Consider the following 72089-nt stretch of genomic DNA (forward strand, 5'->3'; position numbering starts at 1 on the left):
TCTATTTTCTGTCAAGGATTCAACAGTACAAACTTATTCTGATTTGAAGAAAAAATGCTTTTAATATTCATAATTGAGTAGGTGCACTCGTACAACCTAGGTCAATTTTACATTATCACACAACATCTCGAGCTTGTGTAAATGAAAGTACACTTTTGAAGGTTGGGAAAACAATGCAAACCAGCCATGCTATGTCTTAAGCTCTACATGCCTAGGGATCCAAGTGTTAATGCCGAGCAAAAGGAATGGTGCCACATGAGTATTTCTCTCCAGTCTAGAGAGAGAAATACACCTTAAGGGTAAATATCTCTTAAGCTATGCATGCCAAGGGATCCAAGCAATGATGTGGAGCAAAAGGGATGGTGCCACGAGAGTACATTTACTCCATCCGCGCGCACGAGAGAGAGAGAGAGAGAGAGAGAGAGAGAGAGAGAGAGAGAAAGAGAATACTCCGTAAAACCTAAAATGGAGTAGTAAGGCGATGAGAATGTCCATCCTAGACAATATGGAACCTAGAGAGTTTTGGAATATCCAAAAGCCATTACAAGCATGTCTCAATTACTAACACATGCTTCAAGCATGAACTTCTCTCATTAGCATATTAGCATACACACACATATATATATCTATCTATCTATCTATCTATATATATATATATATAGAGAGAGAATATTGTCATAAAATGGGCCACAAAATCAGTGAGAATGACAATGTGCGAGCCACAAGTGTCTAAAGGGCTTTGAAACATTCACAAGCCTCGCTTGGGATAGAGAGTGAGCATCAATGGAAATGCAGGATGCTAGCAAGGTTGCTGAAAGTATTTTGGAACATATCTAAGAAGAAATCTCATAGGCATTCCATTTAGATTCTAGGGGATTAGAACAACCTAGGAGCAGACCTCGGACATGTATTTCAAAGTGCCGAACAAGGTCTAGAAGGATAAGGTTATGTGTGAAGTGAGGCTAGAGTAAAATGTGCAATTTTGACAAGATACATCTTCTAACTGTGTGGTTTGTGAAGTACTAAGCCTTTAGTAATTAACAAAGAGCTCTAAGAATTTCAATTTAATGATACATGTGATCATGAGAAAAGTTATAATGCAAGATATCTTCAAAAATTTGACCCTCTATGATGTGATGATTGCTCAATTTTGTGCTTTTTTTTAACGACACACCGGAGGGCCCACAGGGGGAGATGATTATCCCTTCCAAATATTTGACCCTCTATGATGTGTTGAGTGCTCAATTTTGTGCTTTATGCAAGCTATGTTTATTTAATTCACATAATTAACTGATTACAATGTGAAAGGAAACTGTGCATAAGTGTTAATTATGCTACATCCAATTCCATGTGTTTATGTAACCATAAGCATTTATCAAAACTAACATCTAGAGGAACTATTACCAACCTTTTCCTATTGTTGGAAGGTTGTTGGCAAGGGCTTGCAATGCTTCTTGCTATATCTTGTCCTCCCCCTTTCCATGAACGCATTTTTAAAATTCCTTGAATAACTTCTTACTACATGCTCTGTTTTCATGGCCCAAGGTTTTTTTCCAAGCTTGCCAATTTAACATGATTATTGGAAACAACTAGTACGGTTGGCTGCCTTCGATGGCCTCTCACTCTTTCTCTGTCCCTCTTTATCGTGTGTCCAAGAGCCACTCTTACTTGAATTTAGCCTTCATCTCGCAGCTTGCGCCATGTGTAAAGGGACTCCCTTTCGCCATATTATGTTAGTTTAGATTTCACAATCTAAACTATTGTATGCTGCCCCTTTTTTGTACCCAGTAACCTTTTGATGGCTGGCTTCCACATCCGCACACCCAAGCTTGGGCAAGCGGTGTGTAACCTGTCTTGATGTGTCAACTCTTGTGGTTACGAGATGATCCTCACGGCTGAAGGTTCCTATTGGGCACTATACATAAAACTAATTGGTGAAAGCTAAACTAGTTTTCCAGCGAGGCTGCCATGACTCTCCTGCCGCCTTGAGAGAGAGAGAGAGAGAGAGAGAGAGAGTGCGTGCGTTTCCATGCAACGACAAAAAACTTACTCGAGGGTTTCATAATATGATTGAAATGTTTGGTAGGAGACAGCTTTGGTTTTAGGTTTTCTCAGCATTGAAGAAAAGGGTGTTGGGCTTGCCAAGTAACAAGCCTCCAGGCAACAGCAGCTGCGTGCGAGCTGGTTCTAGTATCAAAATGGTTGCCAAGTTGAAAGCAAAGCCAAAGGCCACCAATAAGGCAGCATCATTGGCGTCCTATAAATCGAAGAAAAAGAAGGTACTTTATATTGATATGTGTGTGTGTGAGAGAGAGAGAGAGAGAGAGAGAGAGAGAGAGAGAGAGAGAGAGAGGAAGAAGAAGATTGTTTTAACGTCGTAGGAAACTATCCTAGGAGACCTTAAAGATCTATCCGACGAGGAGAGTTGAACTCAAGGCCTGTTATTCTAGAGGGAAATGGCATACCCAATCTACCACACTTGGGTGATAGAAAAAAGTGAGATGGATGAAATGTTTATTTATGTCTACAATAGGCGTATATTACCTATGAGACCAAAAAATTACATCATCGTCATATGTTCCCATTACCCTTATGAAAACACAAAAGAGGTGCACATTCTTTAGAATGTTTATCAAAATAGGTCAATATTGCACTTTGTCAAGCTTGTCACGATCGTTGGAAATTCCATCTATGACCTAATGACCCAGGTCAAAAAGCTTCCATCGGTGCAAATTCCATTGCAACTACTTACTAAGAATATGACCCAAGTAAAAAAGCTTCTTCTCAAAGAATTCCCACCCAGAGGCTTTAGCATAAAGCTACTCAAATCTCAATACTTTGAGAAAAGCATGTATATGTGCAATGTGGTGAGACAGACTATGGTCATAAATCAAGACATTCTAGAGAAATACAACAATGAACGGTTTCAAGAGATTGTTCATCACTTGTTGAAAGGTAGCAAGAGCGTTAGAGTCAAACCAGAAGGTTAGAACAAATACTCATAGTGACTGTAATGACTATAACGCGTATCGAAACCTGTTATAGGAACATCTTCTAGTTTGATTCAAATATGGTGATAACTTGATCATAGGCGTATCTTTAACAAGTATAGTGCTTCATGGAGTTGATCCATAAGATCATCCATACAAGGGATTAGGTATGTATTCTTGTTAAGATCTTTACAATCAATGTAGAAGCGAAAAATGTTGTCTTGCTTTCAAGAAAGTAACACAGGTGGTCACGATGGAGACTTACTAGGTTCAGCAGTCAAGATAATCTATCAACACACACTAAATCTTGTTCTCCTTGATTTTATTAAACTGATAAGGTTGGTTCAAAAATGGTTGACTACCACATAAGTGTTGAAAATGACTGACTGCTAGCTGCCATGTCATTGTTGCATGATCTACTCGGTGAGCTTGGACGTAAATCATGAGGAAATATAACCTTGAAATCAATCATGATTTCTGTTAGAGTATACACCATGTTGTTGCTTCAATTTCGTCTAGGGCATACTTGTACGGTTAATGTGTCCTAGGCTTGCCACCCTTTGCATTTGCATATTGGTTGCATTTGGTCTTGGCGGGCCATTTTGGCCCGACATTTGGTGGTTCATAAAGGCTATTTATTTTTCCAACGCCCCTGCCCAGTGCCCCCTAGATTTTTGTCTTGTGGAATGATTAGTGGCTGCCCTACTTGGCCTTTTGCTAATAGTGGCTGGGGGCACCCCCTCTATGTCGTTGTATTTGTGCCTTTCAAGGTTTTGACGGCTCATGCGTTCAAGGGGATTGCTTAATCCCCCCCCCCCCCCCCCCCCCTCTCTCTCTCTCTCTCTCTCTCTCTCTCTCTCTCTCTGGAGTCTATCTCCACTTTGTCAGGCTTCCACACACGCTTACACATGGTATCAAAGCACCCAATACTCTTTCTAGTGTGTCAAGTGAAGCTGAATTGAAACAGTGACAAGATCTAGACTCTACTCTTCCACAAATATGTACTTATTTCCTTGCTTGAATGCATGCTACTTAGCACGAATGATGGTTCCTTTTAGATAATATGAGAGAGAGAGAGAGAGAGAGAGAGAGAGAGAGAGAGAGAGAGAGAGAGAGAGAGAGTGTAACAAACTTGGACATACTTGTCCATGAATGTGTGCAATTTTGTGTAGTTCAAGAATCTCTTCATCTATGTGCCTGGACGACAGCCTGCAAGGTTCAGCAAAGTGATTTGGTTGTCGCTAATGTAGACTCGCTCCTCTAGGCTTGGTTGTTTTGTTGTTGCAATGTTCTTTTTGAAAAGGTCGAAAAGTCTGCATAAAAAATGGAAAACCATCATTATATGTGCTAGCATACATTGAACGCAAACTAAGTAGTAGTGCGTATTATACCTTTCTGTTGTTCATGTTGCTGACAAGGGATGTCGGCCTGCAATAGAGAGGAAAGAAAGATTAGAATGTCAAAGAATCAATATTCAGGGAGGTTAAGAAGAGCAGAACGTGATGGTATTCTTTTAAGATAGAAAATGAGAAGAGGACAACATGATATTTCATTAATGAAATGCCATGAACAATGTGGTCAAGAAGAGCAAAGCGTAATGTTATTCGTTCAAGAAAGAAAATGACAAGATGACAATGTGGTATTCCAGTAATGAGCTACTAGAAAAAATATGTACAAGTACTCAAGTATGATGCACTCCATGAACAATTTCTATTCGAATGGGTTGAAATGTCACAGGGGTTGACATCTAAGAATTTTCAAGTTAGGTCGGTTTGTTATTCGTGATAGCATGACATAAGCAAGACCTGGTGCGAAAGCGTCTCTGAAGACTAGCAGTACTCTAGTGGATATTGTCGCACCCTGTGCCTTGTGTCTAGTCATCGCATTTGCCAATGTCAATGGGAATGTGGATTTCTGGTATCACATTCCATTAATAGAAGTCCTTCTATGCTTTGTTCGACGAAGGGTGATTGTTTTTCCAGTGCAGTGAATGACAACAATGATACTATTAACTTGTCCTTCACTTGTATGTGTAACATGTTTGATTGTGCATGATGCCCCATTTGCTACACCTATTGTCAGGTCGGTGTTCTCTGTGATAATGCAACGGGCGCCTATGGAAATGGAGGAAATCTCGTGGAACCTGGGTTCATGGAGCCACTGTTGGAGAACTTTGATATCTCTTGCATTTGTCTTTAGCTCGACCTGCGTGATTTGATTTCACTGCACACTGCAGCTGAGGATTTGAGCCATATTATCTCGAGTCTCGACATTTAGAGTTAGATGACGATGGACTCATCTAGGCACCCATTGTTTGAGTGATCATACATATCCCACACAGTCCAGCTAGTAGCACTCCTAGCTTCATTTTTTAGCATCTCTTTCTTGTACCCAGACATGGTATCAGTCACCAGTTTGTATCCGTTTGAACTTTGGTCTCATAGGTCATTTTGGCCTTTTTCATTTCATTTCATTTCTCTCTCCACTTCTGCATGCACTCATAAAGCTTTCTTTGTTTCTTTCTTATAACACATTTATCTCTCTGTTTCCTTGGAGTTCCTGGTACTTACATTCATGTTTGATGCAGAATAATTGCATTGGAAGAGCTTCAGGAGACAACTTTGAGGAAGAAGAGCTTAGTTCTGGTGAGTATGATAAGTTTGTGGCTTTTTATTTCTAGTGAGTTTTGTTCCCGTCGAGCCCTTTGTGTAACAATTCACTTGTAGGTGATCAGTATGAAAATGAGAGTTTTAGAGAGGAAAGACTTTCTAAGAGAAGCCGCAGTGGGGAGGATGGAGGTTCAGACAACGAAGCTGATGCAAATTATCTATTACCTGTTTCAAACTCTGATGGTCAAGAAAGAGACATTGATTTTGATGAGGTTATGAACGAAGAGAATTATGTACAAACACTCTGCATTTTCAACGAAACTAAACTTGCTTCTTCGTTTGTGTGTTCCCAGGATGTCCAAGATTTGCCATATGCTGTTAGAGATGAAGAGTTGGAGGCCCTTGATAAAGAGTACAAGGAGCTACAGGCTCAAGAACTGTAACGCTTTTAGTATGACGCTAGCATCTATTTTTGTTTACTCTTTTAGTGAGAAGATCTAACTGTTCTGCTCCAAATGATTTTAAAGGTTTTGATCATTATTTAGAATTATATACAGTCCTTTTTTGTTGGGTATTTTATGTTGCATAAGGTTTAAGTGACTAATTTCAGCTTGTTGATTTGTCATACCAGATTGATCATGGGTTTACGTTGCAACATCATTTTTTGACTGTGATGTCTTGCCTCAGAGTTGTCCCTTCTTTTCTTTATTCTTTTAGTGTTATGGAAGCAAGAGCAAGTCTCTTGAGAGTCGTTAGGAAGGGTAATTTGAAGTAGACTTTTGGAAACGGCGCCTAGTTCTTGCTACAACGAGCATGCTGATCATACCGAGTGGTTTTTTGTTTTGCCCTGCAATTAAAACCCCCCTATAGGTTAAGAGTGCCCATAAGGCGACAATGACCCTTGCTGATAGAGTAGGGTGAGCCGCTTGTCGTGTCAGTGCAGGGTGTGAACCACTTTGAGCCCTAGGTTGTGCATGATCTCAGCACAGGTCACCACAGTGGGTGAGGTTGGTGATAGAGGGTTTTGAGGGTTGTCTCTTAAAATCACAAACACGTATTGAAGCAAAGATGCTGCTCAAACTAAATAGGTGACTCTTTTCAAGCAAACAATTGGTATCCCTATGGGCACCAATTGTGCTGTTTTTCTTGCTAATTTCTATCTATTTACGTATGAGTTTGATTTTATGGAGCGTCTTGTCCTTGCTGACACTTGCCCAATATTTTTGCACAAGTTATGCAATGTAAGACGCCTGACGTTTCTTCTTTTCAAGATTTTATGTACTTGAATTCGAGTTCTGTAGGTGGAGGAATTTATCCTAAGGAGTTTTGTGAACCTAATTGTACCACAAATAGTGAAACCTTTTGAACATCTTTTGTCCGTTTTCAGGAACATGTAAGAGAAGCGAGAAAAGTTCAAAGTAAGAGCACCGTACGTGAAAGTGTGAAACCCTTGTATGCGGCAATAGCAAAACATGGCTTTGAGTCTTTCCATTGTTTTTCCATTTAGCACATAGAGGGTAATTTTAGAAACTCTAAAGAGTTCTATAAATCAGCGTGGCCTCGAGAGTTGTTTTGGATGAGAACTTTGCATACTTTTTTCCCTAAAGGTTTCAACTTGGAAGGAAAGTCTTCTTTACGTAAAAATAAGAGAATTTACCATAAGAAACCTATGCTTTGGCGAAAGCATCCCAAACCTGAGTTAGTTCTCTCTTCAAGTCAGTTTAAAAGAACTTGGATTCTTAAAGGTTCTTGTTCAGATCCACCTTCTATCCCTGAAATCAATCCAATTGTCTGGCACAACACTATTTCTAGTAGAGTACAAGGTCTCCCTAAGGCTTCAATCTCTAGAATTGAGAGTGATTACCCTACTAACTATAGAATTTTTGCTTATAGAGATTTCAAATGGAGATTGATTTACCTATCTAGAGCCATGGAATTGGGTTCTTTTTCTTATAAATTATTTGAAAGGTACACTATAAAGATCCTATTTAAGCTCTTGTATATCCTTGAGAACTACTCTTATGAAGATTTGGAGCTAAGAGAGTCTCATAGTACTCAACTTCGAATACTGTTAGGCAAATTTTTGAAGTCCAAGTGTCCTAGTCTGAAAAATCCCTTGGTTGGAAAGAAAGATTTGTTGATAACTATCTTCACCTCCCTTGACTTAGACAAGATTGGATTAAGATCTATTTTGAGATCTCAAGAAGCTTTGGAAATTGGATGCTCTCTCTCCTTGTGTCAGAAAGGTATGGAACCATCTCGTCGTAGCTTTCAAATATATGAAAACTTTAGGACAAAAAGCTTTCAACTATAGTGACATAGGACGTAATCTTTAAAAGCAAGAAAGTTTAGCAATCTCAAGTATTGATTTCCCTTGTAGTAAAACTGCCTTTTCTTCTTACGTAAATGGAGCTTTGGGTCATGTAGTTACTGCCGATTGTTCTATTCTTCCTTCGGATTCTTTGAAAGACCTTTTCTCAAGAGGTACTAAATATAGGCTCCCTTCCTCAAACGATTCTTGCCTTCTCAAAGCCATAGAGAAAGGAATTTCTAGTTTTGTAGTAAAGTTTGAGGAGTCTTTAGGAGTTCAAGGTATTTTTACCCATTGGAAGTCTGTAGTCCTCAAGAAAGCTTCTTTGAAATTAGCATCTTGCTCTAGAAACGTTTCTTCAGGAAGGAATAGCTCAAACGATTCTTGCCTTCTCAAAGCCATGGAGAAAGGAATTTCTAGTTTTGTAGTAAAGTTTGAGGAGTCTTTAGGAGTTCAATGTATTTTTACCCATTGGAAGTCTGTAGTCCTCAAGAAAGCTTCTTTGAAATTAGCATCTTGCTCTAGGAACGTTTCTTCAGGAAGGAATAGCTTATCTTCTTCTGATCGTGATGCTCTTAGGAAATTTCATTGTGATTTTGTAATCTCTTACGTAGACAAGTGCTCTAATAACTTTGTTATGTGCAAAAAGTTCTATTTAGAATGCTTGTTAGGTGAAGTAAACTCTTAGACTGACAATGATTGTGATCTTTCAATGCAAGAGGTTATCTTGAAACATCAAGACTTTTGGTTTCAAGTGCCAGCCTAAATTATCTTTTTTATATACCGTTTGGAAGTTCTGCAAGAACCCTATAAAGCGTAGATTTATAGCTGCTTCTTGTAACACCTCTTTGACTGAGGTTTCCAAATGGCTTAGTTATTGTTTCAAAGCCATTTTACATAGCGTAAATGAATTGTGGAAAAATATGCTAAAGGAAGCAGACGTACCTACTGGTTCAAGTTGGATTTTAAATGATTCAGTAGGTGTCATTCCTGTTTTAAAGTTTCTAAACTCTTCAAGAAGTCTTAAGGAGAGAAATCTTCTCCTTTATGTCTCCAAAATTTTGACTTTACAACGCTATACACGAAGCTAAATTTGGAGGACCTTAAATTTAGAGTCAAGTCTCTTATTTCAAAAGTTTTTGCGTACAAGCTTGAGAAGGATAGGTACAAGGCATTGCTAGTAGAAAAGTAAGCCTTGAACTTTGACTTCTTATGGATGAAAAGTAAGAATGTAGATGTAGACAAAGGCAGAAAGAGATTCACCAGGATTGTAGATGACATTGACATCATATCTTGGTTAGATTTTCTTTTGGACAATTTATATATAACCATCAGCGACTCTCTTTTCAAGCAAACAATTGGTATCCCTATGGGTACCAATTGTGTTGTTTTTCTTGCTAATTTCTATCTTTTTACTTATGAGTTTGATTTTATGGAGTGTTTTATCCTTGCTAACACTTACCCAATATTTTTGCACAAGTTATGCAATGTAAGACGCTTTGTAGATGATCTTTTTGTCCTTGACGTTCCTTCTTTTCAAGATTTTATGTACTTGAGTTTAAGTTCTATAGGCGGAGGAATTTATCCCGAGGAGTTTTGTGAACTTAACTGTACCACAAATAGTGATTGTTGTGCCTTTTTAGACCTTAAGAATTTTTAGACTCCTTGGGATTAGAAGTAGATATCTATGATAAGCGCCTTGAACTAGAATATGCCAATCTAAATATCATCCGTATGCCTCACATTTCTCTTTTAGCTAAGTACGGTGTCATTTGCTCTCAACTATTTAGATTTTCTCGTCTTTGCTTAGTAAATCTGCTTTTGTTGTTCAATCTTGCCATCTTATTTTTTATCTAGTTGAAAAAGGATACTCATTCAAAAGAATCATGAAAACGTTCGCTCATTTTTGCATTGTAGTAAGTTTATTTTTAATGTTTCTTCCTTTGGAATGTTCAAGATCATCAGTAGTAAATTCAATAGAAGTGGAGAGCTAAAAAGCCCACTTATTGTTTGACTTAATAACACCTTATGTTGTTTTTCTGATCTTTAGCGCTTCTAATATTTTTACTATAGCTTGACAAATGCTAGCCTTTATCATGACTGAGTATGCCCATCGACCTCTGGAGGGTGATAGAAACTCAGCTCGTTGGTTTTATAGAGTATGTTCAAAGCATGAATGACCTCTATACAAACCGGCACCTACTCTTGGGCATTGACAACGTGAGTAGGGATGTCATAGCTGTTGTCCAAGCTATGCATGATAAAGGTGATAATCTTATTCTTCCTGTTTGGACAAGCAGCCAAGTTGAGATCACATATTGTCAAGTTTGGTTCTTTGCTCCTCGTAGGTTTATAGTAGTATTCATTTTTCGATTTTGTATTTAGCTTACCTGAGGACTTAAGAATGTGTTCCTTTCTTCTAGCTAAGGACGGTGTCATTTGCTCTCAGTTATTTAGATTTTCTTGTCTTTGTTCTAGTAAATCTGCTTTGTTGTTCAATCGTGCCATCTTATTTCTTTACTCGTTGAGAAAGGATACTCATTCAAAAGAATCATGAAAAACGTTTGTTCATTTTTCCATCGTAGTAAGTTTATATTTAGTGTTTCTTCCTTTGGAATGTTCAGGATAATCAATAATAAATTCAATAAAAGTGGGGAGCTTAAAAGCCCACTTATTGTTTGACTTAGTAACACACTATTTTGTTGTTTTGATCTCTAGCACTTCTAGTATTTTTACTCTAGCTTGACAAATGCAAGCCTTCATCATGGCTGAGTATGCACATCACCTCTGGAGGGTGATAGAAACTCAGCTTGTTGGTTTTATAGAGTACGTTCAAAGCATGAATGACCTCTATACAAACCTGCACTTACTCTTGGGCACTGACGACGTGAGTAGTGATGTCATAGTTGTTGTCCAAGCTATGCACGATAAAGTTCTTCTTTGGTTATGTGCAGCCTCTTCTTCGTAGATTGGTAGTAGTATTCATTTTTCGATTTCGTAATTAGCATACGTTAGGACTTAAGAATTTGTTGAGCTCGCTGCTGCCTGTGCTCACCCCCCGCCATCGCATCCTCTCCCCCAGCAGCTCGCGTGGCCCTGCTCCATCCCGCGTGCTGTCCACTGCCCCTATTCCTGCTCTTGCACACCCGCGTTGCCCCAATCTGCCCCCTCCTCATTTGCCTGCCCTCGCGCCTCGTTCGCCCTCGTTGCACTTGCCCGCCCCCTGCCCTTAGCCCTCCTCCTCACTCCCCGGCTCCCGTTCTCTTTTCGCCTTCCTCTTGCCTATAGGCTGTTTTTTTTTTAGCTTGTTGGTATTCGCCTCGACACCAACGCACTTCTCCTTTCAGCTGCAGACACAGAACGGCGATCACCTCAAAGGGACTCCACAGAAGCCCCCTCGTCCGACACCGCGGAGCCGATCCTTCGACTTGCTCTCTCGCTAGAAGAGCAAGAGAGGTTGATGGCCAAAGTGGAACGCTTGCAAGCCACTTCGGTTATCTGCAAGATCATTGGCACTCGGCCTAGTCGGGGCGAGGTTCAGGATCTTCCTCAGGCTCGACCGCCTTCTCTCCGATGTGGGCAAGATCACTGATGTCCAGATCCTCGGGAGAGGGTACCACCAGATAAAGTTCGAGTCTCCAAAGATGACGGACAAGGTGATTTCGATGAGCCCGCTCGGCATCTGAGCAGCTCGAGCTTACTCTAGACGATGGCATCATGGTTTTGACCCTACTTTAGATGTGCTCGAGGAGGAGGCAGACTTGCCGATTTTGGTCTGCTTCCGAGGCCTGAGGCGAGAATACCTCCCTCTTCTCCCAAGGATTGATTCCATGTTTGGGACAATTCTGGAGTCTCCGCGCACTGCAGCTTCAATTGTGGCCAAGGCCGCAGGTTTACCTATAGTGTGGGTTCTTGTTCGAGACACACTCCCTGTCGAAGGTGGTACTGCTGCCTCGGGTGAGTGGGGGTTGGGTCAGACAGAGTGTGGAGTATTCGAGTCTAGTGTTTCATTTGCAGTCAGATGGGCCATTTGACAAAGGCCTGTCCTCGTAGGAGACCTCGACCCACATCGCATGCATAGCTGCCCAAGGCTGAGCATGCCCATCAACCAGATACACATGACACACAGGTTGGTACTTCGACAGAGACCAGCGATCAGACAGCCTACAGTTAGTAGCAGGTGCTTGGCTGCCGCCGATAGGGGCGGGCTTGCCCCATTGCTCCCCCTAGTGGCTGACCTCCTGCAGCTCAGCAGCATTGGGTTCCGACAGGGAACCGTTTTGATCCCCTTCAGCAGGACTCGCCTGAGGAGGAGGTGGAGGAGGGGTTTACCTACAGTGTGGGTTCTTGTTCGAGACACACTCCCTCTCGAAGGTGGTACTGGTGCCTCGGGTGAGTGGGGTTGGATTAGACAGAGTGTGGAGTATTCGAGTCTCCCGAATCAGTGTTTCATTTGCAGTCAGATGGGCCATTTGACAAAGGCCTGTCCTCATAGGAGACCTCGACCCACATCGCATGCATAGCTGCCCAAGGCTGAGCATGCCCAGCAACGAGATACACAGGACAGACAGGTTGGTACTTCGACAGAGACCAGCGATCAGACAGCTTACGGTTAGTAGCAGGTGCTTGGCTGCCGCCGATAGGGGCGGGCTTGCCCCATTGCTCCCCCTAGTGGGTTGACCTCCTGCAGCTCAGCAGCATTGGGTTCCGACAGGGAACCGTTTTGACCCCCTTTAGCAGGACCCGCCTGAGGAGGCCCCGTTCACTTCAGTTGCTCCGCCTCCACCTCCTCCTCCCTCAGACGGTGCCGCTCCGCCTCCCTTGCCTCCTCCCCCTCCTCCACCTCCACCCCCGCCTCCCGTCCCTCCTCTCTCCTCGGTGGGGCCCACTGTCTCATCTCTCGACCCCTCCTTCACTCCTTCTCAGATGCAAGAGACTAGACACACATCTGCCTCGAGGCGATCTCTTGGTAGTGCTTTTGCTACGAGCCGTGTGGCTCGGGAGGGACAGCCCCATCCGAGGCTGCCTTTTCTAGTGCAGACTTCTCCTTTTGTAGCAGTCCCTAGAGGTTTGACTAGCTTTGACATTCGCAGACGCTAGGACTTCTTCGACTACAGCTTCACACGGTTCTTGGGTGACTTCTCCCGATCTGGAGGAGTCTTGCTTTCGAGTCCACGTCCTCTTTCTTGCAGCTCGAGGCATTGAGGCTTTGGACACAGCGGTGGGTTTCTCCTTCTCGATGTGTGGTAGGGATCCTACAGAGTAGACCCTGTACACAGTGTCTTGACTGGCTCCAGATTCAGGCTACTGAGTTCTCACACCACACAGGGGACTTAGGGGTGACAGATCTGGTACAGACACTTTGGCCTCTTGCCAAGTTCAGTGTGACGCCATCGGATGCAACAACGGGTTGCAGGCACATTGTGGTGCATCTGTTTGTTGTTCCTTCATGTCATCCAACTCATGATGACTGAAATTTGTGGCTTCCATGATAACGCATCAACCACAACATTCTTCTTGCCTTCCACATGCATAATCTGGAAGTGGAACATAGAAAGAATGTTCGCCCATCGCATATGCTTTTCGGATAACTTTGACTGTGTCAAGAAGTATCGCAAGGTCCGATGGTCTGTTTGGACAAGAAAATCAGCACCTAAGAGGTAGTGCTTCCAGCTAGAAAGCGCATGAATCACCGCCAAGAGCTCTTTCTTATAGGCTTGCATAGTCCTTTCTGGCCCTTGCAAAATTCGGCTTTCATAAGCTACTACCCGCCCAACTTGCATTAGCTCTGCTCCGATGTTACTGCCACACGCTTCACACCGGACCACAAATGACTTCTTAGATCTGGCAAAACAATTACTGGATTTGAAGTCAACTTTTCCTTAAAGAGACTAAAAGCTGAAATCTCTTTTTGGGTCCATCAGTGACCTCTTTCTTTTGCAAAGTGCGAAGAGGTGATGCTACCTCTGCAAAATTCCTGATAAACCTTCTATAGTAGGAACACAATCCCAACAAGCTTCTCACATCGTGCATAGTCTTCAAGTTTGGCCATGTCTTCATTGCTTCGACCTTTGCGTGATCCATTCTGACACCATTCTTTGAGACTATTGTGGCCAAGAAAGTGGATCTCTTTTGGGAAGAATTCACTTTTCTTAGGATTGACAAGTAGCCTGTGATTGCGCAGCTCTTCGGACACAATGGTCAAGTGACGCCTATGCTCCTCTTCATTCTTCGAATAGACTATCATGTCATCGAAGAAGGTCCCAACAAACTGTTGATGCAAGCGGAAAATCTTGTCCATCATTCTGTTGAACGTGGTAGGAGCATTTGTTAGACCAAACGGCATCACTAGAAACTCATAGAGACCAAATGGTGTTCTAAACGCACTCTTGTGCACATCTTTTGGCCTTATACGAATCTCATGGTACTCACTCTTAAGGTCTATCCTGCTGAAAATTGCAGCACCCTCTAAACGATCTAGAATATCAGCAATTCTAGGAATAGGAAACCTATTCTTGATGTATTCTTATTCAGCGCACGGTAGTCAATACACATGCGCCATGAGCCATCTTTTTTCTGCACTAGGAGCACTAGGGAGCAAAAGGGTGAAGAACTAGGCTGAAGCAACTCCTTCTCTAATAACTCCTCAACCTGGCCCATAATCTCTTTCTGTTGCGCCGCCTTAACCCTGTAGGGAGGTCTATTTGGTGGGCTACACCCTGGCACCAAATCTATCCGATGATCCTCAGGTCTCTCTGGCGGCAATTGCGAGGGTAATGAATCAGAAAAACAATCACCAAACTCTTGCAAAAATGTTGACCTTTCTTTATCTAACACAGATAAATTTGATTGATAATTATCTGAGACGTCACGTGCAAAAGTGAAGTGCAGAGAAAAATGATTCTTTATTACAGAAGTGATAGCCGAAGCAGATACAATAGGGGCAGACTCCCCTCTGAGCTTTACATCCAAAACATGAGTTTTGCCCCTATGCTGAAGGGCGATCGTCTTGCCGAAGACATCCAGCACGCCATGTACTCTGAACATCCACGGAATTCCAAGTAGCGCATTGCACCCTTCCAATGGCATGATATTAAATTCTTTCGTATCTACATATGACTGTATATGCAGACACAACTTTTTAATAATGGGAGTAACACACTTTGAGTGGCCAGGACATGCCAACCCTCCCTCTGCGCGTGTACCTCATCTCTTCAGCTCTGGTGCCTAGCTTCATAGCTAACTCTTGTGAGATAAAGTTTGCTTTGGCACGTGGATCAAGGAAGATGAGTGCCGTCTGATCTCTAACTTTACCCCATGCTCTGCATAACTCACTGGCATCTGTACTCGGCCTGCCACCCACCTTATCTGGCACCAAACGTGCCGTGGGTTTAGGCTTCTTGCCTTTCTGGTCCTCTTTATCATTTGAGTTAGCTGGTCTTTTCCTTTGTGGACAATTTGTAGCAAAGTGAACAGGCTGCTCGCATATAAAGCATTTGTTTTCAGCCATTAGGACCTTCTTTTCCTCGATCGACTTACGCATGAAAGGCTTCCTTTTCTGTTTCTTTGCCTGCACTCCAGAAGTCCTGGCTGAATCCTTGTCTTTGGTGGCCTTTTCTGACCCCTTTGACGCTTTAGGAGCCGTTTTCACAAAGGGCTTCTTCGCTGAATTTTTCTTTTGTTGCCCTCCTTTCTCGTTGCTCGGAAACCCACTGTCCTTTCCTTTCAACAAGGCAAGACCAATGTTAGCAACTTCCATGAGCTGGGTGAGGGTACAGAAGTCCCGTACAGAAGTCCCGAAGCCCTTTAGGCAGCCCACAACAATACTTCTCTATTTGCTTTGTTAATGGCACAAATCTGTAGGAGGTCATTGAGAGTAACGCTTTACAAAACCTCCGATTGTACTCCAACAAGCTCTTGCATGAAGTAAGCTTATGCCAATCTGTCATGACGTCGGCTTCAAATTTATTTGACAGCCAAGCAGATGCAAACATTTGGTTGAAGTAGACCCAAGTGGAGGGTGCCCGTCCTTGCATTAACAATGTCGTCCACCATGTAAGCGCATTGTTCTTCAAGAAAGTGGCAGGTTTCCTAACCTTGGAGCCTCTGTAAAATTCCCTCCTACATAAGCTGTATCAAACTGCTGGAGGAAAGTGAGAGCCTTTGCTTTATCCTTGAAGACACTGAAAGTGTTGAACTTTATTGTTGCACCACCTTCTTTGGAAGCTTTTGGCTTTTCCAGTGCCCCAAATTGTCATAAGGAATTGTCTGCAACATGGGCACTGTAGTAGGCATCATCGGCACATCTTGGCCATTAACATCTTGCGTTAGAGGTGCTATATCTGGTTGTTGTCCAAAAAAACCAGCCATGCCAAAATGAGTCTGTGGCACCCCAAACTGGCTCTGGTTGCTCTGAAAACCTTGCTGCATGCCGATGCTACCATACATGGGGTTTGGCATCATGCCTTGCATACCCTCAAACACTGTTCTTGGCATGTACGGTTGACTTCCAGGTGCATAACCAGCCATACTCTGGAACACACATCCACCCCCGAAATACCGAGGATGTATCGTGGGTGGTGGAAAAATTGGGTGCATTGCCTGGTAACCAGTTCCCTGTCCATTCAAGACAGCATGCGGGCTCTGAAAGGCGGCGGGCTGAACTGGCATAGCCTGTGAAATAGGTGTTCTAGCCACCTCTTCAAGGACGGGAGGAACCTGTTTTGGAACCCCTGACTCCGCAACATGCGAGTGTTCCCTATCCTGCTGAGACGCATGAAGTACTTGGGCTTGAGCCTCAACAAGCTCTGTTCGCAGTAGGTTGCCTATTTTGTTGTGGCTTTGTCACAAATTGGTGACGTGGCTGCCCTGTACAGTGTACACACATAACAGGCCGGTGTGTGCCCTGCTGGAAGTAAAGACTCGGCCATATAATGTCCGACCATTTGCAACTTCAAAAAGAGGGTCTCAAAAATAAAACAAAAATCATTGGAAAGAAACCAACAACTAAGGTTAGCAATTGCCACGTCCTCGTGACATAGTTAACAGTTGCCACGTCCTCGTGACAACAACTCTGCCCGCCAAAGAGAGCCGTGCTGAGCTCCAGTGTAGCAACTTCCTCTTGATGGACAAGGAGTGGAGCAGTCTGCTGCTCTGCTCAGGAGACAAGTCCAGGCCAACGTGACAGTCCAAGTAGCGAACTGCAGTCCCTTGGAGAATCCATCTGAAACCCTCACTTGGCGACCACTCAGGGATCGGAGCACTGCCAACTCAGAAAGGAACTGTCTTCCTCCAGTTGAGGAGTGGACCTGACGCCCAACAAAACACCGCGAGAGCCTTCTAACACCTGTGCAAATTGGCCTATTGGCCCTCCAAGTACAAGGGTGAGTCATCAGCAAACTCAGCATCAAGAAGCTCATTTTCCCTAATAGGGAGCTCAAGGCCATGTAGGCCAACCTGCTAAGAAGTCAAGAAATCGCCTCAACATAGAACAGGAAGAGAAAGGGTGCAAGAGGGCAACCCTGCCTGACCGAACGCGTGAGCAAGAAACGCTCCCCTCGGCCCCCTAGAGCACCCGACTGTGCGCACGCCTGTAGAGAGTTGACACACCTCTAATCCAAGCATCTGTGAAACCCATCTTGCGTAGAGTGCCCTCGAGGAAGTCCCAATCAACTCTTTTGTAGGCCTTCTCAAAGTGGAGGAGTATCACCAAATCCTCTTCTCGGAGACGCGCAAGGGCAAACGCCTCCCAAAAAGTGAAGATGTTGTCAAGGATGCTGCGCTCCTTGACAACACCTGTTTGAGTCCCATTTATCATGCTCTCTAGTAGTGGCTGAATCCTCAAACTCAGAGCCTTTGCTAGAATTTTGTTATGAGTTGAGGATGGTAATGGGTCGCCGCTGCCGAATCTCATCCAAGGAGGCTCTCTTCTTGGGAATCCGGTAGATCAAACCCTCACTCATGCTGTCAGGCATCTCGCCAGTGAGTAGAACGTACTGAAATGCGCGACACAAATCTGAACCAAGTAAGTCCCAATACTCCAAGAAAAAGCTGGAGGTCAAACCATCCTCCTCTGGACAGCTACCGCGGGGAAGTGCTCTGAGGGCCACATGGAGCTCCTCTAACTGGAGAGGAAGCTCAAGTCTGTGTCGCATATCCTTGGTAACAAGGCAAGGTATTTGTGCCCAAACCTGCTTTTTGCATGCATCTTGGCGCTCTGAGCGAGGCTCAGCTGACAGCAGATCACTGTAGATGTCAGTAGCAACTGCACGCATATCCTTAGGCTCTGAGGCCACAGATCCGCCAGGTCTCCTCAATTGACTAACATTGGTGTGTGCATGACGTGGCCCCACTGTCTCAAAAAACTCCCCAATAACTCGGTCTCCCACCTGGGTCCACTGAGATGCCTGTCGATGGAAGGCAAACTCATGGCGCTGCTCCTCAATGCTACTCAGCTCCTGTCTAGCCTGCTGCATGTGCTCCTCCAACCAAGGGCTGTCTGGATGCTGCTCTTGTATCCTCTATAAGGAAGCAACTCCTCGTCGAAGACGCTTCTCATCCTCCCTGGTTGCAGACTCCTGAAGGAAGAAGCGACTAAGCTCTGCCAGTCCAGAGGCCACTCTACCAGCAGGGGTGTCGTGTGTGTCCATACTCTCTGACCAAAGTGCCTCCACTTACTCTCTAAGCTCTGGATCCAACAAGATCTGCTCGAGGCTGCGTAATGTCACACCCCCCCTCCTCTGTCTGTCTGTCACTGTGAGAATCTGTCACGAGGACGTGGCAATTGCTAACCTTAGTTGTCGGTTTCTTTCCAATGATTTTTGTTTTATTGTTTTTGAGACCCTCTTTTTGAAGTTGCAAATGGTCTGACATTGTATGGCCAATGTGAATGGTAGTTTCACCCGCAGGCGAGAAGCTGGTCGGCATTGGAATTCATATAGTAAGAGGATGTCTAGGCTCAGTTCAAGATCATGTAGGTCCCCCCGTTGCACTTAGCAAGTTGGTGGATACTAGGAAGTGATCTCAATAAAGGCACAAAGTCAAGGTGGGATCACCAACAGAAAGTACCCGCGTCATTATCTCTGGAATGACAAGGGGAACATTTTAGAACTTTGCTGCAAAGTCAACTGGGCAACCGGTCAGGAGATTTTTAACCGAGAAGCCCAAAACGGAAAAATGCTTGTAAATGTGCCAAGTGGCGCGTTCTGGTGCAGTTTCCTCATGCAAAAACTTGGACGCTCGATTTCTAGCTGGGAGAGAGCTCATTTGCAGCCTGCCACAGTTTAAGAGCTATTGATTGCAAGCTTTCCCTCTCATGTATAGTCTGGTGCAAGAAGTCATGTCTTGCACACCTCACATTGCTCTCTCTCTCTCTCTTCCCTACATGTAGTAATGTGATGCCCCACAAGAGGGCTCTTCATTTGACTCATGTACAATTGTGTGGTTACATGCGTTTTGCTGAGGCAAGAGCCTCTCTGAGTAGGAACAAGAGTAGCTAACTGCTACTCCAAAAGCAGGCACCGGTGAGGGTGATAACCTCACGGTACAGGTGCGTTTTCAGCGCTGGTTATGCTCTGAATTTTGACTGTTTTTCAGCCATATGGGCGCTAGAACCATTGGGAACAGTGCCCCATTGATAGAGGACAGTTTGGGGACTGTTTAGGGTTGAAAACAGGGCAAAAACCAGTAAATACAGCGAGCTTAATTTACTGTTTTTGGGCAGAAATCAGAGGGTTTATGCCAGTGGAAGTGAGTTCTAGTAGGGGAATTGGTCTCGGGCAAGTTTTGAGGCTGTTATGCTACGGAAATTTTGCCAGAACAGGTGGTATCTAGCTGGATACAGGCAAAAAATTCCAAGGACTCTTCTTTGTAATTACACTCTTAAAGAATAAAGAAATACCGAGAGCGGCGCCAATTTTGGGGCCTACAGGTTGTCAACGTCTGCTCGGAGCATTCTAGTTTCCGAGCCTTGTGTATGCTTTAAGTGTTAATTGCCGTCGCAGGTTCCCTTTGCAAAGTACTCTGTGTGTGTGTGTGTGTGTGTGTGTGTGTGTGTGTGTCTAAAGTAAAGTAAAGAATTTCGGGTGAAAGCCAAAGCCTACCGCCCCACGGGCCGGTTTCAAGGTTCCGTTTCCGTGACATCAATCACTTTTTCCTCTAGAAGTGAGCCTCGGTTGTTTTGGGTAAAGACACACAGTACAGGAACACGGGATTACACTACGGCCGACAAAGGGAAGGCATTATGGTAGAGGGTTCCTCTTTGAAGGACAGACAATAAGTTCCAATGGTGCTCGAGATTGGCGAGAGCTCACGGCCACGCCCGTCTGTGCCTCTCGTTGATGTGAATGTCCCTCTAGTACAGGGCTATATGATTGGGCAACTTGAGGATGATGCGTTCAGGACTCAGTTAGTTACCGCGGTGAATGTGATTTGGCAACTGGTGCAGAACCCAAGGTTTATGGAGTTCTTGTAAGCGCTACCAGTGCCACAACAAAATAGGCAACCTACACCGTGAACAGAGTTTGTTGAGGCTCAAGCCCAAGTACTTCATGCGTCTCAGCAGGATAGGGAACACTCGCATGTTGTGGAGTGAGGGGCTCCAAAACAGGTTCCTCTCGTCCTTGAAGAGGTGGCTAGAACGCCTATTTCACAAGCTATGCCAGTTCAGCCCGCCACCTTTCAGAGCCCGCATGCTGTCTTGAATGGACAAGGAACTAGTATACTAGGCAATGTGCACCCATTTTTTCCACCACCCACGGTACATCCTCGGTATTTCGGGGGTGGATGTGCATTCCAGGGTATGGTTGGTTATGCGTCGGAAGTTAGCCGTACATGCCAGGAACAATGTTTGGGGGTATGCAAGGCATGATGCCAAACCCCATGTATGGTAGCATCGGCATGTAGCAAGGTTTTCAGAGCAACCAGGGCCAGTTTGGGGTGCCACAGGCTCATTTTGGCATGGCTGGTTTTTCTGGACAGCAGCTAGATATATGGCACCTCTGACGCAAAATGTTAATGGCCAAGATGTGCCGATGATGCCTACCACAATGCCCATGTTGTAAACAATTCCCTATGACAATTTGGGGGCACTGAGAAAGCCGAAAGCTTACAAAGAAGGTGGTGCAGTTGTAATTTAGCACTTTCAGCGGCTTCGAGGATAAGGCAAAGGCTCTCACTTTCCTCCAGCAGTTCGATACAGCTTATGTAGGAGGGAATTTTACAGAGGCCTCTAAGGTCAGGAAAGCTGTCACTTTCTTGAAGGACAATGCGCTTACATGGTGGACGACATTGTTAATGCAAGGACATGCACCTGCCACTTGGGTCTACTTCAAACAAATGTTTGCATGGCTTGGCTGTCAAATGAATTTGACGCCGACGTCATGATAGATTGACACCAGCTTACTTCGGCTACATGCCCGAGCTTGTTGGAGTGCAATCGGAGGTTTTGTAAGCGTTACTCTCAGTGACCTCCTACAGATTTGTGCCATTGACAGAGCAGATAGAGAAGTATTGTTGTGGGCTGCCTAGAGGGCTTCGGGACTACTGTACGAAGAACAGAGTGGCTACCCTCACCCAACTCATGAAAGTTGCTAACACTGGTCTTGCCTTGTTGAAAGGAGAGGACAATGGGTTTCCGAGCAACGAGAAAGGAGGGCAACAAAAGAAAAATTCAGCGAAGAAGCCCTTTGTGAAAACGGCTCCTGAAGCGTCACACGAGTTAGAAAAGGCCACCAAAGACAAGGATTCAGCTGGGACTTTTGGAGCGCAGGCAAAGAAACAGAAAAGGAAGCCCTTTGTGCGCAAGTTGCTCGAGGAAAAGAAGGTCCTAATGGCTGAAAACAAATGCTTTATATGCGAGCAGCCTGGTCACTTTGCTACAAGTTGTCCACAAAGGAAAAGACCAGCTGACTTTAATGATAAAGAGGACCAGAAAGGCAAGAAGCCTAAACCCACTGCACATTTGGTGCCAGATATGGTGGGTGACAGGCCTAGTACAGATGCCAGTGAGTTATGCAGAGCATGGGGTAAAGTTAGAGATCAGACAACACTCATCTTCCTTGATCCACGTGCCAAAGCAAACTTTATCTTACAAGAGTTAGCTATGAAGCTAGGCATCAGAGCTGAAGAGATGGGGTACACGGGCAGAGGCAGGGTTGGCATGTCCTGGCCACTCAGAGTCTGCATATTCGGTCATATGTAGACACAAAAGAATTTAATATCATGCCATTGGAAGGGTGCAATGCGCTACTTGGAATTCCGTGGATGTTCAGAGTACATGGCGTGTTGGATGTCTTCGGCAAGACAATCACCCTTCAGCATAGGGGCAAAACTCATGTTTTGGATGTAAAGCTCAGAGGGGAGTCTGTCCCTATTGTATCTGCTTCGGCTATCACTTTTGTAATAAAGAATCATCTTTCTTTGCACTTCACTTTTGCATGTGATGTCTCAGATAATTGTCAGTCAAATTTATCTGTGTTAGATAAAGAAAGGTCAACATTTTTGCAAGAGTTTGGTGATTGTTTTTCTGATTCATTACCCTCGCAATTGCCGCCAGAGAGACCTGAGGATCATCAGATAGATTTGGTGCCAGGGTGTAGCCCATCAAATAGACCTCCCTGCAGGGTTAGCGCGGCGCAGCAGAAAGAGATTATGGGCCAGGTTGAGGAGTTATTAGAGAAGGGCCTGATTCAACCTAGTTCTTCTACCCTTTTTCTCCCCAGTGCTCCTGGTGTAGAAAAAGGATGGCTCATGGCGCATGTGTATTGACTACCGTGGGTGGAATAAGAATACCATCAAGAATAGGTTTCCTATTCCTAGGATTGATGATATTCTCAATAATTTAGAGGGTGCTTCAATTTTCAGTAGGATAGACCTTAAGAGTGGGTACCATCAGATTCGTATAAGGCCAGAAGATGTGCACAAGACTGCGTTTAAAACGACATTTGGTCTTTATGAGTTTCTAGTGATGCCGTTTGGGCTAACAAATGCTCGTGTCACGTTCAACAAAATGATGGACCGGATTTTTCGCTCGCATCAACAGTTTGTTAGGACGTTCTTGGATGACATGATAGTCTATTCGAAGAATGAAGAGGAGCATAGGCGTCACTTGACCATTGTGTTCGAAGAGCTGTGCAGTCAGAGGTTACTTGTCAATCCTAAGAAAAGTGAATTCTTCCTGGAAGAGATCCACTTTCTTGGCCACATAGTCTCAAAGGATGGTGTCAGAATGGATCCCGCAAAGGTTGAAGCTATCAAAACATGGCCAGACTTGAAGACTGTGCATGATGTCAAAAGCTTCTTGGGATTGTACTCCTACTCTAGAAGGTTATTAGGAATTTTGCAGAGATAGCATCACATCTTCATGCTTTGCAAAAGAAAGAGGTCACTTTCAGATGGACCCAAAAAGAGATTTCAGCTTTTAGTCTCTTAAAGGAAAAGTTTACTTTAGATCCACTAATTGTTTTGCCAAACCTCAGGAAGTCATTTGTGGTCCAATGTGACGTGTGTGGCAGTAGCATCGGAGCAGTGCTAATGCAAGATGGACGGGTAGTAGCTTATGAAAGCCGAATTTTGCAAGGGCCAGAGAAGAGTATGCAAGTCTATGAGAAAGAGCTCTTGGCCGTGATTCATGCGCTTTCTAGTTGGAAGCACTACCTCTTAGGTGCTGATTTTGTTGTCGAGACAGACCATCAGACCTTGCGGTACTTCTTGACACAATCAAAGTTATCCGAAAAGCATATGCGATGGGCAAACATTCTTTCTATGTTCCACTTCCAAATTATGCATGTGAAAAGCAAGAAGAATGTTGTGGCTGATGCATTATCAAGGAAGCCACAAATTTCAGTTGTGTTAATTCCTTATTATCATGAGCTTGATGACATGAAGGAACAATATGTTACTGATGAAGATTTTGCAAGAATCTTTAAACAATTGCAAGAGGGGCAACATCATGAGCACTACCTCCTCAGAGTTGGTTTTGTGATGATGCATGGCAGACTTTGTGTCACTAGGCTATTGCGACATAAGGTCATGGAAGAGAGTCATGTCCCACCGTATGCAGGGCATCGTGGTATTGATGCGACAGTTAAAGCGGTAGAGACATTCTTCTATTGGCCTACCTTGAGGAGAGATGTGGATGCCTTTGTGCGAGTATGCATGATTTGCCAAAAGATCAAGTTTGATAGATAAAAGGCACCAGGGCTGTTACAACGACTGTCGATTCCGGATAAGCCATGGGAAAGCATTGCTATGGACTTTATCTTTGATCTTCCAAGAACGCCAATAGGGAATGATGGTATATGGACCATTATCTGGAGGTTCAGCAAGCAGGCCCATTTTATCCCTGTCTCACGAAGAAGATAAAATCTGATCAGATGGCACGCTTGTTCATGTACAATGTGTTTAAGTACCATGGTATGCCACAATCGAATATCAATGATCGTGATCCTCGCATGACAAGTTTGTTTTGGAGAGGATTGTTTGAGAACATGGGCACTACGCTCAAGTTCTCGTCGTCATTTCGTCCACAAACTTATGGACAGTAAGAAGAGGGTAATTCTACTGTCTTAGATCTGTTGAAATGCTATGTGTCAGATAATAAGGGCAAGTGGGAACAATATTTGCCTATGCTTGAGTATGCGTACAATAATACGGTGCATTCGTCGACTGGCAAAGCACCTTTTGAGATTGTTGAAGGCGGCAAAAAAGTTCCTCCCATTTTGCATACAAAGGACAAGATCTTTGAGGCAGATCGATCTTGTCCTTTATTGAGATCACTTCCTAGTATCCACCAACTTGCTAAGTGCAACGGGGTGGACGTAGCAAGTTGATGGATACTAGGAAGTGATCTCAATAAAGGCACAAAGTCAAGGTGGGGTCACCAGAAGAAAGTACCCGCGTCATTATCTTTGGAATGTCAAGGGGACATTTTAGAACTTTGCTGCAAAGTCAATTGGGCAACCAGTCCGAGATTTTTAACTCGGAAGCCCAAAACGGGAAAATGCTTGTAAATGTCCCGAGTGGCGCGTTCTGGTGCAGTTTCCTTATGCAGAAACTTGGACGCTCGATTTCTAGCTGGGAGAGAGCTCATTTGCAGCCTGCCCCCACAGGTTAAGAGCTATTGATTGCAAGCTTTCCCTCTCATGTACAGTGTGGTGCAAGAAGTCATGTCCTGCACACCTCACACTGCTCTCTGTCTTCCCTACGTGCAGTAATGTGATGCCCCACAAGAGGGCTCTTCATTTGACTCATGTATAGTTGTGTGGTTACATGAGTTTTGTTGAGGCAAGAGCCTCTCTGAGGAGCTACTCCAAAAGCAGGCACCGGTGAGGGTGATAACCTCACCGTACAGGTGCGTTTTTAGCGCTGGTTATGCATTGAATTTTGATTGTTTTTCAGCCATATGGACGCAAGAACCATTGGGAACACTGCCCCACTAATAGAGGACAGTGCGGGGCCTGTTTAGGGCTGAAAACAGGGAGTTCCAGCAGGGGAATTGGTTTCGGGCAAGTTTTGGGGCTGTTATGTTACTGAAATTTTGCCAAAACAGGTTGTATGTAGTTGGATATAGACAAAGAATTCCAAGGAATTTCTTTGTAATTACGCTCTTAAAGAACAAAGAAATACCGAGAGGGGCACCAATTTTGGGGGCCTACAAGTTGTCAACCTTTGCTTGGAGCATTCTAGTTTCCGAGCCGCGTGTGTGCTTTTAGTGTTAATTCCTGTCGCAGGTTCCATTTGCAAAGTACTCTCTCTCTCTCTGTCTCTCTGTGTGTCTAAAGTAAAGTAAAGAATTTCGGGTGAAAGCCAAAGCCTACAGCCCCACGGGCCGGTTTCAGAATAACTGGCGCATGGTCGGAAAAAGTAGTCCCTGCAAGGATGCAAACAGATCCTCCCATGTCACAAATGTGGTCACTGGCATAGAAGCGATCTATCCAAGATAGATTCACTCCTACTTTGCGATGCGAGAGAAAGACAAGCTGTCTAGGGTTCTCACAAAGAATGAGTGCTGCCAAACATCAGAAACCCTTATAGTCATACATAACCGCTCCCAAGCTACCAACTCAGCCCCGTGCACCGTGGCATGGCCACCTCCAATCCTGTCAGAGGGGTCCTCCAACATGCTGAAGTCCCTCCCAACATACCACCACTCTGCATGCGGCAGAGACTCAACAACATGAGACCAAAACTCTGCTCGTGCACTTGCCACATTGGGCACATATATGTTCAGGAAACCCATGAGGCAACCCTGAACCTGCATAGTAATCCACTGAGCTCTGCGTGGCACAATAATACATCTCTAACAATGGCCTGCTGTAAAGAATTTGCAATCGACATACATACCCCTCCCTGGATACCTCCCGGTCCAAATGCAACTGACTAAAATATCTCATAGCGACCACGCAAAATATCGCCACATTGTATAATGCGGCTCTCACACAGATGGTGCTCCTGTAGCATAAGAATATCAATCTCACCACCCACAAGGTATCGCTGAAGCTCCTTACGCAACTGTTCACTCCGGCGTTGAAACTGGGGCCCTCCTAATCCCTACACAATCCATGAGACGATCCTCATGGAGTCAGTGAGAGAAAACAGATGCTGCCACAACAGCCAACCTCGCTATCTTTGAGGCCGGTTTGGATGGGGAGTAATCCGCATCTAAGCGACTTCTAGACAAGCGCGAGTGAAGTGACTGTCCCACCCAGGCCCAAGCCGAGCGTGCAACCCGTAAGGCTACATCCTCTGTCCAAGAATCCTCATGTACATATACATAGCAGGGAGAGCTCTGAATGTCAGCGAACAAATGCACCACAATGTGCCTACAGCCTGCTGCATCTGGCGGCGTCACACTGAACTTGGCTAAAGGCCAACATGTCTGTACCAGATCTGTCACCCCTAGGTCCCCTGTGTGGTGTGAGAACTCAGTGGCCTGGATCTGGAGCCAGTCAAGAACTGTGTGCAGGGTCCACTCTGTAGGATCCCTACCGCACAACGGAAAGGAGAAACATACCTCTATATCCAAAGCCTTAGTGCCTCGAGCTGTGAGAAAGAGGACATGGACTCGAGAGCAAGCCTCCTCTAGGTCGGGAGAAGAATCACCTAGGAATCATGTGAAGCTGTAGTCGAAGAAGTTCCATCGTCTGCGAATGTCAAAACTAGTCAAACCCCGAGGGACTGCTGCAAAAGGAGAAGTCTGAACCAGAAGTGGCTGCCTCAGATGGGGCTGCCTCTCCCGAGCCACTCGGCTCGAAGTGAAAGCACTACCAAGAGAACGCTTTGCTGCAGACGTGTGTCCAGCCCCCTGCGTCTGAGGAGGAGAGTGGGAAGGGTCGGGAGATGAGGCTGAGGGTCTCACCGGGGAGAGAGGAGGAGGAGGAGGTAAGGGTGAGGGTGAAGTAGGGGGAGGGGGTGGAGGAGGCGGAGCTGAGGTGGGTGGAGCCTCCTCAGTGGGGTCCCGCTAAAGGGGATCAAAGCGGTTCCCTGTCGGAACCCAGTGCTGCCGAGCTGTAGGAGGCCGGCCACCTGGGGGAGCAGTGTGATGAGCCCGTCCCTGTCGACGGCGGCCAGGCGCTTGCTGCCAACCGTCAGCTGTCTCATTGCTAGCCTCTGTCGAAGTACCAGCCTGCGTGTCCCGAATATCTGACTGCTGGGCATGCTCAGCCTTGGGAGGCTGCTCATTCATTGTGGGTCGGGATCTCTTGCGAGGACAGGCCTTAGCCAGATGGCCCATCTGTCTACAAATGAAGCACTGATTCGGGAGACCTGAGTACTCCACACTCTGTCTCATCCAACCCCCACTCACACGAGGCAGAAGTATCACCTTCGAGAGCGAGTGTGTCTCGAACAAGAACCCGCACAGTGGTCAAACTTGCGGCCTTGGCCGCAACTGAAGCTGCAATGCGCGGTGACTCCAGAACAGTCCCAATCATGGAACCAATCTTGGCAAGTAACGGGAGATACTCTCTCCTCAGGCTTGGGAAGCAGACCGAGATAGGCAAGTCGGCCTCCTCCTCAAGCACCTCTGTAGAAGGGTCAAAACCATGATGCCATCGTCTGAACTAAGCTCGAGCTGCTCGGATGCCGAGCGGGCTCATCGATATCACCTTGGCCGTCATCTTTGGAGACTCGAACTCTACCTGGTAGTACCCTCTCCCAAGAATCTGGACATCGATCATCTTGCCACATTGGAGAGGAGACGGGCCTGAAGCAAATCTCGAACCTCCCCTCGACTGGGTCGAGTACCAATGATCTTGCAGATGACCGAGGTGGCTTGCAAGCGTTCCACCTCGGTAATCAAGCTCGCTTGCTCTTCTGGCGAAAGAGCAAGTCGACGGGTCGGATCGCGGTGTCGGGCGAGGGGGCTTCTATAGAGTCCCTCTGAGGTGGAGCAGGGGCGCTATTCTGTGTGTGCTGCTGATAGAAGAGAGGTCTAAGGCAAACGGTAGAGGCGAAGGCGCCGGGGGGGGGGGGGGGGGGGGGGGGGGACGGGCTGGATGGAGATGGGGCAGCGCGGGCTGGACAAGGGCAGGGCAGCGCCCGGGGGGGGGGGGGGGGGGGGGGGGGGGGGGGGTGGTGAGCGATGGCGAGAGAGGACTGCAGGTGCGTGGGCAGCAGCGAGCTTCTTCCAACATCTTTCTTACAGAGCGCATTGTGCTATTAGTGCTTTGAAAATGCTGTTCAAAACAGCCCTGTTTTCTTTGGTTGTAAAGAGGCTTTCAGTAGCTCTCACCATGTGCCTTGTTTGGTTTCGAAGTTCTGAAATGAACAGTTTCAATGATTGATGTTGTCTGTATATCAGTTAACTCCTGTTTTTGCGTCTCTTTTGTAATCTTAGAGCTGATTCATTCTTACAGAGACATGCTGCACAATCTGAAAGGTCGCAGTGATGAGGAGATGCTGAAAGGTCAAGCTGTGAGAACCCAAAAGGTGTCAATTGAAGTTTGGGCAGTGGTTGAAGTTTTTTGGTGTTTTAGACAAGTTTTTTTTTAACGATTTGTGTATATATATAATGATTTTCTGGCAGGCCCTTTGGGACAAGGCCTTGGGAGTTAGAATTCTATTGCAGAAACCATTTTCAAATGCAAACAGGCTACCTCTGGTGCAGCTCTAATACTTGGTCCTTTGTGAATATGTCTGATTAGTGCAGCTGCCTTTAGCAAGGTTTATAGTTTGAGTTAGTTCTTCTAGAGAGCTCTTTTTTTTGGAGTAGAGTATGTAGGCCAATCAAGATACCCATGCAAATGTATGAATTTTGGCGTACCAGGGGCTTTGGTTACATTGGCAAATCTTTTTATTGGGTTACAACTGCGTGCAGGGGGATGTAAAAATGGGCATGAGTCAGTCAAGAGAAGTTGAAGGTGCCTTTGCAAAGCTTAATGCAACAACCACCAAAACATTACTCTCTCTTCATCAAACCTTGAAGGTCTGTTTTGATTGATTTCTTCACGTTGATGTACAAGTTAACTGTTTTTGCTGTGGTTGTAACACAATTCTCATGATTGCATTCCAGGTCTTGCTAAATCAAGTTGATTCTATGAGCAGAGTTTCTGGTAGAGAGCTTTAGACTTGTTTTCCAATTGAGTTTTAGCTTCCATGGTCGAACTAAGATGCTCATTGTGGTACTTCATTATATACGATGTTGAGGATTACCAGATAATAATAGTGCAAGTAAAGATGATGAAGAGCTGACAGTGTTGGACGACCTCAATACCATTTGGGAACAGATGTCTGCTTCATATACAAGGCAATTTCCATGAACTTTGAGATTGTTTGTCATGCAATGTTTCTAAAGTCCGTTGCAACCTCTTTTGCAGTGAAGAACATGACTGCGGCTTGGAATGAAGTTACCCACATGTAGGAGAAAGCTGCATAACAGGCATAGAATTCTAAGAGGTTTTTTGTAGTATTGATTGTATCAGCAAGTTTCTGACCAGCCTAGACTCTTGAATCCCTTGATCTGGATTTTTTATATGCGACCTTGTCAAGCGCACGGTTAACACATGTGCACGTAAGAACATATTCTCTTCACCCCATTGGAATGTTCATCTTGACTGGCTGTTCCCCATTGCATACCAAATAGACCATGTTGACCGACTTGCTTATGACTCGACAGTTGTAGCCTACAGTTTGACTCATTCATAAACATTTTTAGGTGGGAGCTTGCAGGTCATTGTTTTGCTAGATTGGCCCGTTTTTTGTTACATTTTATGGTGAGAGATATCATCAGTAGTCGCACTATGTTTTGGTTTCATGGGCCATTTTGGCTGTTAAGACATGGTAATATTATCCTCAAACTACTTGTGTGAAGGGATTGTCACAAGGTATAGACCCACCCTTCTCTGTGATTGTGGAAGGCAAATGTCTGAAAACTAGTCCCAGTTGTGCAGACCAATGTACCATTGATTTGAACTAGCAAAATAAGAGTGCTCGCCAATCATGTCCCATTGTCTAGTAAGGCTGTTGAAATATCCTTTCAAGCATGCTTTAGTGCAAAAGTCCCATCGTAAACATCGGCAGGTCCAATCCTTCATGGGGGCTTTTGTAATAAATAAGAGAAAGAAGGCTTTTTGTACAACGACCAGATCTGTCATTCGATGCAATGTTGTGAGTTTGTATGCTTGTGAGCAGGAATGATTGAATGACCTTTTTTGAGTCTGATTTGTTTCTCAAAGGTAAGTGTTACATGCCTTTTTAACAGCTCGCAAGCTCACAAGCAACCTTCAAGGCTTAGACTGAAAACCTTTTAGCTGCAAATGTGAAAACGAGGCATGCAAAGTTTATGCTACAATGTATTCCTGCATATGTATTCCTTTTGCTGCTATTTGACTGGAGTTCTAGGGTCTCCCTGGGCCGTGGATATGCAGGTAGTCTAAGAATCATTTCTCAATTGCTGGAGGAGACCCTTAAGCTAGAAAAGGAGCTGCGTTTATGAATGTGCATGAGCTGGTTTTTTTGAGTTCCTTTTGAGTGCGTCAAATGATAATGAGAAATGGACGTTCTGTTGGCATGGTGAAACTCCTGATTTAGTCTGCAAGTCATTTGAGGGTTTAAGCTGTGTTCCAGGTTTGCACCATTCCGAAACAACTCAGTGGACAGGTGGCAGCGGAAGACACAATTGTCAACAGGAGCCGCTGCATCAAAAAGCAAGCTTAGAGCATTCAATCAAGTTTGTGTTACTGCAGTCATTCATCTTGCATGAACGTTATATTATGGAGTGTTTTTCCACAGAGTCCTGCATTGTTTCACTTGAGCTATCACTTAGTGTCAGTCTTGTTATGAGACATAATGGCAAGGGCTAGTTTTAGAAGTTCTGAATGCCGGCGTTCTATTCAAGGATTTTTTTTTGAAAGCGGGCAGTCAAGGGTGAAGTTAAGTGAAGGTGTAAGCATGCCTAGAGGTTGATGTTCAAGATAAGTGGCCTAGTTGTATTGTAGTCATTTGACGTTCAAGATAGTCGTCGGGTTATTTTCAGAGGTCGAGGTTTAAGAGAGGCTAGAGGGCACTATGTTGCTGTGCCTTAATGGACCATGAATTATCTGGTAAAGCTAACTAAACTGATGAAATAGTGCCTGGTGTGATGATAAGGCGCTTCGATGCTTCCAGACAACCTACAGTCAGCATTTATAATGTTTGTTGCTTATATATGTGATGCGTATGACTGCTTTAAATGTTGCAGAGTATTTCGCAACAAATCGAAATTCACATGCGGGATTTTTCACGTATGCTGCAAAGAATGCGCTTGAGGCGATCCTCTGTAAACGTCATTGGAACGGTATAGAACATCTACATTAAATGTTTCCTTCAAGGCAGGCGCCGACTTAAGTTTTATTGTTGTTTCTTCTGTGCGTCTTGCAATAGCCTGCCATTGATTGAAATAAGTTAAAATTTGTTGGCTTTTTGCAGCCTGCAGCACAAGCTGAAGACGATATTTTAAACAACAATGGAGATGATTTTAGTGAAGGCACTAAGGTTTGTATGTTTCTTATTGGTTATGGAATGCTAATATGTTGTTTTGTAGGCAGTTTAGAAGTGTTTTTGATTCGTTAGGGACTTGCTTTAGGGAACTTAAGCTAGCGGTCAGTAGTCAAAAAGCCCACTTCCCTTGTGTAGAGTATACAGGAATGTATATTGTGAGAGTGTGCACATACGCTAGACATCCAAGGCTTGCAGGGGGTTTTCCTGGTGGTGTCTAGAAGAGGCTGTGAATGTGTGGTTGAAGAGGGGTAGGGTCAGAGAAAAGGTGAGTGGGGAATGAGAATGAAACTTGGAAGTGGCAAGGATTTAGATTCATGTGTTTCGGGAGACACTTTTTAAAAGTTTCTGTAGAAAAATTAATGTGGTGGTGATGGTGGTGGTTTTGGGTTTTGGTTTCTTTTTTTGGGGAGAAGGGGAGAATATGTGCAGCAGGCAGCAGAGGCTTTGCTTAAATTGTTTTCTTGGTGAGATAGCTAGTTCCTCATCTAACATGAAATGGGAAAGGCGGGATTGAATTAAGCAAACACAACTTGGAAGCTTTTTGTTCTGTTGTTTGGCTGAAATAATTTATGTTAAGCAGGACTTCAGTGGTGATCCTGAGCTGATAGATGATACCGAGTTCTATCAGGAGTTACTCCGCGAGTTTCTGGAGTCTTCCGATCCATCTTCATTAGGTATTCGACTCCATGTTAGGGGTTCCATGCTTTTAGTTTCGTTTCTTTTGCCAGTATTTTGAGGAAAGGCAAGTTGTCTTCAGTTCTAGATTTTGCATCTTCTGCGCCACCTTGAGAACTTAATTTTTCCTTAAGTGTTTCATAGAACTTGACATCAAGGACTTCACGGTGCTACTTTACAATTTGAGAGTAATGATCAGAGACCAAGGTTTTTTTTGGGGTAGAGGAGCCAAGTATAGTTTGGTAGGATGTTTACGCAGTCTTTAGCCTATGACTCCTCAGCCACCTAGCAGTTAGCGTGCATTTTTAGCATTTTGGAAATCTAAGAGTGGGCTTCAGCCTTGGACATGTTGTCCTGCTTATGGGTTTGTACAGGATTGTCTTAAAGTGATTGAAATTCTGGGGTAGGTTTTACCTGGTGCGAAGAATACTGATCTCATTCTTTGTGTAGGGGCATTGTACCCGGTGAGGAATCTTCGGCATAAAAACAGGAAAGTTGTGGATCGTAGGGCTTCTAAGGGTCGGAAAATAAGGTGGGTCCTTTTTGCAATATAATTAAAAGCAGAAAACATTTGTTTTTGGCTGTCTTTGATAGTCCATCCCTTTGCCCAACAGGTACAATGTACATGAGAAGATTGTAAATTTCATGGTGCCCATACCCACAAATTTTCCACCAATGGCAGAAAAGCTCTTTTCTACTGGGATTTTTCAGGGAGGATCTGCACAGCCTCTGCATTTGTAGAGCAATGCATGCAGAGGTTTTTCTTCCAATGTGGTGTACATTATTGTTCCTGTTTTATCTCCAAGGTAGTATGAAGCAGTGATGGGTATGGCTGTAGAGATGCGATGAATTGCAGTTAGAAGATCAAGACATGCCTTGATAATGGTAATGTGGGTGCTGCCTCAAATTTTGATTTTAATTCGGAAAGTATAGCGGCTTTTAAGCATTATTGCCAAGTTGCCTTATCAAGTATAGGGCTTTCAATGGGTGTGCATTATTGTTCCTGTTTTACTCATGAGGTAGGTACAAAGCTTTGATTGGTAGGGCTGTAGAGATTCGATGAACTGCAGTTACAAAATTCCTAATATTCTGGAGGCACTGTCAGATAATGCTAATGCGGGCTGGCTTCCGTGTTTGGAGATGGAACTGCATTTTTTGAGACTTGGGCAGAATTTTCATGTGGCATTTTCCCATGTCATAATCCAGGATCACATGGCCACGCGCACTCGGCCACTTTGCATATATTTGGATTGACAATCTACATCTTTGCGGTGGTTTCATAATAATGTGATTGGATCTGCATGTGGGAACTGTGCATGTTTGCTTTGCATTAAGAAAGTCATATCCAAGACACTCTATATGCGGAAAGCGTGAAGCCCTTCACAGACTACAAAATGAGAAATTCATGCACAATTAGGCTACATTAGTGTTAGTAGAGCTGCTTGTATAAATGGTTTTAGAGACTTGTCCACATTCATCTTTACATATTTGAGAAGAATTTCTTTTCTGAGAATGCAATGAGCTTTTAGGGGATCTCTGCAATTTGTCTTGTCAACAGCATGCAGGTTCATTTGCTCCTGGTCTAGCCATCTTGTTTGAGTGAGGTAGATGCGGTAATACGAGAGCATCTACCAACTTAGTTTATGAGCTTCATGAAGGCAACTGTTTTTACACAATCAAAATAAGCATAACTGTAATTACATGCTAACCTCATATTTCGTCCCATGGGGCAATGAGTATATAATGTAAGCTAACTGTTGGGAACACAAGTTGGTTGTAGCCCAGAGTCCTAATGTGTCACACGGCTTCTATTATAATCAATGTGGGTGGAAGCATGATAAGGTGGTGCAATTTGGTTCCCAAAGAGTTGGTCTAACGGTAAGGCTTTGGCCTCTCACCCTACGGTTTGTGGGTTCCATGCCCCTATTGGGTCACACTCTAGAGGGACACCTTGTGCTCACCTGGTGTTCACGTTGTTAGGGCTCTTGCCCTTGGACACTCAAGTGCATCCTCCTCTTGGGGTGGGTCACCCGAGGAGGAGGTTCCTAGCTGGTTGCCAAGAGTTCTCTCCGTCGTTCCTAGCATGTGGTGCATCAATTAGGTGGCCATGGTGATGCCTACTCGTGGCTCTTGCCCGATGGTACGCGGCCCTTGCTCGACCATATAACATGGCTAATATTTGGAAGGGATAAGCACCTCCCCCTGTGGGCCCTATGGTGTGTCGAAAAAAAAAGAAGGTGGTGCAATTTGTAGGACCAAAATTGAGAAGTGAATGAGACAGTCATCTTTATCAAAGTACATAGCATGGTCGAGGTAACAGCAATTGTGACCTGCTCTTTAGGTAACATTGCCTGGGAACTTTCTTTGTGAGCAATCTTTTGCAAGTGTGACGACTTTGTGAATTGCTCCACAAAATCCAGGACTTTTGTATGTCTTTTTTGCTCTGGGTGGATGCATAGGTGTTGGAGCTTGTGTATGGCTGCTTGAGATGATGTAACCATCGTCAAAGTCCAGGGGAGGGGGGTTGTAGATCGTGGCCCTCCATTGACTAGTGATTAAAATACAGGATTATCTTCTCAAGCCGTTGGATACTTGCCACATCAACCTGCGGAATCTGCAAAACTTCCTTTTTTTTAAAAGCCAATCGTTGACCTACACATCAGCATGAGTAATCGCAAGGTCGTTTTCGTTGCGCCGAATCTGCCTTTGAGTCGCTTTCGTGGCACAGAATGTGTCACCATGTCACTTTCAATGCTGGGAATGCGCACGTAGGTTGCTTTCTGGCCCCACTCGCCCTGGACATTTGACGGTTGGGAATGGTCTCTTGGAGACCATTCCTCTGTAATAACAGTTCCCACAGTGGCTCCCGGCCTCCGCCGGTCGCCACGTGGTCACTGTTAGTACAAGGAACGGTCTCCAGGAGACCATTCCTCTGTAATAATAGTTCCCACAGTGGCTCCAGGCCTCCGCCGGTCGCCACGTGGTCACTGTTAGTACAAGGAACGGTCTCCAGGAGACCATTCCCTACACCATCACTTATGTGTGTAACCACTATGACCTATAGACTTGTGCACTATGTAAGATAAATATTCCATGACCGTACATACTAATTTGGAGAAGTTTCACTTTGTCAAGAATTTCCTCAAAGATTAGAATGACATGCAACACAATGAAGCTACATCATTTTGAAGAGCCACTTTAGTTTTGACACGTTGACACATGCTTTGGAGAAGGAGAAAGGCATATAAATTTTTATATGCGTTCCTTGTATATTTTAAATGGGCTCTTCCATCAAAGTCTCATGCAACACTTTAAAACTCCAAACTTTCTTTACATAGTAACTTGGTCTTTTCATGAAAGATCTCAATTGACTTCCTTTTCCTTTCTTTGTTTTAGAATACCTAAGTGGGCCTACACCTTGTCTATAGGTCATAGTGGTTACACACACAAGTAATGGTGGTTACATAATCTCAAGCAACCATACGCAAGCTCCAACACCTATGCATCCACCTATGCCAAACTTTCTTTAAATTTTGGCATAGGTTATAGCCAAAATGTTCTTCCAAAAATCTATTGACTCTTTAGAAAATGAGCTATACTAATACTAGAGAAACTATTGACAAACTGAATCTTCTCCAGTTGGTTATGTACAAACGTAAAAGATTTGGTTTACACATCACACAAGTCACTAATCTAAGAAAACTTCCAAGGTTTTACGGCCTTTCTTTATGAGCCACAATAGTAGGGATATTGGGTTAAATCGACACGAGAAACTTATAATTTTCAAGTTGTTGCACCAAAATGTAATAGTTTTTCTGAAATTCAATCGACTCAGAAATCAACTATACCCTTATAGTAACATCTAGATTTTTGTAAACTTGCTTGAGAAAGGACTATCGAACTTCTTATTTTTAGTTAACATTATGCGAACATGTCACGTGTTTGTAGAGATGTCCAACGAAACATGAATATTTTTGCACCACTATGGTCGTTCATCATAGAAATTTCTCCTCTTTTCAGATGGAATTTTGTCCTTTATTAGGATCTAGGAGGGCCTTGGAAATTCTTGTGTCTTGTAGATTGAAACTCATAGTATGTTTTCTTGATGAAAGCTTGCTTTTAACAAAGCACAAGAACTATCATTTTGTGTTTCCACAAGATGAGTCATGGATATGGAACATAGCAAGGAATCTTAATAATAAGGGTTTTGTTACCTTGGATTCTTTTTGGGGGTTTAAAAAAGGGGATTGGCAAGCCTTGGAGCATCTTAAGCTATGCTACAATCTCTCGCTTCAAGAGGAGATCCTCATCGGTAGACTTCTTGGAAAAATCTTACTCCTAACCCTTCCTCCCTGCTCCACACCAATGGATTGGAAAGCTTGGAAATGGCTTGGAGAAAGATTGTTTTGTTTGCCCAAAATTAAATCGATAGAGATGAAAAGCTATGATTTGATTAGGCTTGTAGCGAACACTCGACAAGGTCTGTTCAAAAAGTGGGTTGTAAGCAAATGGTCTCAAGTAGTTGGAAACATATGGAAAGCCAAATGTGGAGAGAGAGAGAGAGAGAGAGAGAGAGAGAGAGAGAGAGAGAGAGAGAGAGAGAGTATTCCTTGGAAGGTTCTCTTTGGATTCATGCCAAGTGGAGATAAAGCCAAAGCGAGAGGACTAGCCGAAGGTTCTTGTGTCAAATGCAAGCACACGAATAAAACCCTCGCACACTTGTTTTGGGGATGTCTTGAAATTAGAAACTTCATGGGCACTGTCTGCAGGTGGGTATTCTTACATCTAAAAACTCCCTTCTTTAGACGCGACCTTGCTATGGGCTCTAGATGCATTGACAATGAGGATCTATTGGCTGACATGTACATAATAAGAGCTACATTATTGAGGACTGTATGTCATTTGAAAGAAGTGTGAGCCTCTGGACACAAATTCTGTTCTGGAGTCATGCAAGTGGAATATCATTTGTGAAAGGAATAAAAATTGCAAGCTTAACAAGTAAGAGAAGTTGTGGATGTACATCCCTTGTGGTACATTTCTTTATGGAGTTCCATGCGTGAAGGATATGCCAGGAGTGATTGTAACTTTTTGTGATTATTACAATTCAAGCACAATCGAGCACTTAAAAAAAAACGGATGAGTCATGGATAAGAGAATATGAGTGTGAATGTGATTAGTAGGGCTAAGTTTTACATGCCATGGTTTAAAACAACAAATTTATATTTTGTGCACTTGTGCTTGAGAGGCTTTTCTTTAAAAAAGAAAGAGATCATATGTAAACCTAGGAAAGAGTTGACTCAATCCTCCCCCTAGAGCCATGAACTTATGGTTTTTTTTTTTGAATTGTTATGGTTTGTTGTCGGTTTTTGTCTGCATCTTGAGGGCAACTATAGGTCGGAGTGGCAGCCCGAGTTGGGTTGGTGGCATCCTCTTCATGGTTGATCTATTGTATGGCTCGTGGTGGTGGTTCTCTGTATGGCTTGTGTTGAGCACGGATGTTATTGCAATTTTTTTGGCTTTAATATATTCACCCACCTATTGTGGGTTTTGCAAAAAAGAAGAGAGGTAAAACCTACATTTCCAAAAGACGGATTCAATTATGAAGGTGACCAATTTTGTTGATGTACATAAATATCTTAACATAATAAACTTGTACATGCTATTATACCACTTTATGTTTCTAAAAGGGATGCAAGATTGTTTGCATATGTGAAGAGAAAACAGTGTGAATACCAAAATACCTAAAGATAACTTGCAATGCATGAGTTTTTGAATGTAAATTTCATGTGGTGGACAAAAAAAAAAGCAAGTAATGCTCACCATAGGACCAAGAGAAAAAGCTAATGAAAAGGGAGGTAAGAGAAAGAAAGAGAAGGTCAAGGGTGGGGGGATGGGTCTGGGTGTTTAGAGACACATTAGATTACCACTAAATATATTTGACTTGTTTATATTATCAATAGTGTTAATCCTTACATAAGGAGGAGGAGGATGCAAAGGAAGGAAAGGGGTACAAGGGGTATACATGAGGTTCTTTTCATCTTGTTGGATTGTTTCAAGGTGCACTATCTTTTAAGGGAGTAAGAGAGGTATATGAAAAACTGTAGAAAGTTCCTTCATAAATAGGGATCTTTTAGAAGTTACACTAATCTTGTAAGGACAAACAAGATGGTATATCCTTGTAAGGGATTAAGAGAGGTACAAGAGTAAAGCTTTAGAAACTTCCTTCAAAAAGTAGAGAAAAGTTGAACTATTTTTGTGAGGTAGGACATAGAGATTCTATAAAGATCTTTTCTTATGACCCCATGTATCAAGAGGGAATTTTTCAAGAGAGTTTCTTATGACCCCATGTATCAAGAGGGAATTTTTCAAGAGAGTTTCTTATGACCCCATGCATCAAGAGGAAAATTTTCAAGAGTAAACCTCAATTAAGTGGAAAGAAGATGGAATCAAAGGGCTAGGATAGGTCCAAGGGGAATTCAGAAGAGAAGACTATAGAAGGTTAGAACAAACCTAGATTTGGGTGGAGGAAGAAAATGCCTTTCAATTTCAATTTGTCCAGGAAGAGAGGAAGGGATTATACTCACATTTAGTATTTCAAGGAGAGGAAAAGGGAAATTGGAAATATGTTTAGGGACAGACAATGAAAGAGAGAACTTTACCAAAGTTAGGAGAGCTAAGACAACAAATGATGGGTTCAAAAAGGTGTGGGCGCTTGGGATTGGAGGTAAGCAAGCTAGAAAGTGGTTTATTGATGGAGCATGCCATGAGAAGGTTACACGTGAAAGGTATAGAGGGCACTTTGACAATTATTAAAGAGGTGTAGAAGTAGAAGAGATGATCTAGAGCAAAGCAAGTGATAATAAGGGGAATGGAGTATCCTTTAGCTCTTAGTCTAGAGAAGAAACTATTGCCAATAGCTAGAAAGAAATCAAAGAAGGGGAATGGAAGATTCTTTAGCTCTTAGTCTAGAGAACAAAATCTTGCAAATACTCAAGAGCCTTCACTAACAATTTCTATTTGAGTTTGAAGAGGTTGAAGGATATATTTTGGTGTGTAGGGTGCAAAGATTTCCAAAGGGGTTGTAATTGTAAGGATTACGGCTCTTTTGGAGACAATAGGAATCCAAGGTAGTGCCATTAAAATCACAATCCTTTGTTTTTTAATTTTAAAAAAAACTATCAAGGGTAAAGGCTTAATGGGAGGAGATTTTAATGTGATCTTGAATGTGTGCCCATAATAAGCAAGGAAGCGTTCTAAGTTTGAGAGGAGGTTGCACAAAACTCCAAAAGTATCATCCAAAATGCACATACTTCTTCCCATTAAGAAGAGAACGAAGATTTTTCTAAGCTAGAGAGGGTGAAGGGGCGGTTTTCTCATGCGCGTGAATGCAAGGAAGGGGGAAGAAGAAGAAGAAGAAGAGAGCATAAGGTTTGGGGGAAACACACAATTGTGAGCACATCCAACTTGTGTCTCTTTATTACCTTTTTGTATAAGAGATATACCCTCTTGACTCCTTTTAAAACCTTGGGACTGCATAAAAGCGTGAAATTTTTGATACCATTGCCTAGAACCCTGCTTCAAGCCATAAAGTGCTTTCTTGAGTTTGCACACAAGCTCCTCTCTACTAGGCTGCTCAAAACCTCCAGGGTGCCGCTTCCTGTAAACATCCTCTTCTAGGTCCCCGTGAAGAAAAACTGTCTTCACATCCATTTGGACAAGCCCCATGTCCACTATGGCGACTAGACGAAGCATTGTATGCAATATAGTCAGCTTGACCACTGGTGATAAGATTTCATCAAAATCAACTCCCTTTTGCTGCTTGAATTCTCTAGTAACCAAGCTAGTCTTGTACTTAGGCTTAGGATCATCAGATGTAAACTTATTCTTGTAAACCCATTTGCAAGGTAAGGCATGCTTGCCTTCTGACAATTCAACCAAGTCCCATGTCTCATTGTTCACAATCCAGTTGTACTCAGATTGCATAGATTGCGCCCACTTCACGCTATCTTCCATTTGAATAGCTTCTTTGAAACAAGTGGGTTCATTGTAGTCAGTAACTAACACATAGTCCAATCCTGGCTCAAAATGCTCAGGTGCTTGAGATACACGTGTAGATCTCCTCACTGCTTGAATGTTGGATTCTTCTCTCTCTGGAGCACTACTAGTGGTAGGAATTTCACCTGTAGACTGAGTTGATTTTTTCAAATTTATGGAGACTACATCCTCAAATCTGACTTCCGATATTCGTCCTCTTTAACAGGTTGTCTATGCATTTTAGACTGACTCATTGAATATCACCTGTGAGTTGCGAATGACCTTTCTACATTCTGGGTGCCAGAGATGATATGCCATCTCTCCATCTGTACCATAACCAATGAAGATGCACTTGTGTGATTTGGAATCCGATTTTTGCCTAAGCTCTTTTGGCACATGTGAGAATGCCTCACACCCAAATACACGTAATCTATCATAATTGGGATGTTTGTCCGTCCACATCTCCTACAGAATCTTAAAATTCAACAGAGTACTAGGCGATCTATTGATGACGTGTACAATTGTCATAATAGCCTCTCCACAAAACTCAAGAGGTAAATTCACCATAGATAACATGGCTGTGAATCTTTCTTGAATCGTACCATTCATACATAAAATGTCGTCGAATCCCTCGTTTGCTACATAAATTCTTGAACTTTGTGAAGAAATACTCTCCACCATTTTCTGTTCGAAAAGCTTTTAGCTTTTGACCAGATTGGTTCTCAACCATGGCTAAGAATTTATGGAATGTAGCAAACACTTCTTCTTTCCCCTTCAGGAGGTAGACCCACATCTTCTAAGTAGAGTCATTTATGAATGTTAGGAAATATAGTACTCCCCCTAGATATTTGTGTGGCATAGGCCCACATAAATCGCTATGAATCAAATCTAAATGGATTCTCAACTCTCGATGTAATGGCGAGGAAGTTTGCTTAGTTTGCTTGCCATAGATGCAATGCTCACATAAATTAAAATCATAATAGTTTAACAAAGATAAGTAGCCCACAAGTTGACGGATTTTCATTCCTTTTTGGCTCATATGGCTAGCCGGCTATGCCACAACTCAGTAGAAGACTGCTCGGCTACATAGATAGAACTCTCTTTGACTGAAGAGACATATACAGAGTACCATGAAACAAATTTGTGACCTTTTATGACAACCAAATTTGCTTTACACACCATCCAAGAACCATTGCCAAAAATAGTAATATAGCCTAGAGCATAAACCTGACCCTCTTTTGCTTGTGTGTGCATGCAGGTTTGATTGGAGTGTGATCTTGATAGATCTATGTGTGTGTGCTTGCGTTTAGTGTGTTGCATGATAGAATTAGTGTTGTGTGCGTCTTGCAATCGTTAGTGTGTCTGATTAGGTTGATTAGAGGTAAAGAGAAGTGGATGTGGAGATTGCCCATCATTGTGGCTTAGCTTCTCCATAGGTCGAGAAGCTCACCTCATAGAGTCACCATTCATGTTGCCATGATTAGTTCACTAATCGTGTGAGTGTTTCCATGCCCTAGCCGGGTAGCTCATCCCTCCGGATTGATAATTTTGTTGGTCATTGGAGCTATGCAACGATGGGAACCCCCAACAGGTGGCTTGAAGCATCGATGACCTCAACCTCGAAGCATCTATGGCTATTTGGCTAGCCACTCTCGTCCGACGGCGGGAGATGACATCGACATCGGCGATTAGAACCGTTTGGACACCGGCTCTCATGTTTGGACATCGACTCAGAATCTCGACGACCTCGATGTCTCGACACCATTTCTAGCGTACCGGCTTGACATGATTACACATTACGACGGATTTCATGATATCCGACCCAACACAGGTTTCACGCGGAGGACTTTTTCTAGCGATTGACAGTTGTGCTCGCCACACGCACGGGTGAGGTGCCTCTACCATAGAGGAGTAACACCCGACATTGGCACCAAATGCACCGATCATGCTCTACGGCATGATTTTCGACTACGACACCTTTGGCGGCTATTCGGCTAGCATATTTCTGCTCGGGGCAAAAATTGGCACATACCTACACCGACACGCATGTTACAGCTTATAGAGGGCTTTTGATCTTGTTCACACACACACAGATCCTCCAAGTTACCAGACACAACGCCTTTCTGTTAACTAAGCCGATGTCAGTTAACAGAAGCTGAAGATTGAAGCCTTATGAATGCACATCGAAGATGAATATGAAGAATCAATGAAGATTGGAGTTACACATTTTTCCAAAATGGCCATGTTTGTAACTTCTCGATTTATTTAGCCATTGTGATAATTGTAACGTGTTACAGGCTCAATAAGAGTTCCAAGATGTAAGCATAGGTTAGTTAGTGTACCTAGGTTGAGCAATCCACGGCCTAATTTCATCATAAGTAGGAATTTAAGGTAGGAAATCACAAAATAAGCAATTAGGGAATCATTGCTAAGCATTTAGATGCATTCGAGGTCGAAAAACGACTACCTCAAAAACTCACTGCTGTTAATAATCGTGCTTTTGAGACTATAAGTATGTGTGCTTAGGTCTTATATACATGTCCTAGAAGTTTCCTAACATTCGGATGTCGTTTGATGCTGTAACGGTTATGATTTGTTTGCCAATTAGTGATTATCTTTTGATGGCTTTGATCATTTGAGTGTAGCTTGAGTTAGATGCGAGGTGTCTGTTGTTTTCCAAGAGATTGACACCCTCTTGTAGCTTCTATGCATTAGTCGAGTCAGCTTTGTCCCATGGATTGACAATTATGTTTGTATTCTCGCTATGCCTGCAATAAGATAAGAGTGAGGTTGGAAACCCATCCCACATTTGGCGCCATTGTCGGGGATGAATAGACCTAAACTAGGGAAAACAAGAGAGTCTAGTGTAGTTGTCCATTAACTTTCTCTAGGTTCACCTAGAGTTAAACTTTCTCTTAAAAACCGCATAGCTTAAGAGTGTCGTCTTTTGCTATGTAGAGGTAGCCTGGGAGTAGATTGTACTTGCTAAGTACCTTGTAGGATTGTAGGATTAGGTTAGAATTTTGAGAATGATTGATGGACAAGACAAATCTTAAGATCAATGCTCAAGAAACCATAAAAAACAAGAAAAGAAGTGTTTGTGGACACTTTCCACAACCTAGTTGCAGTGGAACCTAGGAGTAAGCTAAGTAGAATCCGAAGTGAGATCTCAAATCATTGCTCACTCCAAAGGAATCATATGTGAGTTGTTATGTGAAGTTGCAAAATTTCAAGTCTACGGCTTGAAACATCATCAAAGACCGTCCACCATTGAACCGGCTGGAGATTATGGTCATAAAAGTTATATGAACCAATGGGTAAGCTTAAGGATGCATTTGAGGTAAATTTTCAAGAGTTTGCAAAAACTCGAATTATTTACTTTTTCTCGAGATTACTTTTTCTTTAGATTTTAGGCCAAATTAAGTTTTGACTTGACTCAGAGGCTTAAAACATGTCAAAAAAAAACTGTCCATTGAAAAAGTTGAAAAAAGTGTTCATTTTAGGTCAAAAGTAAATAATCGTATTTTTTGCTTTTGGGTCAAAATGGATCAAGGTTGATACCAAAGACTCTATGCTTGATTACAAACATCTTTTGTGAAGGCTCATAGAGTTTGGATCTCAAAACAAGCAAAAAACTTGGTAAAAATTAAAATCTGTACCGATTGTCGAGAAATTGAGTTTGACTTGATAAATCTTGTTCAAATTTGGTGGAACTTGACTCAGAGGTTTAAAACATGTCACAAAAAGACTGACCAGTGAAAAAATTGCAAAAATTGTTCATTTTAGGTCAAAAGTAAATAATTGTATTTTTTGCTTTTGGCTCAAAATAGATCAAGGTTAATACCATAGACTCTATGCATGATTACAAACATCTTTTGTGAAGTCTTATAGAGTCTGAATCACAAAACATTCCAAAAACTTGGTAAAAATTGAAATCTGTACCGATTGTCAAGAAATTGAGTTTGACTTGATGAATCTTGTTCAAATTCGGTAAAACTTGACTCAGAGGCTTAATACATATCACAAAAAGACTGAGTATTGAACAAAGTGCAAAAAATGTTCATTTTAGGTCAAAAGTAAATAATCGCGCTTTTTGCCTTTGAGTGAAAATGGATCAAGGTTGATACCAAAGACTCTATGCATGATTACAAACATCTTTTGTGAAGGCTCATAGAGTTTGGATCACAAAACATGCCAAAAACTTGGTAAAAATGAGAAATTGAGTTTGACTTGCTAAATCTTGTTCAAATTTGGTGAAACTTGACTCTGAGGCTTAGTTTAAAGTGTTTAACATGTATGTATGCTCAGATGACCAACAAGATGCTAATTTTTTTAAGAAGTAAATAATTGTGATCATTTATTTTTGCCCAATTTTTCAGTTTTTTTTGGCCAACCAAGCATACCACAATTTCTATCATGTTGTATTGAGCACTCATATCAAATTTGATAAGGTTTGGATCTTTAAGGTGAAAATTGTGGCCAGATTTATAAAGTGAGTCTGCAAACAAAAAACTATTGACAAATTGAGCATAATTCATCCAAACTTGGTGAAGCTTAGGGAGCTTAAGTTGAGTTGCTTAACCTATTTGTATCAACATTTTGACAAAAAGTTACAAAAAATCTCATGAGTAAATAATCGCGATTAGTAACGTCTGCTCCAGAATTAAGAATTTTTGCACAATTGAGTATACCACGAGGTCAAGCATATCAAGTAGACTCCACATATCAAATTTGGTGAAATTTAAATCACAAAAGTGGACTTAAGCCAAATTCTCAAAAACTGAGAGTCTGCGGACACAGTTCATAACTTGGACAAATCTTGTCCAAACTCAATGAAACTTGTCCATAGACTACAACAAGGTGTCTACATGGAAAAACAAGCCTAAAAAGTGTAAAAACTTAAAAAAGTAAATAATCAAATTATTTGCTTTTGAGCTCCACAGATAAGATTTTGGACTTTTGAGCTTGTACAATGTTAGAACAACATAATACAAGGTCACTGGTAAAGTGTGGGTTCCAACAGATCCGAATTAGCACATGTTAACTCAGTTTTCAACTTACAGATTAGTCCTTTAGCTCTTTGCAAGAGTAGAATCTGGACGTCTCATTTGCTGACTCACTTAGCTCATATTGAAGTGATATACACAGACCAAGAACATCATTGTTCTAGCTCAAATTTGAAAGTTGGACCGCAGTGCAGTCAAAGCACATAGAAGAACTAAAAGTGATTGTGTCGACCAAAAACGGGAAAGTGTAAGTAATTGCATTGCAAATCGATCTTCCAATTGGACGAACAGGGACACAAATCACATTGGATTGTAGGTTAGGTTATTCAAGGCCTAGATTTTCATCATTTCAAAGGCTGCAATCAATTCTGACACTTTCGAGCTAGAGTTAATCAACTCTTGTGAGTCTAAGAGCAATCAATTGCCAAAAGTACTTTGGCAAAATCACTCTTATCAAACTCGAGTTGGAGTAATTCTGCTAATCAACACCAGGATTTGCTAAGAGCTAGTTCTTAGAGACCAAGACAACACGGACTCAAGTCAAGCCGAGAGTTCAAATGCACAAGAACCAAAGATAACCAGTAGCAGTAGCAACATATATACAAATGTAATAGAGCAGATTTTACAGCTCTATGGCTACATTGGAGATAAGGTTTTGTATACAGATTTAGAAGGTCATAGGTATCTTATGAGCAACAAATGCAACATAGGAGCGAAGATCATATTGATCAGAGTAAAGCCAGATTCAGAGATCTCCCAGATGTTCACAGACTTCAGTGGAGCCATGTATTACAAGCTCAAAAATGAAGTGCAAATAGAATTGCAAAAGATTGATCCAAGTGGTTATCCAAAACCTTGCACAAACTAGCAAAACATACTGTCGATGCATATGCAATCAGGGTCATTGTACATGGATTACAGTAGTCAGATCTATAGTCGAGAGCCACAATTGCAAGATCCAACAGATCAACCAATAGAAGCCAATCTAATTGGAGAACCAGGTCAAAGACAATACAAAGGTTAAGATGGAGCAGTCTACAACTTGATGCTTATTGTTTTGAAAGAAGATGCCAACAACTTGGCAAGCATAGAAGTAGAAACTTCTCAGCTAGAGATTGACATGACAGAACCAAATAAAATACCACCATTCAGGGCATATTGCTCAGATTGTGGACAAAAAAATGGACATTTTGTCGAAGATTGTCCAAGAAAACCAGACAACAGGGACACATCAACTGCCAAGCAAGGCACATAGCAGATTGGAAATGCGAATCGCGATGTAAGTGCATCTAACTCGTCACTTTTAATGCAATCAAATGATTCTACATTATCGTCAGAAGCACTAGTAAAAGCACTGTAAGTTCAAAATCAGCATAAAGATGCACATGCAACTAAAAAGCTTAAAATTGATTGTTTGAACAACAAATTCTTGCATGAATTTGGTCAAGATGTCCAGCTATCACCGAATGTTGAAAAGACTGTTAGGTTTGCAAATGATTCTGCATCCACTTCCACAAGTGTGCAATCATTCATGAGTCTAAGGGACACATCAAACAGAATGTTGTTAGCATTGTATGGCACCCATAATTCATATGCACACTATGTAGACCAAAAAGGACAATTGTACAAAAAGGATCAACCCGTGTTTGAACGGTCCACATACCAGCTCATAGACGTACGTCCAATGATAGACAAAAAAGGATGGTTTATTTTAGAGGATACAAACCATTATAACACATCATCTCTAGAGCTTAAGGATATTACCCGAGTGAACCCAAAAATCTATTCAGAGCCAAACTCTCCTCCATCGGAAATCAGACTTAGACTTGTGCCCAAACGAGCATATACTTTGACCAAAACAATTGTAGATATAGACGAGAGTCTAAAATCTATGATGCCTTGGGTCCTGAAACCACAAAAAGCTCATATCATAGGAGACCCATGGGATATACAATATCACGGCAAAGATAATGCTATCTATAGCTTGACTTGGGGAATAAATTGTCATCTTTCATGAGATACATAGGAAACTATGCAGAAGGCTTACATATGCCAAACATCAACAATGCTATCCAAAGTGTGCATTCACACTCCCAAAAGGTGAGACTAAACCAGAGCCAAAGAGTTTTAAACTCTCATAATGGAGAAGGCTATAGTGATCACCCTAGGAAGGGGGGAACTACAAATCCATCAATCTCAGCTCATGTACCAAGAACCGCAATGTCAATTAGAAGCCCAAAAACTTCTAGCTAGCAGACCCCTTCAAAGCAAAAACCATTGAAAGATCATATGGTTGTTGAAAGTTTCCCATTGACCCAGATCCCATCAAATCTACACAAAAATGCATGTATGAAGATCATCAAGAACAAAAGTTTTGGTTGATCTCCACAAGTCAAAGCCAAAAGCCAAAAAATCCCATATTGCTCAAGCAAATGCATGTGACCAAGCTCACCCCATGCATATCAAGATGCACATGGTAACAACTATCAACAAGAAGCAAGATCATGACCTTATAAAAACCCATACGGATGGCCCGCCGATTGAAGTCAAGGACTATCTGAAGATGATGCAAAGCCTCAAGTTTCCAAACCAGGTGACAAAAAAGTCAAAGTCAATAAAAGCTAAAGTGAAATATTACAGAAAATGGAGTCAACATCGATTGAAGAAAATGGTCAAAGCAAAGAAGTTGAAGAAAAAGTTCAATTCAAGGACACTGCCACAACAAAAGTAGTCAATTCAGACACAAATCATGAGATGATCAAGCGCAACATTGTTGGTGAGAATAAAAAAAACTCACAAGCAAAGTAAAACTAGATTTTTAGTTAGACAAGAACCTCATGTCTTTTCGCACTTGGAAAAATTGTGGCCAACCACAGCTGGAAGATGCTCCTGAATTTGTTAGCATATCTGAAGACAAACAAGCAGAATGCTGGGGAATCATCTCCACCGCCATTCAAATAGGTCCATAGATCATCATTGCTCAATTCCATGTGATCACATTAAAATATGTACTTGATGGCCTCATATTGGGAAAGCCACTATCTCAGAAGGTTTTAGAGATACGGAATGCAAACATGATGGAGTCATCATAGACAACAAAGAATGAAGACCAAGACTGGTCACCCTCGGACGACAACAAAAAGTCCTCAAACATAGTTAAAATGGAGACTGATATCAAAGCAAACCTTGTTGTGGATGATTTATCTTCATCAAACAGAGAAAAGAGCAACCGCGAAAGCTATTGAGCAGGGAATACCACCAAAGCCAAAAGTAAAGTAGAATGAGGTTGCAAAAAATCAGGAAGCAATAGGAAGTTCAAAGATCATCACTCATTGCCAGCTGAATCAACCGATGTAAATCAGATTGGAAAACAAAGTCTCAAGCGACCCTCCAGAGAGACACAATTGGATCAAGATGAGACCATGGAAAATGCAGGACAGAGATCTTCAATAGAACCAACAATGAGAATAGCTAAAGTACTCAGCAATACAAAAGGAGCGAATGTCAGATGCAATGCTCTACTAGATAAAGAAGAAAATGGAAATATGGTTGCAGACAATATCCAGAGCATTCTAGTGACTCAGGGCAAGCCAAGTAATAGAGAAATTATGGGTAAGGCTACAATAATGCTAGATTCAGAGTTATAAAAGTCACAAGAATCAAAGACAAATCTTGCAGACAAAGGTAAAGCCAAAGTGGACCTTCCATCCAATAACACGAAAGGTGTGATAGCATATGCCTCTACATCAAAGAACCCTCATGGATCAACTTCTTCAAGCAAGTCAGGCTTTCAAAACTTCAAGTCAATTGATGACCCAACTAAAACCTCTAAGGAGACACCCAAAAAATCAAAGGTATGTCAACCAACGTACTCAAGAAAGAAAAGGAAAGTCAAGCAAGTGTTTGTTCCGAGAAGTTTAGCCAAAGTCAATGATCTAATTTGGATTAAAGACAGGGAATCAACACAGAAAGACTAACACATGGGATAAATAGAATCATAGTGGAGCTTAAAGGAACAAGAGTACCATGGAGATAACAAACATATATGGGTACCAAAACTGCAGGTTAGAGCTTATGAAGTAACGTCAAGTCCCTCCCAAGAAAGAAGGCCCATAAGGTATCAAACTCGACAATCTCCTAGGATACCTAAGAAGCATGTATATAATAAAACAACATTGAAAGATGCTAAAGTCTAACATAACTCTCAAGAGGATTTATAACAACCAGGTCTCAAAGAATCTTCCTCTTGGACAAGGATTCTACACAAGTTATACAAAGATTTGGCTACCAGTCAACCACAAGCCAATTGCAACTAAACCAGACCTGCTTGAAGATATCAAGGTATCAGCAGGACCTAGAGCAAAGCAAAGTCAACAAAGGAGATACAAAGGTTCTCAAGAAATTTGGATTCCTAAGTCTTCCAATGCTCCTAGTCAAAAGCCAAATGCTAATAGTGAACAGAGGCCTACAACAACATCAAAGAATCCTATCAACATGCCTAATTGGAGAATCAAACAGATAATGGAGTCTTCACAATCAAAGAAGGACCACCCAACCAACGCGAATGCAGATTCAAGGAAGATAAAACAGGTATGGCAAAAGAAACCTTCAATGCCAACTTGGTCCTTCACTAATTCTCTTTTTGAGGATTCAAGGTTACTTTTACCTGAAAAAATATTTATAGTACACACAACAATGTAAAAAATCAAGTTGATAGGGTGCAAAAAACACTTGTTAACCCTCACGTACATTCCTATCACCTACGATAGACACCGTATTATTTTATTTGGTAGAGTCACGTATCGGGCTTGTCGGTCCAATAGGAAAAGGGTAAGAGTGATCGCCGATGAGAGGCGCACTCTAACTGGAACATTCAAGGGCTAGTTGGCTAAGCATGGGTGCCCAAGTGTGAATGGAGCGAGCTCATATAAAAGTCAACTAAACCTAAAATTCGCTCATTCTTTCATTTGTGCAGTTGAAGAGTGCTCTTGCTCCATCTCCATCTCCATCTTCTTCTTCTTCACCTCCTTGTGTGTGTGTGTGTGTGTATGTGTGTGTGTGTGTGTGTGGGAGAGAGAGAGAGAGAGAGAGAGAGAGAGAGAGAGAGAGAGAGAGAGAGAGAGAGAGAGAGAGAGAGAGTGATCGAGCATTGCGATGACGGCACGACGACGGCTCCTTCTTCTTCGCGGCGAGGAATCCTCCACAAAGGCGAGCGTAGAGCGGTGAGTGACACACCCTTGCTCTCTTGAGCTTGCTAGACTAGTTTGGTTGTGTGCTTGGAGCCATTTGTGGTTCGCACATAGTGTATCGGCAAGTTCCTTGCATTGACATGTGCGACAGACGCACACATTTTTGGTGCCGCTGCAGGGGAAATGCCGTGCCTGTGGTGCAATTTCAATTGGTGGAAAGGTAGAGAAGGAAGGTATGTGGGTTGAGAAGGAGTTTGTTTTGGTACTGTGTTTTCTTTGTTATAAGGTTTTGAAAGGTACTATGTTTTCTCTGTGATAAGGTGTTAGTATTAAGGTTGTATATCCATAATGTTAGTTCCGTGTAAAGTAGATTAAGTAGTTCTGTTAGACAGTGAGTTAGTGTAGTAGTGTGTTAGTGTGTAAGAGTACCTGTATTAGTTGTAAGTAGGTAGATTAGGTGTGTGTGCTTGCGTGCACAGCGCGGCCGCAGCGACCTTATGCCAAAAAAATAAAAAATAATAATGATAATAAATAATAATAATAAAAAATAAAAATTTAAAGGTAGGACTGAGATCGGGAATATCCCCCAAACCCAAGCCCATACCCAAGCTCAAGCTCACACTCAGGCTCAGGCCTCAATCACCCTTTCAAATTACGTGTTTTAGCCTCACACGTAGGTAAAAATCAACCTTTTTGAGGACCAAGGGAGCTTTGGATAACCGAACGTTGTGCTGTAAAGCACACCACGACTCCCTAAGCGATACGCTTGTTTCGAGCTATCACACGCTTTAATCCAAAAACTGATCATTAAAAAATATTTTTAAAAAACATTAAAAAAAAACATCAAAAGACGAGTGAAAACGGACGCCTAAAAAAGTAAGCGGTTAACCTTCGAGGTTATTCGTCGACGCTTGTAGGGTGCCAAAGGCACATGAATCTGCGCTCTGGTGATGTGCTAGAGGCCGAGAAACTAGAGAGCATTTTGACTTACACGAGTTCTCAATATCCACCTACCTTAGGTTCCGGGTCCACGGCGGGGACCCAAGGTAGTACAAACCAAGACCCAAACATAGAGGCTAGTGACTCTTCCTCTGACTACGATGTCATGGAGGATTTCCCAATGCCTAATCTTGATAGCTCAAGCCAAGACATGCATGCCATGGGTCCACGGCCCGGGCCGAGTTGCTTAGCCGCTTCAAGGAAACCTTTAGTAGAGCCACTCCCTCCGAACATGGAGCTAACGATGTAAATGAGGGGGTTGGGTAAGTAAATTCGCCATTCATGACCAACGTAGACCCTATGCCTTTAGAGAGCGTGCATGTGAATACTCCATTCACTGCACCCCTTGACTCTTTAGAGCTACTCCCCTCCGAGGTTATATTACGTGATGGTAGAAGCCTTGCCGAAGTACAAGAAGTTGAGTGGTATATCATCGCGGGCTAGGGAAAAGGAAATTGAGAGCTTACGCAAAGCGGAGCAACAAAGAGAGTTAAAAGCAAAAGCTCCTATGTCAATATCATTGCTAGGAGAGCAATCGAGTGCTCTTGAATTAGCGACCACTAAGGGTCAACCCATAGAGAGCCACATTGCATCTAGTTCAAAGGACACCCCTAACACCTCTATCCTAGATGGAGCGTTCTTAAATGAGAACTAAGAGTACGAACTACAAACGGAAACTCTAACCGACCTATACACAGGTCACACCTATCACGTGGGTTGGTTAAATGTCCTACAATCCACAACGGGTGCTACTAGCGTGAGGATCAACAACAAAGAGTTTGTGAGGTCATCCATAGGGTTATTGAGCTAGAGAGATAGAACAAGGGAATCCACATGCCTTCAACGGGTCTCATGAGATTCTTGGATACAGGGAAGGCTAAACAACCAACCTTATCGCAAATGGAGACTCCCTCGGTAAGTCCGATAGATCCCCCATATGTTGTTTTGCCCGGGGTCTCAGTGCAATCTGAGCCACAAGTGATAGGTTTACTTTTCCAAGTCTAGCTCATATTTCCCTTGATGACACCACGGCTACCATGCCTACCCCAATGATGGGCATGCCAAGAAACATGCCATGGACCTCATTTGTTAGTAAAGCACTGCTACATGGTAGCTCAATGCCTGCAATAGTACCCACAAGTGTGTACCAAACGTATGCGCCTATGGGTCCTCGTAATCATGTAGTCCCTACCCCTCCCATTGTTTCAACAACCTATGCTCCACAACCACAACACCCAAGCTCTTATTTCCATGGGACCATACCGGCTAGCATTAGCATGTCACATCCGACGTCTACTATGCCTAGGGCCACACATAAAAACTTTGGGCCGCCACATGGCACAACACCGTACCAGCCGTGGAACCCAAGGGCTTTCTATACGCCAAGCCCAATGCCAATACCTACTCCACATGTAGTCCTTGGAGCGCCTTGACCCACGGTGCCTGCTCACATAGGTGACTTGGCAACGTTTACTCAAGCTATCGATCGATCTATTGCTGAGAATATGCGTAACATGCCTGATAAAGGACCTAGAAGTAAGGCAGTACAAATAGACAAGCTCACACAAAAATTTAGTGGAGACGGGGATGTGAGAAAGCATATCGAACTGTTTGAACAAATATGCGATTCTCTAGGAGAACAAAATGACTTGCATAAGAGTAATGCTTTAAGCCTAACCTTAAGTGGAAAGGCTGGGGATTGGTATAGAACCCTAAGGGTGGAAGAAAAAATGATTTACCCTACTCTTAGGAGACTATTCTTGAAAGAATACATATGAGAGGGAGTGCTTTGGGGTGTAGCCTCTCAGCTCGAGAAAGCCCAACGTGAGGAAGGAGAGTCGGTGAGAGACTTTATTAGTCGCTTAAAGCATTTGAATTCTCGTTTAATCCAAATGAGCACTTCAATAATAATCAATTGCTTGATAGATTCATTAGGGGATTACGACATGAGGATATCTACAATGGCCTAGTCATTAGAGGTATCACCATTTGGGAAGCAGTCACCACCAATGTGATCCAATTGGAGGATAATTTAATGATTCAAGGAGAAAGAGTGTCTGTTGAGCCTAAATCTATTAGCTCGCAAGCATCGGGGCATCAACCAATGACCCTAAATCCTATTTCTAAGGAGCCAAAGATATCTGAGATGACTTTAGCAGATCTCACCAAGGCTATTCAAGAGAGTCTTAGAGACAATCGTGCTCCACAAAACAATCATATATATCCAAATGGTGCTGAGTATACTATGGTCCACATAGTACCAGTGAATGCCCTACTTTTAGAGTGAAATTCAATGGGAATTGCAATGCGTGTGGGAGGTATGGTCATCATGCTAAGGATTGCATAGTATTTAAGCGCGCGATGGCCAATAGATCAACCTTAGCATGGACAGACACACCTCGAGTGCCTGCATTGATGCCGACCCCGCCTCTTGAAAAAACGTCACAACACATGGTCCCTAGGGTCCAAAATGTTGTTCAAACAACACCCTTACCACCTCCAGTGCTAGGAGCGCAACCACCACATCCGAGAATCACTTCAGTGAATCAAGTGGGTTGTGAGTCATATATTGCTTGTTTCGAAGGTTGTGAGGAAGATATAGACCCTAATATTTCCTATGGGATGGATGCGCTTGAAGAAAGTCCACAATACTACATGGAGGACTATTGGGGACAAGTCAAACCTGTCTATCAAGTAGCTGCTCTTGCTGCAAGAGGCCAAAATATCAATTACACTACCAAGAGACCACCTCTTCAATGCTACAAGTGTGGAGGTCCACATCGTGTGGCCGATATCTATTAGGCTACAAAAGAACGCCACACTAATACAAACCAATCAAGCGAGCACGTCTACAATGCCAATACTCATGTGTAATCAATGTGGCATAGATCATTTGATTGCCCAATGTCCGAATAATCCACATGCGCCGAAGATCACGCCATTAAACTTGATTCAGGTTATCGAGGAGCCATCACCAAGTACACCGGTGGTACCAGTAAACGTACTCACACGATCGATGCTCCAAAAACAAAATTATATTCTTGAAGAAAGAGACACAGCATCAATTGTCCAATCTCAGAAGAAGAAGAAAACACGAAGGAAGAGATCACAAAAAGCAGCGAAGTCAGACCCCAGTTCAAAGACCAACATAGGAACTGGTGACGACCCCGTATATATGAACGACGTTGAAGAGGATTCTGATTCAGGTGAAACCATGGAGACCAAAATGACCACTAAGAAAGAAACCAACAAGGAAGATCGTCATGAGCCACAATGGCCAGGATCCAAGAAAAAGATAAGAACTTATCCAAACCCTATAGAGGAGATCTAGCGAGTCAAGCAATTAAGGAGTTTGGTAGAAGATATCCAAAGGGATCTAGAGCCGGCACCTAGGTAGATCCAGATTACAGACACAATGTTCCCTACGCAACAAAAACCTCAGAATGTCCATAGACCCTTAGCCATACCTAGTGTCATTCAAGAAGAAAGTGACTTAAAGTCATGGGAAAGTGGGTGTACTCACTTCTTGTTGGAAAGAATGTTTACAGAGGGACTACCTGACCCTATCAAAGAAATGGAGATCCCATCTTCCCCACGTCAAGGGACTGAAGCCCAAAAGGTGCCGTTAAATATTGCCAAATTGATAGATTTCATAGCTTCCGAAGTTAGAACCATCATCATGTCCAAACTATATGGAGACCCTGAGCTATTCTTAGCTCTTCGAGCTTTCCTCAATGGAGAACTGAAGGTCGGGCTACCACAATTTGCACAGATGGATGGAGCTAGGGAAATGCCAATAGAGGAGGAACACTTAGATCCCCAACCCAACCTAGATGAGAACCGTGTTGTAGAAATACCTCTTAACAAGTTGAGACAATACTTTGAGGGAGATGAATCCAATGCAACCATACCAATCACTACCAAGGTATAACTGTGAAGGGAATCCTTGATGGTGGCGCTGGGGTTAGCATTGTGACTAAAAATTGTTGGGAAACTATGGGAAGACCTCACCTTGTGACCACAACCATAATAGTAAAGATGGCCAATGGGTCTATTGTTAAACCTATTGGGATGCTAGAAGATCTCAAGATCAAGGTCTTTGGACATAAAATACAAATTACCTTCATTGTTATGGATTTCTCCAAGCACACTATGGCATCTAAGATGATCTTAGGATGCCCTTTCATGAGGGAAGCAAAAATGGTGCATGACTGGTCTAAAAACCATGTCTACTTGCAGTTCCAAGATTCTATTATTCGAGTAGATCTTGTAAGTGGTCGAGCACATCCTCTAGGAAACAATTTTATAATTGATCATAGATCTGACACCACAGTTCACTCGGCCCAATTGCAATATTGCTACACATGTAAAGAGGACAGTGATGTTGGGGAAGATTCTCCTTATATGGATGTACTACGTGGGATGACTGAGTCAGACAAAGTGGATTGGGTCCACCTAGCAGCAACCATAGACACAAGGGGACAACTTGGGTAACACCTGAGGGGGATGAATTGCCACCAATTTTACCCTTAAATATGCTACAAGCAATGCATATAGCTTCTGACAAGACTCATCCTAATATAATGAAGAAAACATACAAGTGGGTCCCTAAAGCTTCTTTACCGACCATAGCTAATGCTAAAAAATAGAAGCCTTGTAAGAAATGTCCCACTCGCCCCAAGAAATGTAAAGAAACGTTGCATTGGATTCCTAAATGACTATTGGAAGCCCAAGGCTACTATGAAGGAAATGATCAAATCTGGGTGCCAAAACATAGATTGTGTTCTTACCTGTCACCTGACCCATGTGCGCCCAATCTTGTAGCTCCAAAACGAATTGACGATCGCAAAAAGAAAAAACTCACAGAATGCTACACACCCACTCCAGAGCTTGTTTGGGTACCGAAGAAAGATCAATTTGTTCCACCTAGCTCAGGAAGGGGGGAGTCCCATGAAGCTTCTAGCTCCTCATGCAAGCATCCATAGAGGTAAAAGCTTCTCCACAGCCTCCACCTACAATAGTGGACCTCCATGAAGCTACAAAGGAATCCACACCTCCGAGTGTTCAAGAATCACCTGATGAACCACTTCAAGTTCGATCCTCGGAGAGTACCTTACCACCCTTGCAACTCGATGAGGCACTTAAGGTAATAGAAAACTACTGGCAAAAATCCTCACCTATTACCAACTGGAACAATTGGTTTCAAAGGGTGACGAGCACATTTCAAACGGTATGATCTACCCAAGGAAGGGGGGAGTGTTTGCTGACAGTCATCATTCACTCACTCCCCTTTCAACATTCCTCCCTAACCTCTCAATCTCCCAATCTTAGGGAATGTATATATAAAGCCTTATACTCACAAAAAAGAAAAAAAGTAAAGAGCAAGAGCAATTAGCAAATGAGTATGCACAATAAAAGTCAAAACATTGACCCAGACCTACACATTCACATCTGGTACACTGAAACAGAAACCTATGTCATCAAACACCTTTGATCTGAGTGATGGAGGGTATGTAGGATTAGTACAATAGCAGTGTTTCTATTTTAGAAACCTATGTCATCAAACATCTTTGATTTGAGTGATGGAGGGTAGGTAGGATTAGTACAATAGGAATGTTTCTATTTTAGACTTTAGTGATTAACAAAGTTATTTTTTCCCATTGATGTGCCTCCTAGAGGTATTATTTGTGTTTCCTAGTGTGTACATGAACATGTTGATGTTGTTAAGATTTGGACCTTCATGGAATCTTTCTCTCATTCACACTTCAAATCAAGCGCGATCATCAACACAAGCAGGTGTTTCTTGTCCATTAGCATTGCCCCTTATCTTTTTTGCATCCATGTTTGTCTGCTTTAATTGTGATTGGTAGCATAATGTTCACCGCATTTTCTTAGTATCAAACATTAAATTCAATGTAATTTTTTGTCATAATCACTTGTTCAGGTTTAAAAAACAAGCAGTCCGACTAAGCTAGTTTGACCAAGTTAGGAGTTAGAGATCTTCTCTTAATACCATGGGGAATGCCTTCCTAATAATCAATGGCTACTTAGGTTCTTAATCCGATTTAGGCAGCATTGTGTGCAATGTACTAGGGCTTTCTAGTGGGCTTAGTCCCTATTGACCTTTAACTTGAGTATGATAAAGGGAGTTTACTAATGTGATGAGCCTGGAAAGGTAACAATATTATATGACCCCCCAAAGCTACAAAATTAAAATGATGAAAACGAACAAAATAAAATAAAAATCAAAGTGCCACAATGTGAAAGCTTAAGTTGGAAGAGAAATCTCAGCTTGATCTGGTACTTCACATGTATCGCCTATGGTACTAGAGCCCTAGAGGTTCCCAATGTGGGCGCTTTTCCTTGAAAAGAAAAAAACCCGAGGCATACAAAATAAACACACACATCAAAATTGAATCACGATGAAAAGACTTTGGGGGGTCAAAGAAAAGGAAATAAGTCAGGCAATGATTTCATGAGAAATTCCTTTTACCGTAGATTAACTACAAGCTCTTCTAGGTATAGCCTCTAGTCAGCCCTCGGACATGAAATACTTAGCTCTCATGATTAAACAACCTAATTGACCAGAGAAAATTGAGAAGCTTGCCCATGGTATTAATAGTTGACCTCTAGTGTCTTTCGACCGTGAAATTAGTGACCCCAGACTTGTTTAGTTTTTGACCTTTACAACTGTTTATGCATTTGATTATATTACAATTTAATGTTTATTGCTGACAAATGGTTTAAAATTCTGCTACCAATCAATTTGTCTGCCTAAAATTGCATATGATTTTTAATTGTATATGAGAATGCAATTACTGTGCCAATGTTGTTTGATTTTGCAGTGACTGAAGAAGGCTAAGGACATTCATCTCAAATGCTCTTCCACCTCGACGAACGAGCTTCAACTCAATAGATTCTGAGGACGGAATCTACATTAGGAAGGGGGACATGTTAACCCTCATGCACATTCCTATCATCTACGACAAACGCCGTATTATTTATTTGGTAGAGTCAGGTACTGGGCTTGTCGGTCCAATAGGAAAAGGATAAGAGTGATCGTCGATGAGAGGCGCACTCTAACTGGGACATTCAAGGGCTAGTTGGCTAAGCATGGGCGCCCAAGTGTGAATGGGGCGAGCTCATATAAAAGTCAACTAAACCTAAAATTCACTCATTCTTTCATTTGTGCAATTGAAGAGAGCTCTTGCTCCATCTCCATCTCCATCTTCTTCTTCTTCACCTCCTTGTGTGTGTGTGTGTGTGTGTGTGTGTGTGTGTGTGTGTGTGTGTGTGTGTGTGAGAGAGAGAGAGAGAGAGAGAGAGAGAGAGAGAGAGAGAGAGAGAGAGAGAGAGAGAGAGTGATCGAGCATTGCAACAACGGCACGGCGGCGGCGAAGCGATTGAGCGCGGCACGACGACGGCTCCTTCTTCTTCACGGTGAGGAATCCTCCACGAAGCAGTAGCTCTCTTGACAGTAGATATCCCCACAGGGATCGCTTTTACTGCATGCAACAGTTCTTGGTGCCTGTTTGAGCGCGGTTCACTCGTGTATGTTGAGTTGAGGACATTGCCCACTGTGCTACGTGTGGAGACATTTTTTGGCTATTTTGGCAGTATTTCCCGATTGTTTCTGAGACTCAAACTCGAAGAGCCCTTTCTGAGACTCTGGCTAGTCTATTTGTGTTTGCCTTAGCCTTTGGAGAGTCAGTAGAGTGAGGTTTTCTTTAAGCTGAGGTGTGCTTAAATGTTGAGACACCTTCGGTGATACATGCAGCTGGAGTTCCCACTTTCGGTAACCTCACCATAGAAAATGTATCTGGACAATTTCATATGCTTTTGACACTGAGTTGGAAATCACATTGGTAGTGAAAGTATCAATTTTTGGATGCCTAGTTAGTGCAGTTGGAACATTTATGCGTATTTTGAGATGAGTTTTGACTCCTCATACAAAGGAAACTCTATCCAATTTCCTTCCCACGAGTCGTGACTTTCATTGTTGGCATCTTTTGAGCCTATTTCGGTTGAGATTTTACTCCCAATACAAAGGTTACTTTGTCCAAATTTTTGCAGCTTCTTACCATAGTTTGGCACCTCTTAAACCCTCTTGTCAGTGATGGCTTCTTCTTTAGAAAATGAAGAGTATTTCATTCACAAGTTTTATGGCAGAAACTTCACCATGTGGAAAGAGCACATGAAAGATGTTTTGACAAACAAAGGCCTATCAGAACCGTTGAAAGAGCATGCAAAGGATGATGACTATACACAAGCTCAGTGGGAGATTTTGGATGCAAGAGCCATAGCTACGATACGTCTACATCTAGCCAAGTCAGTGTCCTTCACTATCATAGGGAAGACAACAACCAAGGAACTTTGGGATAGCTTATGTTCAACATGGGAGAGAAAAAGTGCATCCAGATTTTTTTTCTCTCAAAAAGCTTATGAAGCTCAACATGAAAGAAGGTAGCACAATTTCTTGTCACTTAAATGAGCTCAACTCAGTTGACATCTCAAAGCTTTAACGAGTTTGACAACAAACTCAAGTCTATATTCTTGTTATGCTCTCTACCCAATTCATGGGACATCTTTTGCACAGCCATTAGCAATTCGGCTCCAAATGGCAAGTTAGTGTTCAATGACGTCACAAATATGTTGCTCGCTGAAGAAATTTGACGTAAATCTCTTGACAGTGCTAGTCATGGAGATGCATATATGGCTGACAGTTCAGCAAAGGCAAGAGGCCATGAGAAGAACAAATACAAAAGCAAAAGTAGGGAGCGAAATCCTCGTAGTCCTAGCAGACATAGGAACTCAAGTAGAGACTGCAATGCCATAAATGTCGAGTGTTACTATTGCCATAAGAAAGGCCATTACAAAAAGGATTGTCGCAGTTTCCTAAGAGATTAGAAAAACATGCAAAAAGATAATTTTGGCAAAGGCAAAAGTACAGTAAAGATTGAGGAGCTCAATGCGGTTGAGTCTCCCATACCTACCACTATAGTAGAGGATGCTCCTCTTCCAATGATGAACATTATTCCAACAGAGATTCATGCAGAGGTGACAACAAATTACTCAGATGTTCTCATGTTTACTTTAGATCTCACTCCAACTACTTTGATTGCACATGATGAGGATTGTGCACAAAATTGGATTCTTGATTCTGGTGCAAGTTTTCATGTCACACTGCATAGAGAGTGGTTTTTCTCTTATGCATCCATGCATGGCATAGTAAATATTGGTGATTCCTATAAGCTTGACATTATTGGAATTGGTGATATGAAACTTCAAAGGCATAATGGAACTACTTTTATGTTGCAAAATGTCAGACATGTGCCCAAGCTTACAAAGAGCTTGCTTTCTGTAGGGCAATTGGATGATCTTGGCTACACTACAGTTTTTGGTAATCGTTCTTGGTTGACTAGCAAAAACAACCTTGTCATGATGAAAGGTGGTAAAAACCAATCCCTGTACTCTATTTTTGTTTTGAGTGTTGACGAACACTCTATCTATGTTGCCGAGCTGCCTTCTACTGAGTTGTGACATAGTTGGCTAGGGAATATTAGCAAAAAAATAATATAAATACTTCAGAATTTTGGCTACTTACCTGTGTTAGATTACACAGACTTTCCATTGTGTGAGCATTGTCTATATGGCAAACATACTAGGTTGACATCTTCGCCATTGAACAAGAAACTAGACGAACCCCTAGACTTAGTGCGCAGTGATTTGTGTGGTCTAATTCCACATAAAACTCTAGGGGGGGGCAAACTACTTTCTCACGTTCATAGATGATTCTACCAGAAAGGTGTGGGTGTATCTCCTTATGCATAAGGAAGAGGTCTTTTCTACGTTCCAAAAATTTCTCGCCATAGTTGAGAACCAATCAGGAAAAAAGCTCAAATATTTTTGAACGGACAATGGTGGAGGATATGTCTCCATGGAGTTCAAGGATTTTTGCAATCAAAGAGGCATTCGTCAGCAATTTACTGCTCCATACACACCTGCAAAAAATGGGATAGCTAAAGAATGAATCACACGGTTCAAGAGCGAGTTATCTCTATGATTTCTATGGTGACGCTTACTCTAGAGTTTTGGGGGGAAGCTGTTCTGATAGCAGCGCACATTGTCAAGAAATCACCTAGTTCTCCTTTGAGTTTCAAAATTCCAGAGGAAGTATGGATTGGGAAAACGCCACGCTATGAGCATTTATGTGTATTTGGATGTGAGGCATATGCACATGTTCTCAAACAACTTCTTCGCAAGTTAGATCCCAGGTCACACAAATGCATTTTTATCGACTATGGTGCAAATGGAGAGATGGGCTATTGTCTCTGGCACTTGCAAAATCATTCGTAGCTCACACGTGATGTTCAATGAATCAAAAATGCACAAGAACCCCATCAAAGAAGTTGAGTACATACACATTCGTTTTGAGGATGTAGCCTCCGAACCAACTCAGTTCAGTAGTGTTGCACCTAATCCTCAAGTGCGAGATACTACTATTGCTCCGGAGAGAGCAGAGTCCCCAGCAGTGAGGCACTGAGACGCTATGTAAGAGCATCACATGCACCGTAGCGGTTTTATACACCACATTTTGGTGTATACCCACTGACGATGGAGAGCCAACCTGCTACAAAGAAGCTATATAAATGGATAATAGCGTTAAGTGGGAGCAGGAGCAGGCTATGCAATCAAAATACAATTTGATTGAGGCTAATGAGACATGGGATTTGGCTGAAATACCAAAAGGAAAAAATTCTTTATCTTGCAAATGGATATACAAGAAGAAGTATAGAGCAGAAGATCCTGAGCCTAGGTACAAAGCTCGTCTAGTTGCCAATTTCAAGCAACAAAAATGTGTAGATTTCGATGATATTTTCTCTCTAGTAGTCAAGATAACTACACTTCGCATTGTGCTTGGCTTGGTTGCTATCTAGGACATGGAACTTGTCCAAATGGATGTGAACACAACATTTCTTCTCACGAGGATCTAAATGAAGATGTCTACATAAAACAACCAGACGGTTTTGTATGTGAAACCCAAAAGCCACCGAGGGAAAAATTGTTTATAGACTTAGAAAGGCACTCTATGGCCTCAAGCAAGGTTCAAGGTAGTCATATCGAAAATTCGACAAGTTCATGCAGTCTCAGGGTTACATAAGAAGTCAAGAGGATCACTGCTTATACACAAAGAGGTTGAATGATGGTTCTTTAATCATCTTGATCTTGTATGTAGATAATATGCTTATCGCAGAAAAATCAATTGATGAGATCAATTAGTTGAAAAAGATGCTAAGCACTCAGTTTTCCATGAAAGATTTGGGAAATGCCAATCACTTTCTTGGTATGCGCATCAAGAGAGACATGCAACATGGAATTCTTGAATTATCTCAAGAAAAGTTCATACTCTAAACTTAGCAAGGAAGATTCACCCAAGATAGTTGCCGAGAAAGAGGAAATGGCGAAAGTGCCACATTCTTCAACATTTGGCAGTTTGATGTACGCTATGGTAGCCACAAGATCAGACATTGCACATGCAGTGGGAGTGGTTAGTAGGTACATGGAAAAACCTAGCAAGAAGCATTGGGAAGCTGTGAAGAAAATCCTCAGATACTTGAAGGGTTCAAATAGCAAGTGTTTACGCTTCAAAAACAATGATGCATCTATGTAGGTTACACGGATGCGGATTATGCGGCTTGTGTGGATAATAGAAATCCACATCTGGCTATATGTTCATGTTTGTTGGAGTAGCTATCTCTTGGAGATCGTGTCTCTAAGACTGCACGTCTTCATCTACCACTGAGGCAGAATATGTTGCTGCATCTAATGCAAGCAAGTAAGCCATATGGTTAGCTCATCTAATGGAGGTTTGGGCATTCACGAGGTTCTAGTACTACATTGTGATAGTCATAGTGCCATTGCTTTGGCAAAGAATCCAGTGTTTCACTCAAAGACAAAACACATAGAGGTCAGATACCATGTCATACGAGATGCATTGGCTGGCAAGCACATCAACCTTGTCAAGGTTCACACTGACGACAACCCCACAAATTCTCTCACGAAGAGCCTAGCCTCAGAGCAATTTACACATTGCATAGAATATGGGTGTAGGATGAAGCCTAGGAGATGCTTCATCAAATTTGTATATACTAACTATATTGATGCCACTATTGGCCACCATGACCTTCAAGTGGGAGGTTGTTGGGATATAGGCCAGGTGGCCGTGGGAAACCATCCTTACTCTTACTTTTTCCTAATCAATATAGGGAGAGAAAGTGAGAGAGTTGGCAATCTCTCACTTTCCTCTCCACTAACCCAACTCCCTGTCTATGCTTCATCCCATTTCCCAATTTTCTTCTTCTCTCGATTGCATACATTCCTCACACGCACATTCTGCCAAGACAACCCCCACATACACCCACTATAGAGGAATCGAAGGAACAAGCCTTAGTGCCTATGCTTGTGTATTACAAAGAGCCAAGCAAATACGAAGCTAGTTCATCATACTATCCACCCGAAGAGCCAAAAGCACCGGAACCTTGGAGCATGATTGAGAGTGTTGGATCACCAACAACAGCTCATGCTACAAGAGAAAGTAGATACAATTGGATGAACACACATTGTTGTTTATAGCCAACGGTGGGTTAACATGACCAAGACCTGCCTATCAACAAAGAGCGACTCCAAGAGCACCTCTTCAACCTTTAGGACGATGCTACAAGTGTGGTAGTGACCATCTTATGAAAGAGTGTCCTCATACATAAATCATTAGAGTGAATGTGTATTGTCCAAATTGCAGCATTGCTCATTTGATCAGTGATTGTACGAAAAACTCAAATAAAACAGTGAAAACTACAGTAAACATACTGGGGTTATCCCATCAAGTAGCGATTTAGAAAATGAAACGGTGATACCTATACATGTCGTCACAAGAGAGCAAGCTCAAAAAGCAAGGGAAGAACCAAAAATTAAGGAACCTAAAATAGATGCACCGAATTATGAACAAAAAAGTCAACAAAATACATGGAAAACTAAGAAGGTATGCATGAAATTGGAAGGAACGTGAATAGACGGCCCTAGCGGAGGAGTTAAAACTAACCAGGGACAGGTTAGAGAGATTAGAGAATCAACTAACCTTGATTCAAAAATTTCTGAGACGAGAGAACCTAATGAGAAAAAGAGACCAAAGAGTGCAAGTTCTGGAGGATTTGTACTAGTTAAAAAAATGAATGAACCCTAGCGCACTTATTAAAGCCTAGAAAGTGCAGCTTCAAACTAACCAAAATCAGGAACAAAAATAGATGACGTATCCTTATGCTGCAGAGTTAGAAAAACAAAGGTTGGAGATGTGTCAAAAAATGATCCAAACTCCCCAAGCTTTGCTAGAGCCACCGACAAGCAAGCCAAAGAGTTGGATAGATGTTCACCTCCAACATCGATAATCCCACCTAGGCATGAAACTGCAAGGACCATCGAGAATTTACAGTTGAAAGAAAAAATCCAAGGGTAGTGAAACCACATATTAGACATTTGAAGGTCTCCATACTATGATACCAGAGGCCTATAAAGAGGATGATGATTTTGATGATATTTTGAGACAAATACGAGAAGCAAAGGATGCAAAAAGAGTTGAGTCAGAGAGTCAACCAACCTAGTAAGGGGAGGGATATTTTTCTTCTACCTATTGAGGAGTTTGAGGCAGGATCTCAAGCAGATTTGGACATTCTCTCATATTGGGGGGATAAGGGATCAATATGATCCTTAGAGAGTCAACCTCAATAATTGAAAACCTTACCCTCATATATAAGAGAGTATGAAGCCAAGTCAAATGTGAAGGCGATGCCATCACAAAGACTCTCGTCAAGAAAGGCTATGGACTCTCGGGGATTGATAGACATATTGTCTTCACTTGTGACTTGTACTATTATGCTAGCAGAGCTCCTTTGGATAAGACCAAAGATGTGGGCAACTGTTGGAAAATTCTTGGATAAGTTTGGGGTAAAAGATCCAACATCACAGATTCAAGAAGGGACCCGAGAACTAGAAAAACATCAATTGAACACAAGACATTTACCATTAAACAAGGTTGGTGAGTATTACAAGGGTGAAGATGGGAATACTATGCTTCCATAGAATTCTTAGGTGTAACAACCATGGAAATTCTCCATAGTGGAGCTTGAGGGCCACCAGAATGAGATTGCAACTAGCAGATGGGTACATGGAGAAACCCCCGGGACTTCTAGAGAAAATGATTGTTACTTCTTGTGGCATTGAGTATGAGCATACCTGTACTATAGTTGACTTTGGCAAGAAGAAAATTTATGACATCATACTTGGACGACCATTTATGCAACAACTTAAGATGGTTCAAGGAGTGGGGACATGATCATATATACCTCAAACACATGGAAACCACGACACGCATAAACCTTAAACATCACAGCTATAAAGATGTGAACTGAACCCTAGTGGAGGAGTTTGATTCAGCGACAATAGTAGCATTGAAGCTTATAGCTTGGTTAGGAAAGCCCAAAGAGCTATGGATGTGCGGTCCATCATAGTGTGGGAGTTTGAAACAAGAAGAGTGTATTCTGGAAAGGGTGCTTCAAGATAAGGAATATGTCCTTGAAAATTCTCCTGAAGAGGCTCTTCAGACATTAGAATGGACTCTTATTCTAATGACCCTAGATGTGTGTGCTACTTTAGATGGCCCCACAACCAAATTTTGTGACAAGGACGGTTATGACGTGGTTTCATACTATATGATCAATATAGTAAATTCGAATGCTGAGAAATTAGCCCTAGAAAGAGGAGGAGAAGCTCATAAGTCTTCTTAAGGAGTACAAGGACGTGTTTGATTGGTCATATAAAAACCTAAAGGGAGTAGATCCTACTATATGTCAACACATGATCCCATTAAAACCCGATGCAAAGCCTAGCCAAAAGAGAGGTTACACGTACAATGGTACATTTTTTAAGTGCATCAAGGAGGAGATTGATAAATTAAAGGAGGGTGGGATAATTATCCCTTACCTATTACTGACCATGTCTTGAAATGAGTGGTAGGTAAACGGGCCTACTCCTTTTTAGATGGATTCTCAGGATATAACCAACTTGCCATTTCTCTTGAAGATCAATACAAGATAGCATTTGCCATAGAATGGGGTATATACGCATATATAAGGTGATGCCTTTTGGCCTGACCAATGCCCCAACTACCTTCCAAAGATTGATGGCACGTGCCTTTAAGGAATACTTGAGGATATTCTTGAAAATATACATGGATGACTTATGTGTGCACTCTCTTTTGAGAGATGAACATACAGGGCACCTCAGAAAAGTATTCAAGAAGTGCAGGACTTATAAGATTTGTCTTAACCTAGAAAAGTGCATATTTATGGTTAGACAAGGCAAAATATTGGGACATATTGTCTCAAAGAACGGCATATCTACCAATTTGGACAAGATAAAAGTAATTGTAGAGATGCCTAGACCAAACAACACAAAGCAGGTACAATGCTTTATGGGACATTGTGGTTACTACAGAAGGTTTATACACATGTATGCAATTGTTGCCCAACCCCTGTACAGACTTATAGTAGCCTTTGTGTGGATGAATGAGTGTAAAGATCCTTTGAAAAATTAAAGAAAGCACTCATATCTGCTCCAATATTGAAAGCACCAAATTGGGAAAAGATATTTCATGTTCATATCCATGCTTCAACATTTTCTATTGGATGCATCTTGGCTCAACTTGGAGAAATAAATATGGATTTTCTAGTTGGTTATGTAAGTAGGCAGCTTAATAGTGCTAAAAAGAATTACACAACCATGGAGAGACAGGGGTTGGGGATGATATATGCTGCTAAGAAATTTTTGTATTCTCTCCTTGCAAACAGATTCGTATTTTTCACCGATCATCAAGCCCTCTTATACCTCGTTAAAAAACCATGCAATACCAAAAAAAAAATGTACGATGGTTTATCATATTGCTAGAGTTTGATTTTATCATCCTGGTTAAAAAAGGGAAGACGCATCTACGCCTTTCTAGATTTCCAAACAGAGAAGCTCTCAAAGGGGTAGAGGATGACATCCCTGACACATATCTTTTCAATGTTGAAATGATACCAAAATGGTATCAAGAGATAATCAATCTACTATCCTATGGAGGTGAGTTCGATAGAAAGGGACATGGAAGTAAAAGACAAACGATTTGACAATCATGGTATTTCCAATTACTTGGCGGATGTTTGTATCATTTAGGCTTGGACAACATTTTGCAGTTATGCATAAGTCCAGAGCTTGGGGGTTCACCTTTCTGTACACCCCTATATAATGTGCCTTCGCGGGGTATTAAAAAAAACCCCTCTTTTAACATGTCTGAATGAACGAAATGACCCCTTATTTTATAATTTTTTTCAAAATTGAATATTAAACCCCCTTATTTTAATGCATCTTTGTTAAATTGCCTAAATTTTTTACATTTAAAAATCCCTCCTATCGAACTCACATCATACATTAACATGAATACATAGTGCACCCCCCGAGGTCCGGAGGAGTACGGTTATAATTTGGAAGCACATGTTCAAGACTTAGCATTTCATTGATCGCAAAAGAAAACATACCAACGCTTGCAACAATTAGGAGTCTATTGGTTAAATATGCGCATTGATGTTCAGGAGTACATTACTAATTGTGCAACCTACAGGTCTAAACCACCAGTAGAACACGCTACACTGTTTCAGGTGATAATTGTACTAAAATGGAGCCAATACATAGTTAACTATTTGACAACAAGGACGTTTCTTGAAAATACCTCTAGGGCCCAACAAAGGGCCATAGAAATAGAGGTTTGGGATTTTGCACTAATCGAATGAGATAACACACATCTGTAATTTGATGAATCTATGTAAGAGGGAAGAGGATGAAGACAACAACAATGATAGATCATGACTGTGTTTTCATGATTTGAGAGAGATAGCAAGCAAGAATGACAGATTTGACTGATTGATCAAGATCAAAGAGGACAAAGACAACAAGAGTGATAGATCATGATTGTGTATCTTTCTGCTTTTTGAGAAATATAGAGAGCAAGGATGATAGATTTGAGTGAGTTAGAGATGCAAACAACATTCAAAACTTTATCTCAAATGGGGAGAGCTAAGCTAGAAGGACCATTAAAAACATGGTGGAAGCTCAACTGCCAATCTCACCAAGTGGCAGAGGTGACCTAGAGTTGGGATGAGTTAAAGCATCATCTCAAGGCACGATATCTTTCCCTAGATTACTCCACCAGTAAGATGAATGAGTTTCTTTCGTGCAAGTTGGGGAACAAGGTTTGTTGAAGCTTCTATGAAGAGTTTGACCGACTTTCAAGATATGCTCCTCTCATGAAAAAGAACAAAATTTAAGCTGTTTCATCCTTGGGCTGGGAGAAGATATGGCTCCCAAAGTAGAGTTCCTTCAAAAAACCTCACTAGCATAAGACTATTTTTAAGGGAGGTACTACAACAAGTAGGAAACATGAACTCCCTTCTTATCCCAATTAGCCCTCTAGAGCACCCAAAGTTCCGTTTATGCCAAAGCCAACTGCCCAATCCCAACTGCCATTGCATTTTGTTCATGTGAATGCTCTTCTAGTCACTCAAAGTGGAAGGCAAATTCAATTTTATAAATACCTAGAATTTGTCCATAAGAAGGCCGAATACCCACATGGAAATAACCCCAGTCTTCTACCTACCCCACTAACTTTCAAAATCATCCCAATCAAGGGAAACAATCCAAAACCTTTGAGCCAGAGGAAGAAACCCAACCCAAGCAAGAAATCCCCTTAGAATTCATTTTCATGGGTCAACCATCAACCCAACTAGACTAGCAATAGTAAACTTTGTTTTAGTAAAGAATGAGATAGAAGAACAAGCCAATGTTTATGCTACCTTGGATCCTAGTGACCTAAATCCACAATTTCCCAAGAGAGAGTATGAGGATGGAGTACAAAAAACTTTAGACATGAAGGAGATGGAGCTACTACACAAAATGGTTCAAGAGGTTTTGGTCAAGTGGGAGGACTATCCCACTAAAGATACTTCCTTGGAGGACTAGGAATGTCTCATTTCTTAATTTTCTAACCTTTTGTAATGTGTTTCCTCCTTTTTGTGATCCTATTACTCTTCCATAGCCCATATAATCAATTATTATGAACTTCATCTTGTTATCTTTTTTGATGCCACTTGTTGTAATACGATTGTTTTTTGTAAATAATAGCAAGATTAGTGTTATCCTATAAATCTTGTCACTTGGGTCACTGTATGGAATTACAAATATATATATATATATATAAGGCTAGCTACATTTTTAATTCTCTTAGAGACTTCTACAAAACAATAGACATATGAAGCCAAAAACAAATTTAATTGTATTTGTCAATAGAAACCAAAGAAAGGACTCAACACAAGAACCAAGATCTTGTTAAGAGATACAATGAAGATATTGTTTCTACTGGTCAATAAGCCCATCCATCACATGATCACAAAAGAAACTATCACAAGTAGGGTACATAGTAGCTCATTTATTGGGATACTTTGGCATGTTATCATAACACCCGCCTCATTAGCATGAGGTGATATGTCAAAAGGACCTCTGAAAGACAAGCAAAAATGGGGATAAAGATAAATATTGTGGTGAAGAAGTAACTCTTCCAACAAAAAGACTCAGAGAACCCACGATGCATTTGTTCCCAACACATACTAATATCAAGGACCCAAACCCATAGCTTCAATGACCATAGCCAAGCGAACATTGTTGCGAAAGTGCTCTTGACCCCAAAGTGTCACCCGTGTTATTCCACAAAACGTACACTATTTGGTTTGTGCTATTAAAGTTTGCAAGTGAGGAAAGAGCAAGATTTCATATCACTCCATAAAATCTCTCCTTGCAGATTCACTAACTTGTTGAAGATAAGGAATGGCCTCAGATAAAACTAGGTCCTACTACTGGTCCATAAAGTAAGGTGATGAGCAAAGAGACACCCTAAAAGATTAAAATTGATAATCCTCAGAAATTCATGACAAGGACATGGAACAAAAGAGAAAGATAGGGGTAAGATTACTGTAAGAGATTAGGATAGATTGCGCTTTAAATAGATGAGCAAACTACAAAGGATGAAGATTTACCACCTTCCTGTATTGTTCTGAGTTGATGAAAACAATTTCTTTTCATTGGGGAGTTTGAAAGGGCCTCCTCCTAGACTTTACTCTTAACCAATGCATCTAAACCATCGACTTAAAAAAAAGTTAAAGTCAGGCTAAATTTAAGCACCAAAGTTTACTCACGAGACACTTTGCATTTACAATGTGGAAACATGGACGTAAACAATGCATCAAAAGTTAGTTTTTTATCTCAAGAAAAAGGTAAGGAAAAAGAAAAAGAAAAGATAAAGAAAAAGGAAAAGAAAACGAAAAGAATAAAGGAAAAGATAAGATAAGGATAAGGTGAGTAAATAGCTTGCTGAAGAAGTTTTCAAAAGAAGGATAAGTTATCAAGATAAGTAAAAAGAGCTTATCAAAAGATAAGCTATCAAGATAAGTGAAGGCACTTATCTAAGCTATGCATAAAAAGAGGTTTTCTCTTCTTATTTTACACTTCTCTCCTTCATTTTTTAAGGTGCAAACTTGAGAGTAATCCTGAGGAAGCCATAGATAAACCTCTTTCACTCACACCTTTTCTGCAAGAGAAGCGATGGCCAAAATCCTAATCAAGTTTGTCATAATTTGATCTTCAGATTCTCATTACACTCTCCCTATCCTCTCTCCTAACCCTCAAGCTTTCCATAGCTTGAATCTCCCTTGTCTCTTTTGATTCTCTCATTCCAAGTAGTGCAATTGGTGGTTTTCAAGCGAAGTTAAGAGGAAAAGAGACGAGTACTCCACAAAGGTTCTCCGATAACTCCCAAAGCAAGGAGAAGACTCTACCATACACACACTAAGGTATTGTTTTCTTGTTCTCTTTATGCTAGTACACTTGATTGAAAGTGATTTACCTTTCATGCTCACTTAAATTCATGCTTAAGCTCTCATGTTTCCACAAGCAAGTCTTTCCCTTTCTTGATTGGGAAGAAGAAAAACTTCTTAATTTTGTTGTTTCTTTCCAATTATGGATCATTACTAATCATAAGTAACCACGTCTCTAACAACCAACCACAATGTTATTTCAAGTTTCTTTAGATTACCAAACTAATATGGAATATAGAGAATAGAAAGCATTCTCTTTAACCACAGGTGATGGAGATCATACTTACGTAA

At 42.1% G+C, this 72089-nt stretch overlaps 1 protein-coding gene across 2 annotated transcripts; it reads left to right on the top strand.

Moving 5' to 3' along the window:
* Positions 1–1789: 1789 nt before the first annotated feature.
* LOC147423218 (uncharacterized) lies at positions 1790–33871 on the top strand. Of its 2 annotated transcripts, none has more exons than XM_086500930.1 (15): positions 1790–2279; positions 5578–5635; positions 5717–5871; positions 5953–6038; positions 28766–28838; positions 28936–29010; positions 29227–29334; positions 29422–29461; positions 29556–29655; positions 30975–31077; positions 31588–31683; positions 31815–31880; positions 32467–32560; positions 33012–33093; positions 33176–33871. In XM_086500930.1, the coding sequence occupies exons 1-15, from the start codon at positions 2199–2201 to the stop codon at positions 33300–33302; spliced, it is 1344 nt and encodes a 447-aa protein (XP_086357056.1). In that variant the 5' UTR covers positions 1790–2198; the 3' UTR covers positions 33303–33871. The 2 variants fall into 2 exon arrangements, with proteins under 2 accessions (XP_086357056.1, XP_086357057.1); XM_086500931.1 differs by having other exon boundaries at positions 1793–2279; positions 29565–29655.
* The last annotated feature ends 38218 nt before the right edge of the window (positions 33872–72089 follow it).

Source organism: Adiantum capillus-veneris, chromosome 26 (genome assembly GCF_014529385.1).
Source record: "Adiantum capillus-veneris isolate H3 chromosome 26, ASM1452938v2, whole genome shotgun sequence".
NCBI lineage: Eukaryota > Viridiplantae > Streptophyta > Polypodiopsida > Polypodiales > Pteridaceae > Adiantum > Adiantum capillus-veneris.

What these genes read in the sequence shown, in the direction of transcription:
- LOC147423218 (XM_086500930.1), top strand. Translation starts at nt 2,199, where the DNA reads ATGGTTGCCAAGTTGAAAGCAAAGCCAAAGGCCACCAATAAGGCAGCA. An exon ending in TTCCGATCCATCTTCATTAG is followed by an intron (nt 32,561 to 33,011) that starts GTATTCGACTCC and finishes TTCTTTGTGTAG; the next exon opens with GGGCATTGTACCCGGTGAGG. An exon ending in TCTAAGGGTCGGAAAATAAG is followed by an intron (nt 33,094 to 33,175) that starts GTGGGTCCTTTT and finishes TTTGCCCAACAG; the next exon opens with GTACAATGTACATGAGAAGA.